This window comes from Camelina sativa, chromosome 2, assembly GCF_030686135.1.
Source record: "Camelina sativa cultivar CO46 ecotype springtype chromosome 2, ASM3068613v1".
Lineage (NCBI taxonomy): Eukaryota > Viridiplantae > Streptophyta > Magnoliopsida > Brassicales > Brassicaceae > Camelina > Camelina sativa.
This window is the reverse complement of record NC_141881.1, coordinates 15,213,757-15,282,506: the sequence shown is the minus strand read 5'-3', so window position 1 is coordinate 15,282,506 and position 68,750 is coordinate 15,213,757. Positions and strand designations below refer to the sequence as shown.

General features: G+C 34.9%; 8 protein-coding genes, 1 non-coding gene and 1 pseudogene across 34 annotated transcripts; 5 read left to right on the top strand and 5 right to left on the bottom strand.

The window, feature by feature from the left end:
* Nucleotides 1–1,491: 1,491 nt before the first annotated feature.
* Nucleotides 1,492–1,592, bottom strand: LOC147948658 (small nucleolar RNA R71; annotated as a pseudogene).
* Nucleotides 1,593–14,573: 12,981 nt separating this feature from the next.
* Nucleotides 14,574–22,163, bottom strand: LOC147948657 (putative WRKY transcription factor 19). 4 transcript variants are annotated; one of them, XR_015579512.1, is made up of 17 exons: nt 21,976–22,163; nt 21,754–21,876; nt 21,493–21,646; nt 20,811–21,385; nt 20,560–20,724; nt 19,762–20,463; nt 18,555–19,626; nt 18,160–18,456; nt 17,046–18,073; nt 16,798–16,888; nt 16,601–16,663; nt 16,370–16,527; nt 16,190–16,262; nt 16,035–16,085; nt 15,585–15,698; nt 15,053–15,405; nt 14,574–14,968 (listed from the first exon to the last, which is right to left on the bottom strand). XR_015579512.1 is itself a non-coding variant. In XM_087483394.1 (17 exons), exons 1-16 carry the CDS (start codon nt 22,161–22,163, stop codon nt 15,110–15,112), a joined length of 5,049 nt encoding a protein of 1,682 aa, XP_087339520.1. In that variant the 3' UTR covers nt 14,574–14,968; nt 15,071–15,109. The 4 variants fall into 4 exon arrangements, 1 of the variants encoding a protein (XP_087339520.1); XR_015579515.1 differs by having other exon boundaries at nt 15,071–15,405; XR_015579504.1 differs by having other exon boundaries at nt 15,053–15,304.
* An 83-nt stretch (nt 22,164–22,246) lies between these two features.
* LOC104717926 (disease resistance-like protein DSC1) lies at nt 22,247–26,539 on the top strand. Its single transcript, XM_010435572.3, has 5 exons — nt 22,247–22,859; nt 22,949–24,083; nt 24,176–24,487; nt 24,582–25,637; nt 25,717–26,539. Exons 1-5 carry the CDS (start codon nt 22,369–22,371, stop codon nt 26,386–26,388), a joined length of 3,666 nt encoding a protein of 1,221 aa, XP_010433874.2. The 5' UTR covers nt 22,247–22,368; the 3' UTR covers nt 26,389–26,539.
* A 772-nt stretch (nt 26,540–27,311) lies between these two features.
* Nucleotides 27,312–34,198, bottom strand: LOC147948656 (putative WRKY transcription factor 19). 10 transcript variants are annotated; one of them, XR_015579524.1, is made up of 16 exons: nt 33,810–33,960; nt 33,594–33,681; nt 33,172–33,306; nt 32,719–32,943; nt 32,456–32,638; nt 32,141–32,364; nt 32,004–32,049; nt 31,736–31,835; nt 30,882–31,099; nt 30,504–30,719; nt 29,919–30,415; nt 29,381–29,766; nt 29,223–29,293; nt 28,686–29,133; nt 28,298–28,594; nt 27,312–28,212 (listed from the first exon to the last, which is right to left on the bottom strand). XR_015579524.1 is itself a non-coding variant. In XM_087483399.1 (14 exons), the coding sequence occupies exons 1-14, from the start codon at nt 33,848–33,850 to the stop codon at nt 27,487–27,489; spliced, it is 4,077 nt and encodes a 1,358-aa protein (XP_087339525.1). In that variant the 5' UTR covers nt 33,851–34,198; the 3' UTR covers nt 27,312–27,486. The 10 variants fall into 10 exon arrangements, 4 of the variants coding, with proteins under 4 accessions (XP_087339525.1, XP_087339532.1, XP_087339534.1 ...); XR_015579525.1 differs by having other exon boundaries at nt 29,223–29,286; XR_015579528.1 differs by having other exon boundaries at nt 30,882–31,048; nt 33,810–33,937.
* Nucleotides 33,623–38,274, top strand: LOC104748586 (disease resistance-like protein DSC1). Its single transcript, XM_087483434.1, has 5 exons — nt 33,623–34,521; nt 34,638–35,775; nt 35,881–36,192; nt 36,291–37,346; nt 37,431–38,274. Exons 1-5 carry the CDS (start codon nt 34,085–34,087, stop codon nt 38,109–38,111), a joined length of 3,624 nt encoding a protein of 1,207 aa, XP_087339560.1. The 5' UTR covers nt 33,623–34,084; the 3' UTR covers nt 38,112–38,274.
* Nucleotides 38,275–39,492: 1,218 nt separating this feature from the next.
* On the top strand, nt 39,493–41,634 carry LOC104717963 (uncharacterized). The gene is made up of 4 exons (XM_010435604.3): nt 39,493–40,125; nt 40,472–40,708; nt 40,800–41,017; nt 41,104–41,634. Exons 1-4 carry the CDS (start codon nt 39,844–39,846, stop codon nt 41,288–41,290), a joined length of 924 nt encoding a protein of 307 aa, XP_010433906.2. The 5' UTR covers nt 39,493–39,843; the 3' UTR covers nt 41,291–41,634.
* Nucleotides 41,635–51,883: 10,249 nt separating this feature from the next.
* On the top strand, nt 51,884–55,821 carry LOC104717972 (protein TPX2). Of its 2 annotated transcripts, XM_010435615.2 has the most exons (18): nt 51,884–52,044; nt 52,120–52,342; nt 52,626–52,742; nt 52,891–52,971; nt 53,139–53,271; nt 53,366–53,474; nt 53,573–53,623; nt 53,732–53,823; nt 53,908–53,983; nt 54,068–54,130; nt 54,225–54,311; nt 54,473–54,531; nt 54,627–54,699; nt 54,778–54,843; nt 54,931–54,993; nt 55,112–55,177; nt 55,361–55,480; nt 55,571–55,821. In XM_010435615.2, exons 2-17 carry the CDS (start codon nt 52,126–52,128, stop codon nt 55,475–55,477), a joined length of 1,470 nt encoding a protein of 489 aa, XP_010433917.2. In that variant the 5' UTR covers nt 51,884–52,044; nt 52,120–52,125; the 3' UTR covers nt 55,478–55,480; nt 55,571–55,821. The 2 variants fall into 2 exon arrangements, with proteins under 2 accessions (XP_010433917.2, XP_087339510.1); XM_087483384.1 differs by lacking the exon at nt 52,626–52,742 and having other exon boundaries at nt 51,897–52,044.
* Nucleotides 55,822–56,340: 519 nt separating this feature from the next.
* Nucleotides 56,341–56,414, bottom strand: TRNAV-AAC (transfer RNA valine (anticodon AAC)). The gene has a single exon. It is a non-coding gene; the product is annotated as a tRNA-Val (tRNA).
* A 63-nt stretch (nt 56,415–56,477) lies between these two features.
* LOC104718007 (nudix hydrolase 14, chloroplastic) lies at nt 56,478–58,496 on the top strand. Its single transcript, XM_010435663.3, has 7 exons — nt 56,478–56,781; nt 56,881–56,986; nt 57,073–57,150; nt 57,248–57,340; nt 57,446–57,538; nt 57,800–57,898; nt 58,070–58,496. Exons 1-7 carry the CDS (start codon nt 56,564–56,566, stop codon nt 58,298–58,300), a joined length of 918 nt encoding a protein of 305 aa, XP_010433965.2. The 5' UTR covers nt 56,478–56,563; the 3' UTR covers nt 58,301–58,496.
* On the bottom strand, nt 58,429–61,903 carry LOC104717988 (uncharacterized). Of its 13 annotated transcripts, none has more exons than XR_015579479.1 (9): nt 61,619–61,833; nt 60,787–60,920; nt 60,435–60,670; nt 60,098–60,349; nt 59,907–59,983; nt 59,513–59,834; nt 59,093–59,295; nt 58,827–58,879; nt 58,429–58,741 (listed from the first exon to the last, which is right to left on the bottom strand). XR_015579479.1 is itself a non-coding variant. In XM_010435642.2 (9 exons), the coding sequence occupies exons 2-8, from the start codon at nt 60,875–60,877 to the stop codon at nt 58,839–58,841; spliced, it is 1,080 nt and encodes a 359-aa protein (XP_010433944.2). In that variant the 5' UTR covers nt 60,878–60,890; nt 61,619–61,903; the 3' UTR covers nt 58,429–58,741; nt 58,827–58,838. The 13 variants fall into 13 exon arrangements, 8 of the variants coding, with proteins under 8 accessions (XP_010433944.2, XP_010433936.2, XP_087339477.1 ...); XR_015579477.1 differs by having other exon boundaries at nt 59,097–59,295; XR_015579480.1 differs by having other exon boundaries at nt 60,787–60,890; nt 61,619–61,829.
* Between the last annotated feature and the right edge of the window lie 6,847 nt (nt 61,904–68,750).

Below are 68,750 nucleotides of genomic sequence, written 5' to 3'. Positions count from 1 at the left end.
CTTGACTGATCACCTAGAATTGTTATCTTAGGGAAATAAATTGATATGAGAATATAATTGTTTTCCTGATTAAACCATTGATGAGCAGAATTGTTTATTACAAAGAGATTTGAATGAATAATTCTGTGAACTTATCTAAACCTGTTTTTAAAGCTGATTTATTACTTGGAATTTTACAAAGAGATTTGGATTTTCTGGTTTTAAATTTAGATATTATCTGCAGTGAGAACTGATTTAATTTATCAAAAGTTTAGAGTTCTAGATCTGATTTTTATTGCTTGAACCTTAATTAATTTATCTGATTTAATATTTCATAATTTCCTGAGAAATTCCCTAGGCTTAGCTCTTTTGATTTTCTGAATTCACATCACTTTTATTTAAATATTTGCATTGCTTTATTTCAATTCAACTTAACTTGTTTAGCGTAATTTACAAAACTTTACAGTCTATTGTGTTTGATCTTGAGTCTCTGTGGATTCGACCCCTAAGTACTGCAATTGATCTCTTGTTTGAGAGAGTAGCTCTAGGGATTAATTTGAGCTTATCAAATTTTGGCGCCGTTGCCGGGGACTCTCTGATTCTACCATTAGATTTAAGTTTTTAATTTCGTCTAAATTTTTCTTTTATTTTCTACTTACACGTTTTTGTCTTTTTTTTTCTTCTCTTTGGTGTTTCAGGTGCATGCCTCCTAAACCTCACACAAGGAACAACAAGTCTGGTCCTACTGTGAATTTGTCAAACAAAGAGTTGGGAAAGCTTGAACGTGAGAACAGAAAGGCAGCTAAATCTCTGAAGATGGTTAATACGATCATTCTGATGCGTGATGAGGCTGGTGTTTTGAGGGATCAAGAGGGCCACTTGCGCAATGAGCATGGCCAAAAGCTTGATGCAGAAGGAAACGTGATTCCTGAACCTGTTGTCAACGAGCAGGCTGTTGTGAACCAGCAAGGTGGTGTCGTTGGAGGTCAGGCTGTTGTCAACGAGCAGGCTGATCCGGATCTTGGTGTCGATCGACACCAACCAGGTGGCATCGATCGACACCCACCTGCAGACGTGCGTGGAGCTGCCAACCACGTACAGAACCCTGTTCGAAGACAGGAGAACAACCGGGATCTGATCAGGACCATTGCTGACTACAATCGGGCTGATCTGGTGTATGAGAACCGGTCTGCTATTGTTCCTCCTCCATTCCAGAGGAATGACTTTGAGCTGAAGCCTGCTTACTTTCAGCTAGTTGGGCAGAGACCTTTCTCTGCTTTGCCCCATGAGAAGCCTCTGGACCATATTGAGCATTTTGAGGATCTTGTGACCAGTATCAAGGCTAATGGAGTGACTGAGGACTTCATATTCTGCAAGCTCTTCCCATACTCACTTGCAGGAGAGGCATCTCAGTGGTTGAAGCAGTTGCCAGCTGGATCTTTGACATCTTGGCAACAAGTCAAAGTGGCTTTCCTCAACCATTTCTATGATGATGCAATGTCAGATGAGTTGAGAGTCAAGCTATCCACTTTCAAGCAAAGACCAGATGAAGCATTCAAGGCAGCTTGGGTGAGATTCAAAGCTTATCAGAGGGACTGTCCACACCATGGTTTTTCAAGGGTTCAATTGCTGAGTATTTTCTTCAGAGGGTGTGACTGGAAGTATCAGTTAGCTTTGGATGCTGCAAGTCATGGGAATTTCAAGACAAGAATGCCAGAAGATGCTGAAGTTTTGATTGAGAATTTGGCTTCTAGCAATAGCACTAAGGGAGCAGATGCTGAAAGGAAGAGATTGCATGGAGGATTTGATTCAAACCAGTTAGCTTCTGTCAATGCTAAGCTTGATTCAGTGCACAATCTTCTTGTGGGAAAGAAGTCAGTCCAATTTGCTGCTGAAGTTGAGACATTTGAGCCAGAGCCAGAGAATTCAGAGGAGGATGTCAACTATGTGTATGGAGCTGGGTATCAGGGACAGCGGTTTGGAACTCAGCAAGGCAATAGGCCTTACAGTGGGAACTATTCAGGCTACACTTCCAAGCCAGAGTATCAGCAGCAACAACAGAATACTGGCCATACAAGGACATATGGGAACTCATCTTATCAGTCTCCACCTCCTAAGACTTCTTCTGAGAGTAGAATGGAGGCCATGCTTGAGCAGATTCTACAAGGTCAAGAGAATTTGACAGTGACATTCAATGGAAAGATTGACAATGTCTACACTGAGCTGAATGGGAAGATAGAAGCATTGAACATTCATGTCAAGAAGTTAGAGAATCAGGTTATTCAGACTGCTGGGTCTGTCAAACGACAAGAGAGTTTTCTTCCTGGAAGAACTGAGTTAAACCCCAAGCATGCTTGCAATGCCATAACAGTGAGAGATGAAGATGATGGTGACATTTTTTCTGCAGAACAAGGAGAAAAATCGGCCAATCTGTCGGATCCAGATGATGGCATCGATCGACACCACCTGGGTGTCGATCGACACTCTAGCCAGACGAACCCAGAAACTGCAAAATCTCAGGTTCCAACAGTTGAAAGGGTCTACAAGCCTAAGGTTCCTTTTCCCAAGCCAAGAAAGTCTAAGCAGGAGATGGAAGAAGCTAGATGCAAGGCAATGATGGATAAGGTGATGATTGAGATGCCTTTGATTGATGCAATAAAGCTTTCACCACCACTTAGGCGCTATGTCAAGAGAATGGTATCAAATGGTTTGAGCCCTGAGGAAGGAGCACTGCTTACAAAAGATGTTAGTGCAATTCTGTTGAACCAGCCTGTTCAGAGGAAGAAGGAGAGAAAGCAAGAAGTGGTTGTCTCTAAGGAAGTGAGTGCAATCATTCAATGTAAGACTGCAGAGAAGTTACCAGATCCTGGAAGCTTTGTACTTGATTGCTCTATCTCAGCAGGAAGGTTTTCACACTCACTTTGTGACCTTTGCTCTAGCATCAACTTGATGCCACATTCTGTTGCTGTGAGACTTGGGATGACAGAATTCAAGCCAACTCAGATTTCTCTAATCCTAGCTGATAGATCCAGAAGAACTCCTGAAGGTATTTTAGAGGATATTCCAGTTGAGGTTGGCAACTTCATGATTCCCACTGACTTTGTGGTGCTGAAGTATGATCAAGAGCCTAAAGATCCTCTTATCTTAGGAAGGTCTTTCTTGGCTACAGCTGGTGCAGTCATTGATGTGCAGAAGGGACACATAACACTGAATGTGGATGGATTGAGTATGCATTTTGAGATGGATAAGCTGAGGAGAGCTCCTACTATTGATGGACAGACTTTTTCTGTTGAAAAAGTTTCTGCAACACGAGCATCAGGCTCAGTGTCGATCGATGCCACCAAGACGGTATCGATCGACACCCCTCCACGACCGAGACAGAACAGCTCCAAAACTGATGTTCCAAGTCAGAATCCTGTTCCCCAACAGAAAGTCTCTCAATCCACACTCCAAAGCCCTCAGGTAAGGCAAAGGTACACCTCTCCTTCTCCTAAACCTCTTCAAATCACCAATAAGAATTTCAAAGAGATAAAAACTGTTTTGCAGTTAACCAAGCCACGAGATTATCGTAGAGCGCTTGTTTCTTCTGTTGATGATTTTGTAGGAAAGAAAAGATACCCTCCCATACCTAAATCCCGCCCTGGTCCTGTTCCTAACATCCTTGGCAGACCTCATGCACCTAAAGCTTATACACCACCATGGATGAAGAGGATTTCAATGTCATGTTCTGCTCCACCAGGTTCCTGAGCTCCAGCACAGTCAAGCTAATGACTGAAAACAAGCGCTTAGTGGGAGGCAACCCACTGGTAAGTTTTTCTTTTTCTTTTGATTTTGATTTCTATTTCTTTTATTTTTATTTTTGCTTTCCTCTTACTTGATAACACTGGGGACAGTGTTGTTTAAGTCTGGGGGAGGTTAGTACTAACTACTTACTTGTTTTTTTTTTGTGTCTTGTGTCAAAACTGTATTTTGTTTTTATTGAGTCAAATTTTTCAAAAATTTCTGTTGAATTATGATCTCTAACTGATGGTTCTTGTTCTTTGGCTAACACTCTAATGATTCTTGACTAAGCTTGACCTCAGAACTGAAGTGTGGAAAGACTATGAGCTGTATCAACAATCCTGAAAGCCCTTATTCAAAGGATATCTAGTTCAACTAATGCTGTCTCAACTTTTATCAGGATTTTTAACCGGACTTAATCTCTTACTTTGGGGTTGGAAATCAGTGGACTAGACTTCTTTTTCAGGCCATACAAGACAGTGCAATTTTTCAAAGTATGTCTCCCCTCTCTCTTCCCTTCAGTGTTTAAGAAAAAAAAAGAAAAAAGAGAGAAATAAAAGTTGAGATGATTTTGATCAGTTTAGAGAGGTAGGTAAATTACCAGTGACCTCATTATTCTACTCTTGAATCAAATGATCACACAAAGCTTGGAAGCGAGGGGTAGGTAAATTACCGATGACCCCGGTATTCGCTTACACCTTTGCTTAAAAAAAGAAGAGAATAAGAAAAGAAAAAAATGGAAGTGAGAAAAGGGAGAGGAAAGGAGATGTAAGAAGAATGTCTTGGCCTGAAGAGAGTCCATATGCCACTGTTTGAATACCACAAGGTAAGAACTCACCTGTACTTGCTTTAATTTATGTAATGAGATGGTAATGGTGAGACTAGAGATTCCAGAGGATTGTGGGATTTGAGTAAGGAATGTTGATGCTTTTCAATTGACAAAGTATATGAAGTAAGTTCTTGAGAGTCAAGGCGATAAAGAGTGCGAAGATCAGTTACCAGCAGTTGAGTGAATTCTATGTTTTCAAACCTCTTTCACAGGTTTAAGTTTCTGTTTTGCTTGAGGGCAAGCAAAGGCTAAGTCTGGGGGAGTTGATATATGATGGTTTTTACGGTTTTTAACCATCATATAAGTGTGCTTTTTGAGTCTTTTGATTTGTTTCTAGGTTATTTTTGAGTCTTTACAGGTTATTTAGGAGTTTGGCACGGATGGAGCAATATGGAACAATTTGGATCATTTTGGAGCATTTTACCGAAGGAAATCAAGTTGGAGTCGGACCAGAGACCGAGCATCGATCGACACCACTTAAAGGGCATCGATCGACACTAGTGTTTACCCGACAAGAGAACAAGGAATTGGAAATTTTACAAATTTGCCCAAAGTCTTCTATAATTGCAACATAAGCCCCTGACGTGTTTTAGGACATATAAATAGTGTTTTTAGATTTTCCAAACCCTTAAGTTATTTTCTAGCAGTTTTTGAGAGAGAGATATTGAGAGCTTTTTGGGAGAGATCTGATCTGCTTTGTAGAGAAGAATTTCTAAACTCCTTCTTTTACTTTTAATATCTATTCATGTTATTCAGAATTATGATTTGTTCTTCTTTGATCATGTCTGAGTAATTTGCTTGTTAGGTTTAGGGTTTTTCATAGGGTTTTTATGATTTATTAGATCTGAGATTTTTAGGGTTCTTAATCTTTTATGATCTTCATCTTTGGTTGTTCTTCACAATAGTTCTTGATTGATCACCTAGAATTGTTATCTTAGGGAAATAAATTGATATGAGAATATAATTGTTTTCCTGATTAAACCATTGATGAGCAGAATTGTTTATTACAAAAAGATTTGAATGAATAATTCTGTGAACTTATCTAAACCTGTTTTTGAAGCTGATTTATTACTTGGAATTTTACAAAGAGATTTGGATTTTCTAGTTTTAAATTTAGATATTATCTGCAGTGAGAACTGATTTAATTTATCAAAAGTTTAGAGTTCTAGATCTGATTTTTATTGCTTGAACCTTAATTAATTTATCTGATTTAATATTTCATAATTTCCTGAGAAATTCCCTAGGCTTAGCTCTTTTAATTTTCTGAATTCACATCACTTTTATTTAAATATTTGCATTGCTTTATTTCAATTCAACTTAACTTGTTTAGCGTAATTTACAAAACTTTACAGTCTATTGTGTTTGATCTTGAGTCTCTGTGGATTCGACCCCTAAGTACTGCAATTGATCTCTTGTTTGAGAGAGTAGCTCTAGGGATTAATTTGAGCTTATCATTACACCTACCCACTCAACTTATATCCAACTGGATTAACCACCAAGCAGAGAAATATCTGCTCCAACTGCATATGTCCACCTATCCGCCTCTCTAGGCCCGATACCTCTTGAGAATAATCTCATACCGGTCATCTACAACCGCTCCATCCTCTTAACATAAGGTGGAAAGTCCTCAACATCCGCAGCCCTCGACTGCACCCCGCCACATGCGGCAAAACTGGAGCCTACACTGGTACCCCTCTCGGTAACCGCTCCAACAGCACGCCAACAGATCCGCCAAGCGATCATCTCGACCCTTGGCTCCACCTGCTGCAACCCCACACCTGGGTTCCCAGCACCCCCGGCACGCTCACCGGCTAATCCCCTCTGGTCCCTCCTGATACGCTTGCGACCCTCTGACGTACCTCCTCGTGGAACTCTGGACCACACACTCGCTGGCCTCGGAACCCTCCCGACAATGACCACGACCACGTCCCCGTCCACTACCAACTACTCAAACACCTTAACCACTGATCTTCCAAGAACAGAGGCTAACAAGCAGAAAACAAATCAATACCACACAAAGAAACATAACAATAACTCACCGTGGAATCTCATTGAAGGCTCGAAGAGGATGATACTAGGACTCCATACCGCAGACAAATTTACTAACTACTCATAATCAATTCCATCACACAACATCATGCATCAAGCAAAAGGAAAATAATTCACCCAATTAAATTCCTAACCGCTCTAACCATCCATTTAACCATCCTAGAACCGTAAAGGCTCTGATACTAAAATGAAACAACCCGACCCCCTTTTTTTTTTTTAACAATTAAATACAATGTATAATTAAGCATCCCATACTACTTAATTAACCAACCCAAACCACAACTCAACATTAAACCAGCAATAACATTAAGCACAGCGGAAACATACCAATAATACAAAACCAACAACATCATCAATACAATAACATTCCTAACCATTCTATCCGGCAACCTAACATAACACTAACCAAGGTTCCAACAACATAACCAACAAATCCAATAACACACAAACGAGACCCTAGATCATCCTCCTCCTCATTGCCATGATTCCATGTCACAAACCTGCACACCACAAACAACAATTGAGATGCGTAAGTATTATCACAAATACTTAGTGAGGCAATCCTCCCATCTACTGGGCTATACACACAAGCAACTGAGATTCCAATGCTTAACAAATGACAACCAAACACAACAAACCAGGAAAAATCACGAAACAAGCAACTTGGTGTCGACCGGCACCAGAGAGGTGTCGATCGACACTGACCAAACATGGTGTCGATCGACACTCCCTTCGCAGACGCGAACTGCACGAATCCGAACGACGAATCTCCGTTTCCAATCATCTCCAATCCGTTCCAACCTCACCCAAAACCTTCAGGAACCTATAAGAACCATAACATAACCACCACAAGCAAGAACAACACCACTAACACAACCAATCAAGCAAGAACAACACCACAAAGCACCACCAATCAAGCAAGAACAACAAAGGATTCTCAGGCTTAGATAAGCCATGGTCATGCACTCACCTTATCAACTGATTATAACAACCAATACAACCAGCTGAGACCCTCCTAACGTCTGAAACAGCCCAGGAACGCCCTACAACAAGCCACACAACCAAAAACGACTTATAACAAAACTGGACAGAAACATCAGAAAAGAACAGTCTCAAAGACGAAACCCTAAAATACAAACCAACCGTTAACTATCAAATCGCTCCGGTGAAAAGCTACCCCTAGACGTCACGAAGCTTCCCACAAAATTTCAGCACGATCAGACACCACACGAGACCACGATCTCAGTTACAATCTCCGATGGTCCCAACTCGCGTCTGAGAAAACGTGTCTCACGAAACTGCCAATAACTCATCGAGTTTAAATCCAAATCTATTTATGTAAAAAGGCGAATGACGATGAAACACTTGGAAATAAACCTACCAAATTTCATTACCTTTGAGAACGATTTGATATGCCGAAACTGTTTCCTCCCAAACCCTAACGATTCTGATCTTTCTCCTTTAATCTCCTTCACACCACAATAGGATCTCTAAAAACGGCGAGAAGACATCCTAAAAACCTTAATTTGTCGCTTCTCCACTTATAACACGATTTAGGGATTTTCCTTGAACCAAACCGAACCAAACAGCAATTAAAACGAACCGGACCAAACCAGAAAACATGGTGTCGATCGATACACCAAGGGTGTCGATCGACACCCACACCAAAACCTTAAAAATTGGTTTGCGGATGTTACAATATTACTGAAGATAATGTTTATTTGTTATATTTATTTGCGAGGGATTTTAGTTTAAATTTTTTAGGAATAAAAATCATTGAATATAAATATAATTAGTCATTTAAAGTTTAAAAGATAAATCCAAATAAAAGTCATACTTATTTTACTAATATATATATATATAATATATATATATATTGTCTAGTGTCGCAGTAATGTTTTCTGGTAAGTCAATAATATATAACGTAGTAACAAAAAATGATTTAAAGAATCTCCCTCGAAGAGTACATTTCATATTTATATCCAATGAAAACATCATTTTAAAATTTCTAACACTGAAGGTCGATCATTGACCTAATTATAGAAATTATTTAAATATATCGATATCCCACATTAAATGCAAATATACAAAGTTTGATGAACACTTTTATTGTTATGTCACTACAACGGAGTTATCCAAGTGCATCGCCTGTCATAATAGAATTTCCGACCAAGTCAAGAATGCGTAAATGGTGAAATGATTAAACCCGACATCCGTTCACTAATCCAAGTTACATATATGTCTAAAACCCTTCATATGTTATTTTCATATGTTAATTTTGTGATGCAACCTCAGCTTCGTCATTAAAAAAAACATGGTGCTCTTTAGTAATATGTTATTTCTGGCAATATTTTTGGTTAAAAGCATTTGATCATAAATTGATAAAATTTCAAGCATGTTTTATATATATTTTTATTTATCATGTTATAAAATTTTAGCTCCGGTTGATAATATGCATTCTGAGATATACTATACATGTCACTTTTTAATAACGACTTACATATCATTTTCTCTATATATTGTGACCATTGATTTTGTGTTTTTTTAGATGGATTAATTTTTCAAGATTCTTTTTCATAGTTTTTCCCAAAAAAAAATTGTGACTCTTACAATATCTTTGTTTTAGATCAAAACTTTTAAGTTGAGTTAAATAATTAATCTTTTATTTTTCTATAAGTGGAATTGTTTCTTAGAAACTAATATTTCACTTCAATTTTATTTTTATGTTTAGAATTTTATAAATACAATTACATAAATTGTTTTTTACTCCACATGTATTAAAATCTTACTTATATTCTAAAACTTAGTAACTCATTCTAAATTTTGGAATATGATCATTTTTGGTTAAAATTTGAATAATAATATTATTACTAAAATAAATCAATAGTATTATTTTTATTATTTTAAAATATTCATTTATTTAAAACATTTGGGTTTAATATGGGCTTTTAAAATGTTATGAATGAATGGATTAGAAGCTATATAGTGGATTAGTGTTTAGGATTAGGACCAAATAAAAAGAATGAGTTGCTGATGTGGCAGCATGAGGAGTGAAGAAAGGTAACTTTATATATATAGATTTAGAAACAATTGTACAAGCCTAACGTACAATGAAAGTGAAATAAATATACATGTCATTTACGTATGATTACTACTTACATAATTACAGTTATGAACTAAAATAAATCAATACAATAAAAGAAAAAAGAGTTTTTTTTATGTGTTAACACATCAGCTTTTTAGTTAAAGGAGGAGTTGACATATCAGTTAAAATGTGCTAGATTCATCCGGAGATTATTCAACATTGTGTTAATCAGCTTTCTTATTTGGGCGTTTTCCCTGAACGCCTTTCCTCACAAGACAGGGAATGCGGTGGTAATCTCGAGTAACAAAAACTTTGGACAAGGCACCAAGTTCTCTGATGTTCATGCCTCTTTGTTGAAGAAATGTTTCAATTTTGTGGTCGTAGATCCTGATACTTTGCTCAATATGGATTTGGATCAAGACGAATGAGAATGCTTGCTTTTGTGATGGAACTAACAGTCTTTGTACTTTTATGATCCGAGTGTGATTTGAATGGATGCTTTTGTGATGGATCAAAAATGACTGATTAAGATGTCACCTGGTTAACAGTTCAAATATTTCACCATATTTTCTTGCACTACTAATGACTCTTAGTTCATGGTTTATATTGATTAATTAGCTAACAACTAATCTTTAGACGATTAATATACATGCAACACACATACACATTCCTCGTATACAATATGCATATTGTATGCATATTGTATGCATATTGTAAGCATATTGTATGCATATTGTATGAATATTGTATGCATATTGTATGAATATTGTATGTATAATCAAGTCAAGCGATACTAAAGATCAACACACATTCCTCAACAAATATGTTACGATTGATCACTTAATAAAACATATTTCGGTGTTCTAATGAAATTTTAGTTTTTTGATTTATCTGTCAAACTTAAATAATATGACAGATAAGTGATACTTATCTCAATAGTTGAGTTGAAACGGCTACAATGTTAGGAGATGGAGACGCATCGGTGGAACATCTCGTAAAACATGATCGAATTTTTTCCTGTCCTCACGAATCATATCAAAGTATGAAGTATTAATTATCGAATGCCAATGATTATCATATGAGCTGATCTTTTGTAGTAAAAAAAAAAAAAAGAAAAGAATGCCAATGATTTACTAAACATTAAAATAATAAATATGCATTCGGTTTCTATGCCTTTGGACTATATTTGTCTCTTTTTATTGTGTGTTCTCAAAATCAAATTAAAGAGTGGACCAAATAGATATTAAACCAAACCATGAAACAATAAATAATAAAGCAATACACATAAATCCTCGTGAAACGATGATTAAACATACACATCGTATATGATACAGATTAATTATTAAAACTATAACGGTGAATCTTATATACAACATGATAAACCAATTTGATAGATATCACTTATCTCAATAACGATCGTAAACGTTTAAACGTCGGCAATTGTTACAATATCATAACAATATATATATATATATATATATATATATATATATATTGAGCAAGCATTCTCATTCGTCTTGATCCAAATCGATGTAACCGAAATTTGGTTTAATATTTGGTTTAATATCATTCGTCTTGATATATATATATATATATATATATTGGAGATGTTGGTGGTAGTTTAATGTCAAAAATAGTTGATGTGGTTGTTAAGTTTGAAAAGTTTGTAAATCCGACGTCTGCATAGCTGAATAAACAAACTTCTGAATAGGATTTGGTATAACTATAAGAGAAATGAAACAGAAACAGAAAATCCTATCAAACGGATTTTTTTTTGGTATAACTTTATCTATACTAGGTCTCTGAACCCGCGATGTGATGTCACAGGGGAAATATTTTAGAAAAAAATAAATAAATTTAAAATTTAAAATTATACATTATGAAAACATTTGAATGTAATATAATAGTTTGAATACATAAACATTAAGTATAACATGTTACTAAAAACATAAAAAAATGAAAACTTATAACAAAAAAAAGTTATTTAGAATAGAGGCAACTTTGCAAAAAAACATTGTTTGAAGTATTATAAATATATAAGATATCTTATGAAGAATTATGGGAAAACGAGTTATTTCCCCCGAGAACTATCATATCTAGCTAGATAGAGCCCGAACTCTAACCTCGATCTATATATCCACCAAATAAACGTTTTACACATATTTCTCCCGGAAACAAAAGTTTGATATTTAAATCTCCCCGAATTAATAGTTTGAGTTCTATTACCCCATAAATCTGGGTTTCATCGGTTTATTGTTCACTTAACCAATTACTAGACAAACAAAACCAATTAAAACAAAAAAAAAAAACAGATTTATATTAGATTAGACCCGATTGACACCTAAAACCAAAACACATGATCGATGAAACAGTGAGCAAACCCATAATCGATGTTACTCTGTAACCTCACATAATAATTTGACCATATCTATTAAATTCTAGAGCAATTTTTTTGTTCTTAAAATAAAAACAATTTTTTTTGTTCTTACAATAAAAACAAATTCCTGTTAATGGAAAAAATGAAGGAGAGCATATTCCATGACCACGACACTATAATCAAATTTGAATTTGAAGTCTTCTTAATTTTGTTGACGCCACCGTCGTTGGTGTGGGATGAAGACGCTGTCGGGGATCCTTAGGTTGTCGAAGAAGAAGACGAGTGAAGAGGAGGAGGAGGGGAGAGAGATGGACACAGCTTCATCATCGTCGCTCCATGGATTTGAGATCTGGTAAGTGAAGAGCTGTTCCAACCGAGTGGACTCAGCGAGGTGGAGAGTGGAGACGGTTGAGGAGAGAAAGAGGAGTCGAGGAAAAGCGAGTCTTCACAGGAGAGAGACATGTCGAGATGGTGGTGGTGGTCGGAGAAGTTGAAGGCGATCTGGGTAGTCCACCAAACAGCGCCATCGCAATAATCCATGGCTCTGTTCCTTCCTCCACCATCTCCGTCAGCTCTTGCGACGCGACTCTTGGCCATCACTTCCGCTCAGCTGTATCATAATCTTCCTACTCTAACAATTATGGTTAATGACAATCGAATTTAATTGCAATGAATTTATCCAATCAGTTTTTGTAATTGAAAATCAAATTTATCAATATCATTGCTCGAAGAATCGGGCCAAGAAGAGATATCAGATCAATTAATGGTTGGTCGGATTTTAATTCAGTTTACAATAAACTTTTAGTGGTTTAATATTTGGTTTAATTTGGGTTTGCAGTGTAAACCGATGTAACCGAAATTTGGGGAGATTTAAATATAAAATTTTTATTTCGGAGAGAAATACATGTAGAACGTTTCTTTGATGGATATATGAATTGAGATCAAAGTTCGGGCTCCATCTGACTAGATATGATAGTTCTCGTGGGGAAATAGCTTGTTTTCCCGAAGAATTATGGTAAAGAACTACGATTAAAAAAATTATTATGACAAAGTGATCCTAACTGAGAATATTAAACTAATGGTTGTAGTAAGTAAATGTAATTTTCTATTAAATAATTATAATTAAAAATATATTTAATAATGAGTGAAACTGTATCAAAGAAAAATTAAAATTAAAATGCACAACTTAAAAAAACAAAATAAAATAAATCTTATATATGAAAATAGTTTTTAACGAAAGTTAATATAAATGGACGCAACTATAAATTCTATTTTAAGCTTTATTAAATTTCTATATTGCTATAATCATTTCTAAAATTTTAGTTAGATTATAGAATAACGTTGGATATTAGATATTAATAATAAAATTATTTAGATTCAACATAAAACGAAAAATTTGTTTCAACGAACAATGATTTGTTGTAGTATAATTAAAAGGTTGCAACAATTCTTTTAAATATATTTTAGTTATTTATAACTAATAAATAATAATTTATGAAGAGTTTATCCAAGTGGTGTGATCTTAAATATTAAATATACCAAAGTGGTAATGGTTCAGTTAAACGACTAAAATATATATTTTAATATATTAAAATTAATAATTTATGAACATGTATACTTAGAGATTGAATATATGAAATATTACAACGATTCATAAAATATATCCAACTCAATAAATTTCTCAGAGTGATGAGACTTCATTTCTAACAAATTTTCTTTTAACTAATACAAATAAAAAGAAAATTTGAATACAATAATGAGAAGTCATTTATATATAGTTTTTTAAAGATGTGAACATTTGAATAGACACAACTGTTTGTAAGAGACACAACTTTACATTTAACAGATGCAACTTTTTAGAGAGACGCAAACGTTATAATTTTCTGTCAAAAAATAAAATATAAAATATTTTATGAAAATGTACAACGAAAAATCGCAACTGTTATTGGCATTTATTCAGATTGTTATTATTATATAGATTTCTGAATTTTTACGCTTACTTTTAAGATTAAAGTTTAAGAGAAATGTTTTTTACTTTATTAATGCTAATTGATGTGTATTGTGGTAGCCAAAAAGAGATGATCAAAACTTTGTTAGCTTCCTGCAAACGAAGCAACAAAAGACAAAGGATAAAAGAACAATGATATATGAGAAATGTTTTTGGGAAATTGTTGCCCAAACAAAAAAAAATGAAATATGAGAAACAAATTCACACAAACAATGTTTTCTTTTATTTGCAAATGATGAAAGCATATGGTCATATTAGTATGAACTATGAAGTATGGAATTATACGAAGTATGTGTGTTTGTTTGATAAGATATATCATATATGCATATTAGAAAAATATTAAAAAAGAAAGCATATGTTTAACTCAGATATATGCAAAGCATTAGTCAGAGACTTCAATGAAAGTGGCTTTGAACAAGAAACTGTTTTGAGTCTTTGATACCATATATACTTTTTGAATAACTGATTGGAGCAGCAAATAGAAGTTTATACCGATCAGGACACGAGATGTTTACAGAGTTACAACACATGCAGGAACTATACAAGAACCAACTACTGTATAATTACAGTACATTACATTACATGATATGGGATACAAACATACACTATAATTTAACAAAATTACAAAACCTAAAACAAACCTATACACCCAAAACCCCAAGGTCTGACACCTTAATTCCCAGCCCAACACACAGCTTACAAAAGTAACCAACGAATGAGACAGAAACAACCTGAAGATATGTCTCCAGGCAGTTTAGCTCTTGCTACGCAACTCAACCGCCTGTGTCTAAGAATCATATCTCTGAGTCTTCCCAATAATTTTTATGGGGTATTATCTCTCACAACCAATCTGGTCTACACCTGCTCATACAATTAGGACATCAATGTTAGAAGATACAGTTTTTGACTCTAATATACTCACGAAAACAAAAACAAAAGGTTCACCTATATATAGACGGCAACCTGCAAAAATTAGCCTCATCGAGGGAGAACCGGAGATGCTTATCCCAAGCCCGATCCAGAGCCCGAGGATGGTAAGGGCCTTCTCACAAATGGATGGTTCAACAGCTCAGCTGCAGTTGGCCGCTCTTCCGGTTTCACTTTGAGACACTTGAGTATGAAATGTCGAGCGTCTAACGATAGAGTATCAGGTAGTTCTGGAAGCGTACCCGTTGCGATCTTATACATAGCATAAAACTGCGCGTTTGAACAAATACTGTCTTTAACTTCTAGTTTCAAATCCCATAAATAATAAGATAAACGTCCAAATTCCCACTATGTCAACATATATCTACTAACTGCAGGTGCAAAAAAAAAAGTCACTTGTTGAGACTGAACCAAATGCATTGTCCATGTTTTTTTAACAGAAGTACAAATTTACAAAATGTTCGTGTATATTTTCAGAAATAGCAGTTGGTGATTTTTATGGGATTTCCCTACTTATATAAAGAACGTTTGAAAATCTTGAAAGACTTACAGTTTCAAAATCGGAGTAGGGAACCTGACCAGTCAACATTTCAAGCACAGTGCACCCAAGGCTCCATATATCAGCTGGACTTCCGTAGCCATCACTATGCGTCGGGTTAAGAACCTGATGAAGTTATTATGTTACTTAGAGACAATTGTACAAGTAAGCCTAACGTACAATGAAAGTGAAATAAATATACATGTCATTTACGTATGATTACTACTTACATAATTTCAGTTATAAACTAAGATAAATAACAGTTAAAACTAGTTCCAGATTAGTCAAAGACCTGAAGAAATTATAAGCGGGGGTTACCGAGCTTATCAAGCCTACATCAGTATATATGAGGGAACATATTTGAGTAACAGTTCAACGATTCAACATTTCTTTTATGATATGTATGTCTTTCATTTTATTTACAATCAAAACAGTGGGAAGAAGTTTAAAATATATAATTACCTCTGGAGCCATCCACAATAGAGTTCCCTTGTGGGACTTAATGTCGATTACCTAAATAACAAAATGTCACAGGTACTAAGTAAGGGGAATAAGCGATGTGCCAGGTTATTACTTCAGAGCAAATACGATTAAACATTGATTATTGGAAAAAGAACCTTAGCCAATCCAAAATCTGCAAGTTTAACTGCTCCATTAGCGTCCACCAATACATTTGCACATTTGATGTCCCTTTGTATCATCAAATTAGAAATGTAAGCGACCCAGAAAATACAGGAAATCAAAGGCTTGGTAAAGACATGAACGAAAGCTATGAAAAGAGAGGTTACTAGTCTAACCTGTGTATAACACCTCTATCGTGGAGATATTTCAAACCATCAAGAATCTGTCTTGTGTACAAGGAAACTACAGAGTCCTTAAGCTGGTATCTTTGGTAGAGTTTTTGAAGGGATCCTTCGGTTACTAGTTCAAGAAAGATGTAAAAATTCCACTTGTCCTGCAAACAGCAAAATGCGTTTATGTTTTATGAGTCAGCTGCAACTGAAAAACAGGAAAGCCAGAAATCATACCTTAGCTGTGCCACGATATCGCACTATATTCTGATGCTGAAGCTGACTAAGTAGTGCAATCCCCTATTTATAAAATAGAAAATGTGGTAAAAGTAAGGAGGATTAGCAAACTGTTTCTAACAGATCAAGGACACAATGTTACATATATTAAAATTTGATGCCGGTAGTAGACCAGGACAGCAGCAGGTATATCTCACCCCCTCGAGTTGTCGAATGCATTCTTGTGTCCGAATTCCCTGATCAAGTAGCGACAGTGAAACTTCCTTGACAGCAAAGAAGTCCCCATCTCTACATTTAACATAAACATCCATCAAAAAGCATCTTGGTCAGTATTATGCAAAGGCATAGAGGAAAACTCGCTTTGTTAGTATCACTTTGCGCAGCATTTGTGAATTAAGTATCTGACTTTTAAGTTTATCAAACATTAGCAACAAGTAAGACATACCCTGAAATGCCTTCATACACTGAGCCTAATGATCCTTGTCCCAGCAGTTGACCCTTCTGCCAAGACGTGATGATAGATCCTTCGGAGGCATAAACAGACGACGTGTTGGATACTGTCATTGAGGAGTCACCCTTGTTTGTAGTGAATGAGCATCCCTCTGTATCCCTCGACTGGATAAACATAGCTCCCGTCTCTTCCGCTTTCACTTTCTCTTCCATGGCTTCCTCTTCACCACTTGGAGCGAAATGCGTTAGGAAATCCCAAGATGATCCTCGAAGAATAGGGGGATTAAGTACTGGTGGTCTAACCCCCTTAATGCCACGCCTATTCTCTATCGTACTACCAACAACTACTTCCTTATTCGACTCGGAAGGCATCAACTCTGTAAAACTGGCTTTGGGATTGGTAAAAATTGGGAATTTTATGAGGTTCCTGGAGTCTACGAATCGCAGCTCTTCAAGAGCAGTCAGATATGATATGGAGGAGGGTAGTTCTTTAATAGCTGTCCTGCTTAAATCCAAAAACCTTAAGCATTTCATCCTTCTCGACAAGTCTGGAAACCGCTCCAGGCTTGTGCAGCCTGACAGATTTAGAGTTTCAAGATGCTTTAATTTGCAGATGCTTGTTGGAAGATTCTTGAGATGTCTGCTGTTTTCCAGGTCCAGTTTTTCAAGCAATACCAGGTTCTTAATGGATGACGGAATTTCTTGTATCATAGTTCCACCCATGTACAGTTCTCTCACATTTGGTGAAATCTTCGGGAAATTTTCTAGCTTTATGCAGCCAGAAAGATTAAGAACCTCGAGAGATTCTAAACTAAGCATAGATGGAATACTCTCCAACTTCGAGCAGTCTTTTAGATTCAGAAAAACAAGCTTCGTGAGACAAGAGATGGACTGGCTAATGCTCAACAAGCTGTTGCAGCCTTCAAGATCAAGCAGCTCAAGATTTGGCGCACTTGAAAGTCTTGGGATTTTAGTTAACTGGAAGGAGTAGCTAAGTGTCATCCTTTTAAGCTTTTCCAGACTCTGCAAAAGAGAGAAAAAAAAATCAGCAACACTTAATGGGTTACTATATTTTGACTAAATTGCTAGTACAAAATCTTGAATCTTGCCTTTTTTCCTTTCCAAAGTTTCTTTGTACAACTACTTGACAAGTTAAGCTCTACAAGGTTCTCTGGATTAAAACTCTTCGGCAAGGAGCTTAAAGGATAATGTTCCCAATGGAGAAGCCTTAGCTTGCTTGGCAAATATTCAAGACCTTGAGGAAAATATACTCCATGCTTCTCTTCCACTTTGGAGCAATACAATTTCAACAGTCTAAGGTTACACATCTTCTCGAACACATTGGGAGTTGCATCAAACGCAAGATTCAACATGTCTAGGAAAATGCCCTCAATAGCTGATGTGCCCTGAAAACAAAGAGAAAAAAAAACAAATTCAGCCATAATTTAGCCGGAACATACTTACAAAACTACATAATAGAGGGACTAAGATGACTTTGACTTACAGTGTCATTTATGAATACATCCCTGATATCTTCTGCATTCCACAACCTGCTGCGGTCTCCTGGCCTGTCAACTGATTCTTGGCGAACCATTTCTCGACCAGTTGACTGGATAAAACAGAGCATGTCCACCAAGTTGTGTTGTGATATTGTTAACAGTGATTTGTCAACAAGGCCTTTAAATCCGACATGTGCGGAGAAACCACAGCCATCCAACAACATTGCGACATTGTCTTTATCCATCCTATTAAAGAAACATGCAATGTCCAAAAATATACTCCTCTCGTTGTCATCAAGCCCACAACAGCTTCTTTCATATATACCTGGAATGTGAATGGGAGATATATTCTGAACTTCTTGTGATAACCTATTCCATTCTCCATCAATACTGCTAAAGAACTGAAGAACCTGGGGATTTCCATTCGAAAATTTGACCAGCTCAAGTGACATTGTCTTGTAAACCTCAGGTGACAAAACAATCTGAGATATCCCATGATTGAGAAGTAGTAGAGATTTAGGAATATCTAATGGCTTGACCTCATAGACATGATCCATTTTACATAGTACGAAAACACGTCTATTTCTGGAGGTCATGATAAGTCTGCTTCCTGGACCAAAATAATTAAGCTTCCCAAGAAAGGTTTCAACATCTTTGTAATCATTCACATCATCGAGAATAACAAAGACCCTTTTCCGCTGAAGCCTACTCCTCAAGAAACTTGTTTTAATGTCGGATATTCGAATAATATGAGGTTCTATCTCTAAAACTTTAGACAAAAAATCCTCTCTCACAGCATCATGACCTTTTACTTCAACTTGTTTGTGAAGGTCCTTAAGGAAGACAGAAGTCTCATATTGGACAGAGTTTCTACGAAAGATCTCTTCAGCAATGGTTGTTTTTCCTATACCAACCGTACCCCATATACCTATGCTGCGAACATCTAGAGACTCAATGCACATAAGTGACAAAATCTCCTCTACCTGCATATCCCTCCCAACCATGTTCACCTTATCACCATAACATAGCACCTTTAAAGTATCTCTTACAATCTCATCTATAAGATTTGATTCAGACCTGCGAGATTTTAAGAATAAAGTAGACAAGAAAAACATCAGACGAAAGAGAAGATAGTATATTTAAGTTCTATAGCCTTATTTTGCCAAATAAAAATTCATCCAGTTCTATATTTAGAACCCAGGGACCACGTACTTATCTGTCAATGTGTAGCCAGGCATCTGAGCTATTTCCTTCAACGCAGCCTGCCACCTTTTTGGCTCGTCTTGAAAAAAAAATATGTCATAATTCTTGCTGTTACAGACAAAATCATTTGGTGATAGTCTATAAAAGATCGGATATATCACTAGATTATCTGTATGTTGGCGTTCAAGAATGTGTAAGAGGTTCGAAGGGACATATGTGCTTGTTAATAGTATGATCAAAACCCAACATTGTGGAATTGCATCCCCTTCATTAAGTTCTTCATAGACAGAAATCCCTCTCCTGCAGAGGGAAGCACGAAGATGGCTAATGAAATCATCGTTGCTTATATCTCCTCTTCCGTATCTGATTACGACATCATAGTCTTTAGAGGCGGAAAATGTAACAGAAGTGCTTGGAGGCCCAAAGAAATCACTGAAATCAGTTAATGCTTCATCTACAAACAAGCTCTGAGACCTTGGGAAGCCAATGCTTAATTCAGCGTCTTGCAGATTCTTCGAGGACGATGGTGGAAAACTTACAAAGTTCGCACTATTCTCTGCGATGACACTACCATGGCTTCTTGATTTTGCTGCTGGAAGGTCATGGTTATGTTTTCCTTCATATGTTGTCACTACAACTTTTGGATCTGTTGCTGCTCTCTCTACATGTTTCCTCATTCCACATCCCATTTTCGTGCACTTATAATAACTCCTACGGGCCAAAAAAAGAGAATATTAACAAGAATTTTTGGAGACATAAAGCTATACTGCTCGACGAGTTCCACCATTCAAAGAGTGTAATAGCAACCTCGGATAAGGACTCCCTTTGAGAACTTTCTGTCCATATTTGCGCCACCTAAATCCATCATCTATAAGATCAACTTCACTCAACGTTTGGACAGTAAATACAGGCTCTCTCACGGTTCTATGTGAAGTAGCAGCAGCTGGTTCCCAATCCTCAACTTCTTTAATTCTGCACATTGATCTATCCACTCAAAAACCCAAAAATAAAGAAAAAAAAAATGGATTATTAATCATCAACAAAGTTTATAACTTTACCTTCTCTTGGTTTCAGGCTCATCTTCAGCAGTATCTCCACTATTGACTTCTTCACTGTCACTTGCTGTTTCCTGTTGCTTATTGGAGCTGAACTGTGATGCTGCCAATCCAGAACTCCTGCGATTGTTATGTATCGAACTCCCACTTAGATTTGTGGTGCTACCTCTTTTTCCTTGCTTAGGAGGTTCGTGATTGTGAGCACCTTTGTAGACGCTTTGCGTTACTTGTCCATCAACAGATCTCTCAACCTTCTTCTTGACAAGGCATCCTGGATGTGTGCACTTGTAATAGCTTCGAGGAAACATTTCGCCTTTAGCACTCTTTTGCCCATACTTCCGCCAGTAATAGCCATCATCAACTCGATTTAGAGGCTCGATGCTAGTTATACCTGAGGTACTACTGTGAGCTAGTACTGAAGAATCTGGAGCTGGGGTAAGGATCTGAGGTTGACCCGATGGAAATGATTGAAACGCTGAGGAAGGAGGATACTCGCTTTGAGGTTGCATATTGACATGGGCTTGAATTCCTTGAACTGCTTGAGCTACAACTTGCTGATATGTCATTCCATATGTTCCCTGCAAAATGTTACATTCGGGTTAAATCAAGTGAAAACAAATCCGAGCACACATGTGTGGAACATGACGAAATAGGTATCGGGTTTACTACATTAGTAGACACATACCTCGAACTTGTCAAGAAACTCAACAGGAGTCTCATCCTTGGGCGGAAGAGTTATTTGGTACCACCTAGGCAAGAAGATATTAAACCCCAAAAGCAAGTCGTCATGGTCCTTGAACAAATCTTTTACTCTTGCTATGATGCCATTGGTGTCATCTCTAGGAAACAACAATGAAACACACAAACAAAAATAACATTTCCTACTGTGAGAATAAATAAAAAGACCAAATAAAAATGGAAGAGAGAAGAAGAAGAGAGCATTTACCGGCTCTGATCATCATAGTCCTTCATGACTTCAAGGAAAGTCTCATATCTCTCTTTATCGTCTTGAAACTTTTCCTTGACAGATTCCAGATAGGCTAAAGCACCTGTTGTTAGCCTTCCAATACTGCATCACCAAAAAAAAAAAAAAACATATATTTATCTCCAAAGCATGAAAATTCAAATCAGCCTGCAAATTCACATCCCAATCATCACCGAAACTAACCAAGGGGATGATACGGTGGACACCGACGGCGATTGGGAAACCATCAAACCGGTGGAGCTGTTTCGCTTGAATCTCGCGTCAACATCACTACTTGAGCTACTATTATTCCTTTCACCGGAACTTCCAACTCTCTGATAATAATCACTAGTTCCGTCGGCCGCTCCGGTAGACTCTTCCTTCTCCGACATCGATCCCCAAAATTATCAAACAAAAAACTGGAGAAGAGAATATTTAAAAAGTTTACTGTTAACTCACAGATCTATTTGTTGACTTCTAGATTTTTTTTTTTTCTCCAAAAAAAGAATTGTTTTTATCAGAGAAAACCACAAAGCTCTTTGTTTGCTTACCGTTGACTTGAACTGGAAAAATTGCATCAGAGCTTTTTGTTCTCCGATGGAACCATCTCCTCCTCCTGCTTCGTCTTCTTCTTCTTCAGCAGAGTTCGATGTGTTTCTCAGTTTCAGAGGCTTCGACACGCGCAACAACTTCACCGGCCATCTCCAAAAAGCTCTCCGCTTAAGAGGAATCGACTCCTTCATCGACGACAGGCTCCGTAGAGGAGACAATCTCACCGCGCTTTTCGATCGAATCGAGAGATCCAAGATCGCGATCATCGTCTTTTCCGCGAATTACGCCAACTCCGCGTGGTGCCTCCGTGAGCTAGTGAAGATCCTCGATTGCAGAAACAGAAACCAGCAGCTTGTTGTACCGATCTTCTACAAAGTTGACAAATCCGACGTCGAGAAGCAGAAGAAGAGTTTCGCTGTGCCGTTTAAGTTACCGGAATTGACTTTTCCCGGAGTTACGCCTGAAGAGATCTCGTCGTGGAAAGCTGCTCTTGCCTCAGCATCCAACATTTCCGGTTATGTTGTCAAGGAGATTAGGTAACTAACTTATCACTCTGTTTCCTCTGCCTTTTATTTTTCTTAGAGATGTTTTTGAAGTTTATGTAATTGTGGTTTATGTTGTTTAGCACGTCTGAGGCCAAACTTGTGGATGAGATAGCCGTTGACACATTCAAGAAGCTGAATGATTTGGCTCCGAGTGGGAACGAAGGTCTCGTGGGGGTAGAGTCTCGTCTAAAGAATCTTGAAAAGCTGTTGTCATGGGAGGATTTGGATTCTGTTCATATCATAGGCATTGTTGGAATGGTTGGGATTGGGAAAACGACTCTTGCTGATTGTTTGTATGGACGTATGCGTGGTCACTTCGACGGTAGCTGCTTTCTTACCAACATACGCGAAAATTCAGGTAGAAGCGGGTTAGAATCTTTGCTGCAGAAACTGTTTTCCACTGTGTTAAATGATAGAGATTTGGAGATTGGAGCTCCTGGAAATGCACATGAGAGGTTTGAGCGCCGGCTTAAGAGCAAAAGGCTGCTTATTGTGCTTGATGATGTGAATGATGAAAAGCAGATCAAGTATCTTATGGGACACTGCAAATGGTATCAAGGAGGAAGTAGAATTATCATTACTACTAGAGACTGTAAACTGGTGGAGACGATCAAAGGCCGGAAGTATGTGCTTCCGAAATTGAATGATAGAGAAGCCTTGAAGCTCTTTAGCTTGAATGCGTTTAATGACTCTTGCCCTTCGAAAGGGTTTGAGTGTTTGACAAATATGGTTCTAGATTACGCTAAAGGTCACCCTTTGGCTCTTAAGGTATTAGGATCTGATCTTTGCGAGAGGGATAATTTGTATTGGGAAGCTAAATTGGATAGACTGAAAAGTAGATCACATGGAGATATTTATGAAGTTTTGGAAACAAGCTATGAGGAGCTTAGCGTTGAGCAGAAGAATATATTTCTGGATATTGCATGTTTCTTTAGATCAGAGAATGTGGATTACGTGACAAGCCTTCTCACCAGTCATTGTGTGGATGTGTCTGGCGTTATTAAGGATCTTGTTGACAAATGTTTGATTACTCTTTCTGGTAATCGCATTGAGATGCATGACATGTTGCAGACGATGGGGAAAGAGATTAGTTTGAAAGCAGAAACAATAGGAATAAGAGACTTTAGGTGGCTATCACGACATGGTAACCAGTGTCAGTGGCATATCAGACTATGGGACAGTGAAGATATTTGTGACTTGCTAACCAAAGGCCTGGTAATGACGTATCCTCGTTGATATTATTTTCAGTTTGGTATTATATGCTAGCATCTTACATTGAATTAATACATCTACCACTTGATTGATAGGGAACTGACAAGATAAGAGGGATTTTTCTAGACACATCAAAACTAAGAGCCATGCGTCTAAGTGCCAAAGCTTTCAAAGGGATGTGCAATCTCAAATACTTGAAAATTTATGATTCTCATTGTTCTCGTGGATGTGAAGCAGAAATTAAACTGCACTTGCGAAAGGGGCTTGATTTCCTTCCTAGTGAGCTTACATATCTACATTGGCATGGTTACCCGCTACAGAGTTTTCCATTTGACTTTGACCCGAAGAACCTTGTAGATCTTAAATTGCCACATAGCCAATTAGAAGAAATTTGGGATGATGAAAAGGTATATTTTTGTGTGTAGTTTGATCAGTCATAGGCTAAAGTGAATGCTGATTTGCATCAAAAGCTGACTTGTGGCTGGATTTGTTTTTTCACAGGATGCTGGAAATCTCAAGTGGGTCGACCTTAGTCACTCCCTGAATTTACGTCAGTGTTTGGGTTTGGCTAGTGCTCAGAATCTTCAAAGGTTGAATCTGGAAGGATGTACAGGTTTGAAAAAGTTGCCATCGTCAATGAATTGTTTGGAGAAGCTTATATACTTGAATCTCAGGGATTGCACAAGCCTTAGATGTCTTCCAAAAGGAATCAAAACACAATCCTTGCAAACTCTTATTCTCAGTGGCTGCTCCAGCTTAAAGAAATTCCCATTGATATCGGAAAATGTTGAAGTTCTACTTTTAGATGGCACTGCTATAAAGAGCCTTCCCGAATCCGTTGAAAGCTTGAGAAAGCTTGCCTTGCTGAATCTGAAAAACTGCAAAAAGCTAAAGCATCTTTCTTCTGATCTTTATAAGCTGAAACGTCTTCAAGAGCTAATACTCTCAGGTTGCTCACAACTAGTGGTATTTCCGGAAATTAAGGAAGACATGGAATCTTTGGAGATTTTACTTCTTGATGATACAGCCATCACTGAGATGCCAAAGATGATGCATTTGAGCAATATCAAGACATTTTCACTATGTGGAACAAGCACTCAAGTTTCTGTTAGTATGTTCTTCATGCCACCTACATCGGGCTGCTCTCGGTTAACAGATCTTTACCTCTCAAGATGCAGTCTGTACAAACTCCCAGGTAATATAGGTGGTCTATCCTCATTGCAGTCTTTATGCTTAAGCGGAAACAACATCGAGAATCTTCCAGAAAGCTTCAACCAACTTCACAATCTGAAATGGTTTGATCTTAAGTTTTGCAAAATGCTCAAGTCTCTACCAGTACTCCCACACAACCTGCAGTATCTGGATGCACATGAATGCGAGTCACTTGAAACTTTGGTTAATCCATTGACCTCTTTGACTGTTGGAGAGAGGATCCATTCTATGTTCATCTTTAGCAACTGTTACAAACTGAACCAAGACGCACAAGAGAGTCTCATGGGTCATGCTCGAATCAAAAGTCAGTTGATGGCTAATGCTTCTGCAAAACGCTATTATCGGGTATTCTCTTTTTATCCTTCCCTCTCTCTCTCTTTCGCCATCAAAAATAGAAAGAAAGTTTATTGTCTGTCTTTTGCAGGGTTTCATTCCAGAGCCGTTGGTGGGAATCTGTTATGCAGCGACAGAAATACCTAGCTGGTTCTGCTACCAAAGACTTGGACGTTCACTAGAAATCCCATTGCCTCCACACTGGTGTGACACTAACTTTGTTGGGCTTGCGTTATCTGTAGTTGTCTCATTCAAGGACTATGAAGACAGTGCTAAACGTTTCTCGGTAAAGTGTTGTGGCAAATTCGAGAACCAAGACGGTTCCTTCACAAGTTTTGATTTCACTCTCGCAGGCTGGAACGAACCGTGTGGTTCACTTAGCCACGAACCAAGAAAGCTCACTTCTGACCACGTTTTCATGGGATACAACAGTTGCTTCCACGTAAAGAATCTCCATGGAGAGGGTAACAATTGTTGCTACACAAAGGCTTCGTTCGAATTCTATGTGACGGATGATGAAACAAGGAAGAAGATAGAAGCTTGTGAAGTTATAAAATGTGGGATGAGTTTAGTGTATGTTCATGAAGATGATGATTGTATGTTGCTGAAGAAGACAAATCTGGTTCAGCCGATTTTGAAGACCGAACCAAGTTGTTCATACGATCTTGATGATGTTAGACCCAAGAGAGGACAGTGCCAGTTTGGTGGTTGTGATGAAACCCCAAATTGTAAAAGAACAAAGGAGGAGAAGATCTTGGCGTGATATAATTTATACAGCTAATGTATTAATGTTATATTAATGAAAATTTATATCAGTTCTTTTATTGGTATTCTATCAGTAAAATATTGTTTATTTAGCTCTGCAGTTTTTTTCTTGTAAGAAAACAGATTAGTGTAAAAAGAATAAAGAAGAACTAGGTAACAACTTACACTATGTGCGGGATAAATCGATTTAAATAAAACTATTATAAGTATAATTATTATCCTAAAACCAATATTTGTTTGTGTTAAACATAATATGTAACTAAATTTTTTTATTTATTTATTCAAAGCTGTGTTTTCTCGTGTAAAAAATATGTTTCAGCCGTGAAGTCTTTGAATGTGTAAGAGGTTTTATGGTAGAGAAAGTATTGATTAAATGTTACTATTTATTGCAACATGTTTTTTTTGTGGTTTAAAAATCAAATTCATATTTTCTTATGTTTTATCTTGTAATCATAACAATTTTGCATGTTTCTTATGTAACCATAACAACATATATTAAATTACTCGGTAGTTTAGTTATTTAATTTTATTATATGTTATTAACAATCGGATTCTGAACTAAATTTTCAAAAGATAATCTAATTTCTTAATTTAATATTTTTGATTAGGATATTTAAATCTTTTGAGTTAGTCAGTTTGTTAATATTTTCTATAAATGACGGATTATTACTAAAAAAAATCATTATGAAAAAATAATGAAATTCCAAAATCTATGTATTAGTGTAAGAATACATTTCATCCGTGAAAAATGTGAAGAAAATATTTATAAAATGTTGCAATTTATGGCAATATATATTTTGTGTGTTTTAAAAATCAAATTTATATTTATGGTTTATTAAGTAACTGTAACAATTTTGCATAATCTAATAATCACTCCTTTTAAATATATTTTGATTTTAACACATATAAACAAAATAAAGCTTTAGAAGAGCATCATTCCAAAATGCAATTAATGAATATCAGACTACGCAGATTCAAATTTGGTGCTTCTCACATTTCACGCCTAAGCGCATGTCTTGCAAATTCTCTAACTTTACATTGAAGAAATTCATAACACTCTTAGGTGCATCCGTTCCAAAGAGTAGAAGTAGGAAAACTAAGATATCTGCACTTTCTTGAGCCATCCAAATCTATTCCATAGTTTTGAAAACTTCTCTGTGTCAATCTGGCGAAACTCAACCTTAAATCTTAGGCTCCACGCGGTATCAGGCAATCTTACGAGGTTCCTGCAGCCTACAAATCTCAGTTCTTCAAGAGCAGTCATATACGATATGGAGGAGTGTAGCTCTTTAATGGCCGTCCTGCTTAAATCCAGAAACCGTAAGCATTTCATCCTTCTTGACAAGTCTGGAAACCTCTCCAGGCTTATGCAGCCTGATAGATTCAATGTTTCAAGATGCTTTAACTTGCAGATGCTGCTTGGAAGATTCTTGAGATGTTCACTGTTTTCCAGGTCCAGTTTCTCAAGCAATACTAGGTTCTTAACTGATGAAGGTATTTCTTGTATCAAAGTACCACCCATGTACAGTTCTTTAACATTAGGTGAGATCTCCGGAAAATTCTCTAACATTGAGCAGCCAGAAAGATTAAGAACCTCAAGATCTTCTAAATCAACAGTAGATGGAATACTCTGCAGCTTTGAGCAGTTCTTTAGATTCAGAAAAACAAGCTTTTTGAGATAAGAAACGGACTGGCTAATGCTCAACAAGCTGCTACAACCTTCAAGATCAAGAAGCTCAAGATTTGCCGCACTTGAAAGTCTAGGGAGTTTAATTAACTGGTAGGAGTAGCTAAGTCTCATCTTTTTAAGCTTTTCCAGACTCTGCCAAAGAGATAAATAAACATCAGAACCATTTCAGGGTTTAACATATATAATTGAACTGGTAGCACAGAATCTTGAATCTTACCTTTTTTCCTTTCCAAAGTTTTTTTGCAGAGCTACTTGGCAAATTAAGCTCCACAAGATTCCTTGGATTAAAACTCCGCGGCAAAGTGCTTAAAGGATAATATTCCCAGTGGAGAAGTCTTAGCCTGCTTGGCAAATATTTAAGACCTTGGAGTAAAGATACTCTGCTGTTCTCCACCACTTCGGAGTAATAAAATTTTAGCAATCTAAGGTTGCACAATTTCTCGAATATATTGGGATTTGCATCAAATTTTTGCTTTGACATGTCCAAGAAAATGCCTTCAATAGTTGAAGTGCCCTGAAAAAGCAGAGATTAGAAGTCAGCTTCTAGAAAGAAATTAGCAAGAATGAACTTAGAGAGGCTAAAGCTGTGCTGATTTATGACTTACATTATCATATAAAAATACATCCATAATGTCTTCTGGATTCCACAACCTACAGCGTTTTCCTGGCATGTCGGGTGACTCCAGTCGAACAATCTCTCGACCCGTTGCCTGGATAAATCTGTGCATATCAACCAAGTTGTGTGATATGGTTAACAGAGACCTGTCAACAAGGCTTCTAAATCCAACATGTGCGAAGAAACCACAACCATCCAACAACATTGCAACGTCATCTTTATCCATCCTTCTAAAGAAACAGGCAATATCCAAAAATATATTGATCTCGTTTTCCACAAGTCCAAAACAGCTCCTCAATATACGTGGAATGCAAATGGGAGAGGTTTTCAGAACTTCTTGTAATAACTGATCCCATTCCCCGTGAGATCTGCTCTTCAAATATTTAAGAACTTCTGGATTTCCATTAGCAAATTTGACCAGCTCAAGTGACTGCTTCCTGTAATCAGCAGTTGACATTGATATAACACTTTCCAATGTACCACTATCAAGAAGTAACAAAGACGTAGAAGTATCTAATGGCTTGACCTCGTAGATATCATCGATTTTACTTTGCCCGAACACGCCTCTATTTCTAGAGGTTATGATTACTCTGCTTCCTGAACCAAAATAGTTTAGATTCCCGGAAAAGGTTTCAAGATCCCTAAAATCATTTACATCGTCAAGAATAACGAGAACCCTCTTACACTGAAGCCTACTCCTCAAGAAACATGTGGTAATGTTGGAATTCCACATTAGAGAAAGAGATGGTTCGACCTCAAAGAGTTTAGACAGAAATTCCTCTCTAACTGTAACCTGCCCATTTTCTTTTACTTGTTCATGAATGTCCTTCAGGAAGACGCAAGTCTTGTATTTGACAGAGATTCTGCGGAAGACTTTTTCAGCAATGGTCGTCTTTCCTATACCAGCCGTACCCCATATACCTATCTTGCGAACACCTGGGGACTCGATGCATAGTAACGACAAAATCTCATCAACCTGCGTATCCATCCCAATCATTTTCTCCTTATCAATGGAACATAATTCCTTCAAAGCATCTCTAACAATCCCACCTATAAGTTCGGACTCAGATCTGCACCATTTCATAGATAGTCAACATCAAGAAAGAAAAAATTAAAAATGATCATACTGAAGTTAGTTATAATACTAAAATGAGTGTAGACTAGAAAAGATTCTTTTAAACATAAACAAAAGAACAGAAAAAGACTACTCCAGCTTACGTACTCTTTTGTCAATATGTAGTCAGGCGCTTCCTTTAAAACATCACATATTGACCACATTCGCTTGTTTTGGAGGGAATATCTCTCAAGATTCGTCTTGTTACCGATAGAAGATTGTGATAGTCTGTACCACATCTGAGAAACGCCTCGTTCCTTTCTATTCAAAAATATTGAGTATTTGGAAGAGACGTCACCGCTTCTTATGAATTCGATCATAACTCTATATTCTGGAACTTCATCAAATTTGTCAAAAACTGAAATCCCTTTCTGGCAGAGGGAAGCACGAAGATGGCTAATGAAACTGCTGCTTACGTCCTTTTCATTGTATGAGATGAAGACATCACACTCCGACTCAGGTGATGTGTCTGGAGGCAAAACGTTACTTTTATTAGAGGACTCACTTACGGAATCTCGTGGATTATGCTCAAAGATCTGTTTATCCACCTCAGTGAATCTAGTTACGTTTTCATAAGCGTCAAGCTTCAGTTTGTCAATAAGTTCCTGAAAATACGCGCCGACAAGAATGCTTATGTCGATAAAATTCCCAGACTGCAAAACTAAAACATAGGCAATTAGGGGACTTACGGACCTTTTGTTTAAAGGTCAACTCATTGGAGTTTAGTGTAGTGACCCCATCGAATGAAACTTCTTCTAATTCGTAAAAGTCATTGAAGAGAAAGTAAGCTCCATGAGCTTGCACTTTGTATGCATAATACTTTCTCCCATCCTCATGGTCCTCATAGCAACTCATTGCGTGGGATACAATCGTGTCCAATGTATCCTTGGACACCAATGCTCCTAATATCTGAAAACGTATCCCAACAAAATAGAAGAAGTCGTCAAGGAACACTAAAAAGACTTGCACACTTCCATGCCAGGCTACATATCTATTATGGTTGTATTAGGCTATTCCATCGGACATTTAGAAAAAGCCAAAAAATAAAGTCATTGTGTTTATAGTTTTTACCCGGTGGAAGGCGTCCGGATTCATCGCAATACAACGGCGAAGCTCTTGGACAGTATGGATCCCTTCTTCCGCCAAACGCGATGCTTCAACCCCATATTTGGGGATTCCCTCCAGCCTCCAAACCTCATCGTGGCGATATGGAGGGTATGGCTCGTCAATCTCATTAGCTACATCATCGATATGGAACATCTTCTCACTTGAAGTTTCTCCTAGATGGTCTTCACACAAAGAAGTTTACATTTCAGTCAGATAACATACATGGAATATTTTGCGCAAGTATGATTGGTAAATGGTAACTACAGTTTTAACAATGTAACAAAAAGGAAGATGTCGTATAGAATGAGTAAAATAAAGCGGTAAACAGTATGACTGGAACCATTGTTTAAACAAAGCAGTGTTATTGGTTGGCGGCAGATACACCTAATAAATCGAAATCACATAAAGTATTCCATGTATGTTATCTAACTGCAATCTAAAGAGTTCTCACATTTTCTTACTGGATCCTCAGTTTCTCACATCGAACGTTTGCCACTAAATTCATATCATCGGCATGGTTAACGTCTTCATGTAAACCAATGATTAGATAGTTAGATATAGATCATTCTTCTTTTCCCCAAAAGATTCCAATCTAAAATATCACAAGATATGAATTCCAAGTGGAAAGTTTTCTATAGACACTCTCATTTGCTTATATACCTATAATCTTAAGATACATCCAATAAATATATCTATATATATCATCACAAGAAATCTTAAGATATATCCAATAAATATATCATCATAAGAAATCTCAGATGATAACAGGAACCAAAAGGTGATACTAAGTCTCCCTGTAGTTTAAACGGCGAACGTACCAGACAGAATCTCAAGTGTTGCAAGCGGTGATCCTGCAACTGTGAAGTAGGACGCCAGATTGATCCCCGAGTAGTCGTTTTTGTTCAAAAAAGGATGTTCCTGAAAATAAATTATGACCCAAAGGATAGTTTAACACTTGAATGGATAAAACAAAATCTGCAAAATTGATTATTATAATACAATAGTTCATTTTTGATCCAGGAGATGCTTCAACGTTTGAATCGATAAAAAAGATGCAAAAGAGATCTTATATTTAAAAAAACAAACCATTAGTTCCTTAGCAGAGCTTCTGCTGTTCGGATCCTTCTGCAAACTGAAAGAGAGTGTAGTGTAGAATATATTAAGTCAGTCATTACGCAATCCCGGTTAAAGAGCTGCTTCTTTTGTTTTATTTGAGAAATTACCATGCGGAGATGAATGAAGATAACTCAGGGGAGAAACTTCCTGAAGGAAGAGCAGGTGGCGGTTGATCAACAATGGCGTCCACCAACTCGTAAACACTGGTCCATCTTCTCTTTTGATTTTGAGGTGCATAAGGAAACTTTCCTGTTGCACATTCGAGCACTACTAATCCCAAGCTCCATATATCACTTCTACAACCATACATGTTTCCAACAATTCTCTCTGGCTGCAAAAAGGAAAAGTTAAGATTCTCAATTTTTAACCGCTGAGAAGGGTTTCAAACTAGTCAATGCTAAACAGACAAACAAGATACTTACAGACATATAATTGTAAGTCCTCACAAATTTGTTTGCTAAATCTGCTGTGTTTGTCATAACGGTACTCACACCAAAGTCAGTTATTTTGACTTCTCCTCTGTTGTTGATCAACAGATTTGATGGTTTCAAGTCACGGTGGATGATATGCCTATCATGATGAAGATAGATCAGTCCTTGGATCACCTGTATTATCAGATTCAAGAAATCACATCAATCGACCGATACAAGAAAGTATGGTATTTAGTGTTTTCCGTGTTGCTTACTTGTCTAAAGATGGCAGAAAGATATGACTCAGGGATGGCTTTAACTGATTTGAGAAAGTCTTCTAGAGATCCTCCGTCCATGTACTCCATAACTAGTGAGATTGCGCCATTGTGGTTAAATGATTGGTACGAGGTAACAAGAAATGGACATTGTGACGATTGAGTTATCTTCAACTCTTGTGCAATTTCCTTGAGGATTTCTTCATTGATGTTTAGTTGAAAGACCTAATTATATAGCATAAGAGTCATGCAAGAGAACAATAAGGAATAAGATTCAGTTGAAAATAGAAAGTGCATAATGAAAAGGCAAGTGAGAAAAACAGGAGCATATACCATTAGAAAAAGCCCCAGAACTATTTTAAATGGATTTAAAAGAGATTTGTTATGCTTACAACACATAAAAGAAGAGCTCATCATATACATAGAATCTGAGGATGGTGAACCAATGAGTACCTTCAAGGCAAAAAATTGGCCAGTCCTTTTGTGTTGAACCAACTGAACAACACCACGGCTTCCTTTTCCAATGACTTTAACGACATCGAAATCCAACAAGCTCAGCTGATCATCAGCTGGCTGAATTGAAGACAGCTGAAAAACACAGTTGCAAGAACAAAAGTAATCAAGAAGACATGAGCTTAAAAATGTGCAAATCCCTGAATTCTCTCTATCCAAAAATACAGTAATGAACTTAAAGAAAAAAAAAAAAAAAGATTGTACTATGATCAGATCCACAAACCAAATTACATTTCATGCATTCCACCTAACCTAAAACTCAGCAAAATCTTTACTCACAGTTACCAAACTTAACACAATTTCGAAATTCAGTAAAACCAGTACCTAGAAAAAGAGGAAAAGAGAAAGAGAGGAAGACTAACAACATCAGGCTCCCAGTCAGAGATGATTTGAACTCCATCCTTGTTAACTCGCTGATCTTCATCCTTAAATATACCGCTCCGCGTAGTCCTACAGAGAGACCACAAAACCCTAAGTTCCCACTCCACAAACACCAAAAACAAAACCAGAGACAGACATTTCCGCACATAAAAACACATCAAATCTATATCCATGGAGAAATAGATAAAAAAATATACCGGAACTTGGTGTTGGATTGCTCCCCAGCAGCTCTGTTCATCGTCTACTTTGCTTCTTCTTCCCTTCTTCAGAGTTTCAATTTCTTCTTTTCTTCTGGGAAACCATTAGTTTGACTTTTCAATCACTCTTACTATTAGGAACCGGACTAGCATTTTCCACCACACAATTTGCAGGTACTCTTATCCGAGAGTGGATACTGTAAAACTGTAGAGTATTATTATTGATCCCAACTTGACAAAAAAAAAGAATTTTGCATTCTAAAGCTTTTTCTCCCATGGAGTCTCCTCCTGCAAAGTTCGATGTGTTTCTTAGTTTCAGAGGTTTCGACACACGAAACAACTTCACAGGCCATCTACAAGATAAGCTTTCTGGAAAGGGAATCGACTCCTTTATCGACGACAGGCTCCGCCGAGGGGACGACATCGCCGCGCTTTTCGATCGAATCGAGCAATCCAAGATTGCCATCATTGTCTTCTCCAAGAACTTCACTAACTCCTCGTGGTGCCTCCGAGAGCTTGTGAAAATCCTCCAGTGTAGGGACATAAACAAACAGGTGGTGATACCTATCTTCTACAAAATTGAAAAATCGGAGTTGTTGATGATGGTGGGAGACGAGAGTTTCACCGGTGTTACCGACGACGAGATTTCATCTTGGAAAGCTGCGTTGACCACAGCTTTCAACATCTCTGGCTATGTTATCAATGAATCTAGGTAGGTAAACTCCACTTACCAGCTTTATTACTATGAGACTATGATTTGTTCTGAAATCAAATCAACTCTCACTATGATTTGTTCTGAAATCAAGCTTCATCTTCATGTTTTGATAGCACGTCCGAGGCTAAACTTGTGAACGAAATTGCTTTCGATACGTTAAAGAAGCTGAGTGATTTGGCTCCCGTAGGGAACCATGGCCTGGTAGGAATTGAATCACGTGTGGAGGCTTTAGAAAAGCTATTATCGTGCCATGAGTTGGGTTCTGTTCGCGTCATAGGAATTGTTGGCATGGCTGGTATTGGTAAAAGCGCCCTTGCTGATTGCTTGTACGGACGGTTGCGAGGTCAGTTCGATGGTAGCTGTTTTCTTTCAAAAATCAGTGAAAATCTAGGTCGAAGCGGATTAGAATATATGCTAGAGAAGCTCTTGTCTACATTGCTAAACGAAAGAAATCTGGAGATTGGAGCTCCTGAAACTGCACATGCGAAATTTGAGAGCCGTCTCAAGAGCAAGAAACTGCTTATTGTGCTTGATGATGTGAATCATGAGAAGCAAATAAGAGATCTTATGGGGCACCGTAAATGGTATCGAGGAGGAAGTAGAATTATTATTACTACTAGAGACTGTAAACTGGTGGAGACGATCCAAGGCCGAAAATATGTGCTCCCGAGATTGAATGATAGAGAAGCCTTGAAGCTCTTTAGCTCGAATGCGTTTGGTGACAGTACTGGGCCTCTAAAAGAGTTTCAGGGTTTGACAAATATGGTTCTTGATTATGCTAAAGGCCACCCTTTGGCTCTTAAGGTTTTAGGATCTGATCTTTGCAAGATGGATAAACAGTTTTGGGAAGCTAGGTTGGAAATACTCAAAAGTAAATCTCATGGAGATATCTACGAAGTTCTTGAAACTAGTTTTGATGAACTTAGCAAAGAGCAGAAAGATATCTTTCTTGATATTGCATGTTTCTTTAGATCAGAGAAGGTGGATTACGTGACAAGCCTTTTGTACAGTCGTGGAACGAATGTGTCTAGCGTGATACAAGAACTTGTTGACAAATGTCTGATTACTGTCGTTGATAATCGCATCGAGATGCATGACATGTTGCAGACGATGGGAAAGGAGATTAGTACAAAACCAGAACCAATCGGAATAAGAGACTATAGGTGGCTATCACAACATCGTCCGCAGGGCGATTGGCATCTCAGACTATGGGATAGTGAAGATATATGTGACCAGCTGACAAAAGACATGGTACGTAGTGGCATATTCTTGGTGATATTATATAGTTTTAAATTTGATATTATTTTAGCATCTCGCTTTGAACTAACTATTGTATATCTACCACTTGATTGATAGGGTTCTAAAAAAATAAGAGGGATTTTTCTTGACACATCAAATCTAGGAGCAATGCGTCTAAGATCCAAAGCCTTCAACGGAATGTACAATCTCAAATACATAAAAATTTATGATTCTCGGTGTTCTCGTAGGTGTGAAGTGGATCATAAACTGTACTCTCGAAATGGGTTTGATTTCCTTCCTGATGAACTTACTTATCTACATTGGCATGGATGCCCTCTACAAAGTCTCCCTCAGAACTTTTACCCCAAGAACCTAGTCGACCTTAAGTTGCCATATAGTAAATTAGTAGAGATTTGGGGTGATGACAAGGTATGTATATTCATGTCTAGTTTCACCAGTCATAAGCTAAACTCTTGAATGCTGATTTGTATCAATGATTTGACGTATGATTGGATCTTCTGTCACAGGATGCTAGAATGCTCAGATGGGTCGACCTCAGTCATTCCTTGGAACTACGCCGGTGTTTGGGTTTGGCAAATGCTCAAAATCTTGAAAGATTGAATCTGGAAGGATGTAAAAGTTTGGAAAAGTTACCATCATCGATGAATTGTTTGGAGAAACTTATTTACCTCAATCTCAGGGAATGCACAAGCCTTAGGAGTCTTCCAAAAGAAATAAAAAATCAATCCCTGCAAACTCTTATTCTCAGTGGCTGCTCCAGCTTAAAGAAATGTCCACAAATCTCAGAAAATGTTGAAGTTCTACTTTTAGATGGCACTGCTATAAAGACCCTTCCTGAATCCATTGAAACCTTAAGAAAACTTGTTTTGTTGAATCTGAGGAACTGCAAAAAGCTGAAGCGTCTTTCTTCTGGTCTTTATAAGTTGAAGTGTCTACGAGAGCTAATACTTTCAGGCTGCTCACAACTAGAGGTTTTTCCAGAAATCAAGGAAAACATGGAGGCTTTGGAGATTTTACTTCTGGATGATACAGCCATCACTGAGATGCCAAAGATGATGCATTTGAGCAATATCAAGACATTTTCGCTATGTGGAACAAGCAGTCAAGTTTTTGTTAGTATGTTCTTCATGCTACCAACATTGTGCTGCTCTCGGTTAACAGATCTTTACCTCTCAAGATGCAATCTCTACAAACTCCCAAATAATATTGGTGGTCTATCCTCTCTGCAGTCTTTATGCTTAAGCGGAAACAACATCGAGAATCTTCCAGAGAGCTTCGACCAACTTCAGAATTTGAAATGGTTTGATTTAAAGTATTGCAAATTCCTCAAATCTATACCAGCCCTTCCTCAAAACCTGCAATATCTGGATGCACATGAGTGCGAGTCACTTGAAACTTTGGCAAATCCATTGACACCGTTGAATGTGGGAGAGAGGATCCAGTCTATGTTCATGTTTAGCAATTGTTACAAACTCAACAAAGAAGCACAAGAGAGCCTTGTGGGTCATGCTCGAATCAAAAGTCAATTGATGGCTAATGCATCTGTCAAACGTTATTATAGGGTATTGTCTTTTTATCCTTCTATCTCCCTAGCTCTCACCATGAAAAGAAATAGAAAAAAATCTTATTGTCGGTCTTTTTTGCAGGGATTCATCCCAGAGCCTCTGGTCGGAATCAGTTTTCCGGCAACTGATATACCTAGCTGGTTCTGCCACCAAAGATTGGGACGTTCACTAGATATCCCATTGTCTCCGCATTGGTGTGACACTAACATTGTTGGATTTGCCTTATCTGTAGTTGTCTCATTCAAGGACTATGAAGACCGTGCGAAACGTTTGTCGGTAAAGTGTTGTGGCAAATTCGAGAACCAAGAGGGTTCCTTCACAAGATTTGATTTCACTGTCGCAGGCTGGAATGAGCCATGTGGATCGCTTAACCATGAACCAAGAAAGCTCACTTCTGACCACGTTTTCATGGGATACAGTAGTTGCTTCCACGTTAAGAATCTCCATGGAGAAACTGAAAACTATTGCTACACGAAGGCTTCGTTCAAATTTTATGTGACGGATGATGAAACAAGGAAGAAGATGGAAACTTGCGAAGTTATAAAATGTGGGATGAGTTTAGTGTATGTTCATGAAGATGATGATTGTATGTTGCTGAAACGGACAAAACTAGTTCAGTCAAATTTGCAGACCGAACCAACCTATTCCTACGGTCTAGATGATGTTATGGATGATGTTAGACCCAAGAGAGGACTTCGCCAGTTTGCTGATGGTGAAGAAACAGATTGTAAGAGAATGAAGGAAGAGAAGATCACAGCGTGAAAAAATCTATAATAAATGCCTATTATATGTGTATCTTCTATCGGGAAATAAGGATTAGTTCATGATGATTATGTGTAACATGATAATTAGGTGATTTCGTAAACAAAAGAATATGCAGACAAAGAAATTGATCCATGTCTTTAAATAAACCTGCTTCCCATAATCACTTTTTGTTATTTTATAAAAAGATTCAAAACCATATACCAAATTGAAGACATTGACCATGTCACTTTCTGACTTTCACATCATAGATGCTCAATTTAATATGCAGCACATCTGATTTCTCAAATGAGAATGAAATCTGAAGTAAATCCCATAGTATTCCACTACTAAAAAGAAGATTTATGTGAAGAATATCAACAAATGAGTATATATAGACAAAAAGCTAGCCAACATATAATAAAGATGTGTAATACCAAATGCAGAGTCAACACACCACCATTAACAGAGACATAAAGAGGATGTGCAAAACTGATTTAAAATACTGGCATCTTCTAAAATAATTAAGTAATCGTTATATTCAAGAACCCTGTATGTATCTATTAAAAAAATCAACAATGACGAATATAACTTGATAAAAGATTAGCCACAATCCTAATGTAAAAGTAGACTTGACGACAAATAAGAGAGAACAGAGCCCAAGTGCATTCACAAGAGGTCCAAAACAATGACAAATTGACAACGATAAAAATTACGTATCTTAGGCTTTTAACTTATTAAATTTTGGCTTTAGTTATGCAGCTAGAAAAATACTATTTTGGAGCTTTAGGCCATACATGTCTACGTCTATGAAGCTTCATGCACTAACTTAACGAATGCTCTAAAGATTTGCAAACCATGATATCAATCTAAAAAAAGAAAATGAAAAGTTATAGTCACACGAAAACGAAACTAACGACAAACTACAATAAAGGAAGCAAACAAACTAATCGTCCTTTGTTACGCCACGTGTATGGCAATAAAGCCACCACCTTTATGTTTGATTGGTTCTGTACTCAACACAACTGGCTGAAAGTGAGAGACCGGTCTAATAATCAAATATTGTTTTTTAACATAAAGTTTAAAACAATATAGTATAACTCTTTCTTAAACTTAGTATTTCAATTTAAATTTTGTTTTTTATTAACCATAAGTTAAGCCAGTTAACTATAGTATAATTAGAAAAAAAAATAAACTATTCTTTCAAATAGTTGATTTTCTTTATTATATATACCTTTTAATCAAAGATATTGGATTATTACACCCAAAATAATTTTTTTTTTGTTAACGCACCCAAAATAATTTCAAAATAACATTATCCACACGCCTATGCCGACATGATCCATGTGTTTTTTTCAAACTAAATAATATTTTATTATTTTACGTCAACCGTGAGTTCAACAAACTACAAAAAAGGAAGCAAACAACTGAATAAAATAAAGCAAAAAAACTAATATAAATGGGAAAATAAATAAATTAAAGAATGGAACTTGCGTCAAGGCTAGCAATGACACTTCAACAAACAAAGAGGAAATAAAGGAACAAAAACTTTTGTTTTGTTTCTCTTTTTCTCAAAAAAATCACACAAATCTTCTCTATTCGTTTCTCTCAATCCTTCCTTCATCCTCAGGTTTCCGAGGATTCGTTTTGAGTTTTTCTTCACCACTGTGTTGTGTCCTCTCGTTCCTTCTCCGATAACCATCGGAGAATCGAGTCGTTCGTCTCTGTTTTTCTAGGTTAGTACTACTACTCGATGACTTATCACGAGGAAGACGATGCGGTTTCTGAATTTCGGGTTAGAGTTGAAGATGATAGAGTTGAGAAATCAGGGAATTACGTTAAACTTAGTGATAATGAGTTCGAAGAACATCGACAAGAAGAAGATTCATCATCATCATCATCATCACCGTCTTCTTCTTCTAGTGGACAGAAACGATCTGTGTGGTTCTGGATCAAGCTTGGTCTTTTCTTCACCATTCTAACTGCTTTGTGTCTCGCTGGTTACAAATGGCTCGCTCCTTTAATCATGGATAAGGTTTGATGTTCTATGTGTTATGTTCTTTTGAAAGTTTTGCTCTTTATCAATTGGGTTTCAACATATGTAATTGCCCACAAGTTTGTAATGATAAATCTGCTCTTTTAGTGTATAAAGTAGGTTCCTTTATATGATTGGTTCATGTGAATTGGGGTTGTGTACTCTTCTATTAGCTCAGGTTCCGAGTCCCCCTATTGCTCTAGTTAGAAAGTTAAAGCAGAATTGAGATTTGTAGTTTGATGTTCTGTGGCTATATTGTTACCTGATTCTCTTAACAAATTCAGTTTGTAACATCTTTGGCTCTGTTGCTAACTATGAGATTTATCCAATTTGTCTTTGTTTGAAGGAGCTAATCCCACTTATAAAATGGGAGATGGAGACATTTACACACCCGGTATGTGGTATTATTGTGTTTGCGTCCGTGTCTTTATTCCCTGTGATACTTATTCCAACTACGCCGTCAATGTGGGTGGCTGGGATTACATTTGGTTATGGCTATGGTCTTCTCCTTACTCTCCCAGCTGTAGCTATCGGTGTGTCACTTCCTTACTTCATCAGCTATCTCTTCTGCAACAAAATTCAAGTATGTGTCTTTCTTAAGTTATATATCCTCATGACTCCTGAAGTAATTGGCTTCTTCTTCAATAGATTGCTGAATATGTGTCATGTTGCAGGGTTGGTTAGAGAAATATCCAGATCAAGCTGCAATGTTGAGAGCTGCTGGTGGAGGCAGTTGGTTTCACCAGTTTCGAGCTGTAACCTTAATCCGGATTTCTCCATTCCCTTTTGCTCTTTATAACTACTGCGCTGTTGCAACTCGTGTGAAGTACGGTCCTTACATAGCTGGTTCCCTCGCAGGCATGGCGCCAGAGATTTTTGTCGCACTCTACACGTAAGTGTGGAAATGTCTTGGAATAATACTGATAATGAATGATTGATTTAGCAGCATTCTGATGTTGTTGTTTTTGGTGTTTGCAGAGGGATTCTTATAAGGACATTGGCAGATGCATCCACTGTGGAACAAAAAGGCATCTCGATTCTTCAGATTGTTCTCAACATTATTGGTTTTGTAGCAACTGTGGTGACAACTATTCTCATCACTAAGTATGCGAAAAGACAGCTCGAAGTTATGAAAAAGGAGGAGGAAGCTTTGTTTTTACAGTAATTGAGAGACAAACAACCTTTGTCTCTGCTTTTATTTCCCAAAGTACAGGTTTTGTCCAATATGTGAAAGAACTCTTGATTTTTGGGTCTCTGAGTTCTTCACTACTGTTTTTGGTTTGTTTACAAAAAAAAGGTAGAAAAGAAATTTATAAACACAGCAAACTCTCTAACATCTAATCTTAGTATATGTTTTTCTGGATCTTTTGCTTTTTGATGTTGACCTTGTTGTTTATATAGTTGAAAACTTGAGACCATGTCTCATTCTACGTCCTCTCATATAAAATAGTTGTTTATAGTTCTCATGTAAGACTTTCATAATTTATTCAAACAAACTTTTAACCAAAATATATATATATACTAGAAAGTAGCCCACGCGATGCGTGGGTTATGTATGCATTATTAATTTGAAATAAAAAAAATGAAGTTTCTATTTAATTGTATATGAAATGTACATGTAATTGTTACTATGTACTGAAAATTAATTTTGATAATATTACGGTTTAACTATAATATTTTAATATATATTTGTTATATGATGCTTCACAAAAGAGTCATTTTGAGATAGAGAAAAAAAATTAAGTACACAGTTTTGTTGTAAATAATTAAACAATATGTTACTATAATAATATGACCATTGTTTTAGTTACCGCACATCAATTTAATTTGGTATTTTTGTTAAGTAATTAAGATAAATTATATTTATTTACACTTTCGTTTTTTTTACGGAAAAACTGATAAGTAGTATAAAAAGAAAAATGTAAGATCTTACTATATAATTACTGTGATAGATAATTTAATGTTGTTCTCTATATTAATTTTACTTTCATCATCTAAAAGTAATACTTAACAACAAATAATTTTTTTAAAAATTCTTTCTCTTGTAATCCATTTTCAATAATATCCTTATATATACAAAGTAACTAAATTCTAAACCATAAACTCCAAATACTAAACATACTAAACATTATCATACTAAACATTATCTCTCCATCCTCTTGAATTAACTTGTCTCAGCTTTTTATGTTTTGTGAATGATTTCATAAATAAAAAATTTAACTTTTATAAATTTTATACTATTGAGTATTGATATACCATTTTTTCCATTGCTTGTTTTTTTACGACTCACTTTATCTCTGTATAATTAACTTTCATTTTGTTCGGTCCAAACGCTTGAAGTGCCTTTGACATCCCTCAAACTTCATGGATAGTGATTCTCCACAATCCAGCCTGGCCAATATTGTAGTATGAAACAAAATCTCTTTCATCCAGCAAAATAAAAATGTTGCCACAAATCATATTCTGGCCTTCTTTCCATTTATCATTGATTTCTTTTTTTGTCAACATATAATTGACAAGGCTCGATTCATAGCCAGTCCTTACTAAGCGGGGTAACTCGATTTAGTAGAATCGAATTTCGGTAGAATCGGTCGCAGAGGTGTTGTTGTAACCACATGATTTATAACACTTCTCATCATTGAAAATTTTAATAATTATGTGAGACTGTATTAAATGGTTATATTATACAATACTCCCTCTGTTCCTGTTTAAGGATTTTCAAACATATTTTAAGAAGATTCACTTTAATTTTTTAAGTTTACAATTTGTCATTAGTTACTTATTAAAAATGTATAGAAAACCTAAAAATTGTTTTTTTGTGCAACATGGTATTTTTGTTTATATGTAACATCATAATCAAGAACCATCATAATCAAGAAACATGAAGATCTATTTTCCTCTTGCAGCGTTGATGATATATGTTATAACAAGTCTAGAATTTGAGAGTAAATTTGAGTCCAAGTATTTAAGTAAATGTCTACCTATGACTATATATACATTTGCTATTTGAATGTTAGATAGATGTTACTCTTAGGTTCAAAATATTTTATTAACAGTTACAAATTTGGGAATTATGGAATGTGGTATCATAACTTTTGTAACATAAATATTTGCAACGAAAATCTTTTCATTAGACTAAATACATTTCAATGCATGGTTATTGAAATTATAACTCTCTTTAATGCATGGTAAAAGCAATTTGTAACCCACTACATTATATTTAATATAAAATTTTAATATATTTTCCATATAAGAAATAATCAAACTTAATGATTTAATTAATACTATTTTAAATACATCACTTACAATTTTCTAATGAAATAAATAGATAGAAAATCAAGAAAGTCAACATATACAAAAATCTTCTTATATATATTTACATATTAATATATATATATATACATATATTAAAAATGACAACAATTCTGAAATGCTCTTGACAAGATCGACTTTATGTTGATATGTGTATTGATACGAAAAGAAAAGCTATTGTTGTGTAATTTATCAAAATTTAATAAGATTTTAGTGAAAGTGTGGAACTGACTAACTTTATTGCCTACTCAATTAATGAAAGAAAATATTATATGTTTTTAAAACGTGCAAAAATTAGGTTTATATAATTACATAAAAGCTTAGTCATAATCATGTATTTAAACTATTTCATTTCTCATCCAAGATATAGTTTTTATTATGATATTTTTTTCATTATAAAATAGTGTGTGTTTTTTCACTTTAAAGGATGAAAGACAAATTAAATAAAATGTAAGAAAAATGTGTAAAGTAGATGTATCAAATATCAGTTATTTATTAGTAAATGTTATAGAATATTACATTTTCTATCAAAAATATAAGATGAGATTTTGTTATAAAATAATCTGATTTTATCTGACAAAAGAACTTAAGATATAAAAGTGGATTTAGTAATATATCTCAATTGTACCAATATTAAGAAGAGAAGTATGATTATTTGGAATTGGAAATGATATAAATTTGTTTTTAAAAAATAAAATAGAAATAAATGATGACAGGTGTCACTAAAAGAGAATGCCAAATGTCACAATGTGAGTAAAAGTTAGAAAAAACCTTCTCATATTATATAAGAAGGTTTCTTCTAAACTTTGTTTAAGGCGATGACATTTGGCGCTCTATATAGTTGACATTTGTCCATTGCTAATTAAATATGGCCATAATTTTCAACTTAATCCTTTGGTAATTAAAAAATTTACCTTAACAAACAAACAAATAAGATCTGAACATGCAGCACCTGTGTTTGTCTTCTTCCCATACGGTATTTAAATTGAAGCTCGAATTTAGTTTTAGTTTTGCATTCTGTTTTTAAAAACGTAACGTCTTGCCATCAAAGTAAATTAAGTCATTTGATAATTGCTTTCTTATTTATTTCTAATTAAATATTAGTAATCTGTTTTCCATAAAATTATAATCTAATAGAATTCAATTTCTGATTACTTTTATTATTATTATCAGGGAAGCCCTCAATCTACTGAGAATCAACACCCCCACCCCACACACTAACTATGCTTTTAAAAATGTTACAACCTAAAAAAATTTCTCTCTACTCTACTTTACATCATAATCAAGAACCATCATAATCAAGAAACATGAAGATCTATTTTCCTCTTGCAGCGTTGATGATATATGTTATAACAAGTCTAGAATTTGAGAGTAAATTTGAGTCCAAGTATTTAAGTAAATGTCTACCTATGACTATATATACATTTGCTATTTGAATGTTAGATAGATGTTACTCTTAGGTTCAAAATATTTTATTAACAGTTACAAATTTGGGAATTATGGAATGTGGTATCATAACTTTTGTAACATAAATATTTGCAACGAAAATCTTTTCATTAGACTAAATACATTTCAATGCATGGTTATTGAAATTATAACTCTCTTTAATGCATGGTAAAAGCAATTTGTAACCCACTACATTATATTTAATATAAAATTTTAATATATTTTCCATATAAGAAATAATCAAACTTAATGATTTAATTAATACTATTTTAAATACATCACTTACAATTTTCTAATGAAATAAATAGATAGAAAATCAAGAAAGTCAACATATACAAAAATCTTCTTATATATATTTACATATTAATATATATATATATATACATATATTAAAAATGACAACAATTCTGAAATGCTCTTGACAAGATCGACTTTATGTTGATATGTGTATTGATACGAAAAGAAAAGCTATTGTTGTGTAATTTATCAAAATTTAATAAGATTTTAGTGAAAGTGTGGAACTGACTAACTTTATTGCCTACTCAATTAATGAAAGAAAATATTATATGTTTTTAAAACGTGCAAAAATTAGGTTTATATAATTACATAAAAGCTTAGTCATAATCATGTATTTAAACTATTTCATTTCTCATCCAAGATATAGTTTTTATTATGATATTTTTTTCATTATAAAATAGTGTGTGTTTTTTCACTTTAAAGGATGAAAGACAAATTAAATAAAATGTAAGAAAAATGTGTAAAGTAGATGTATCAAATATCAGTTATTTATTAGTAAATGTTATAGAATATTACATTTTCTATCAAAAATATAAGATGAGATTTTGTTATAAAATAATCTGATTTTATCTGACAAAAGAACTTAAGATATAAAAGTGGATTTAGTAATATATCTCAATTGTACCAATATTAAGAAGAGAAGTATGATTATTTGGAATTGGAAATGATATAAATTTGTTTTTAAAAAATAAAATAGAAATAAATGATGACAGGTGTCACTAAAAGAGAATGCCAAATGTCACAATGTGAGTAAAAGTTAGAAAAAACCTTCTCATATTATATAAGATATATATATATATATATATATGAAGATTGGAAATTGTCTAATTACTAATTAGTAACTAGAATATGACCAGAATATGTAGTCGTTGTAATAGTGTTGATGTTAAGTCAGTCTATCAGACAGATGAGATCATCCAGATCAATAGGACAATGTGCGTGTAAACGTAAGAGTAGCAGAGAATGTGAGAGAAGTGAAAACTTGCGACTTAGAATATTATGGGCTAAATTGAGAAAAGGCCCAATGTTTTTGTCATTCAGAATTCTTTTTCGAACTATATATTTTTTTATTAATTTGTTTTCAAATGCGTTCGAGATATAATTAAACGGTGCAATAAGAAACCTTACCTATGATTTTTGAAGTAGCTGCCCATACTGCTTGTGTATATATCTATATATATATATTATACATATGGTTATTGATTGATCGATGAGTTTAATTTTCAATTATGCCGTGAATGGTAGACTCAGGCCCGGCTCATGGGGCGGCGTGACGGGCAAAAGTCAAGGGACCAATCCAAAACTATCTTATTATATAAAGTATGATTTCAAAAGTTAATAATTTATAAGATCGTGACATGTGTCAAAATTTCAAAAGAAAAAAAATAATAAATAAAAAAATAATTAAAAATTGTATTAAATTATACAATTTTATAATTTTAAAGAAAAAGAAATCGTCTACTTTATATTGAATTTATTGGCCTAATCTTAAAAGAAAAAAAATTTAACCTAAAAATTCTACAATAAATAAACTTATACAAAGCAATCATACGTTATATTGAATCCTTGGCCTAATCTTAAAAGAAAAAGAATTTAAATATAAAGATATGTATTCTCTCAGATCTTTATCTTGTATATAGAGAGGAAGACGTCATTCTGATGTAGCAAATATTCGAACCCATCAAATTTAATCACAAATATCTTGCAAGAGAATCTAACAGATATCTTACACTAATTACATTATATGTGTTTTCTCAATTAGATTTTGACATAAACAAAAAATAATTCATTAAACATGTATATTATTATTAATTAAGAAATAGTAAATAACAAATATAAAAAAAATAACATAAGTTATGTCAAAAGAATTATTATTTTTGAAACTTAATAGGAACAACTAATTTAAAAAATATATTTATATCTACATAAAATTTACATGTTTTTTTTATTTTTCCCGGCAATCTAACAACTTTAGGCCCATTACAAGTTACAATACACTAAGGATAATGATTGAATATTAACAAACACGTGTAAGCAACGTGTCAACATCCAAGCATATCTGTGTTTCATCGCGAGAAGGTCTTCACCGGAATCCTTATTGGCCGGCCAGTTTTTCAAGATCTTCACACAGCTTCTATGGATCGAGCCTTCTATTGTACTACTAGCCTCTTGCTAATAGTCACCGAAAGAAATTAGTTGGATTTTTCTTTGTTTACTAGAATGAAACCTCAATTAATTGAAAAGAAGTATTTTTCGGAGAACTATCAAAACTCGACCGGAACTCCAATTCCTTCAAACTGCATCATCTTAAAACTAATCGACCAACGAGAACCATCACTCATAACTTTCCATTTGTGGAAGAGTAAGGAATTACCATCAACTGGACGAAAAATCAAGTGCGTAGTACACAAAAAACCAACAATCTTTTGGATTGTAAACACTCTTTTAGTGAAAAGTGTTAGCATGAAGAACAAGCAAAAGGCTTCAAAAATATCGACAAAATGTCAGAGTTTATACCGACAAGATATCGGAAACTAAAATCTGGAAAACACCAGAAGACTATAATACAGAACCTAAACCGACAAGTAGTCGGAGAACTCCGATTTTATTCAAAGAAAGCAAAAAACTAAGTTTCTCTCTCTGAAAGATCTGGAGAGAGTTAAGAGAGAGAAAACCCCGCACACATCTTAACTACATAAAATTTACATATTTATATCAAAACTTTTAATCTTTAATTTTTTTTCTGATATAATTTTGCCAATTTATTTTGGATCTTTAATTCGTGCGGGTTCCTCGATGGAAGCTATTAGATGTAATGAAACAGAATCAAAGTATATAAAGCCCACTAAATTAACCGAGGATGGAGACACTGATGGAGGTTCCAAAAGTAATTCTACAGTTAGTAGCGTTATAAATTTCAAAGATTAGTCGGTGGTTGATGTATTTGGTCTAAATTTAGAGTTTTCTCTTATTGATAATATCAATGATTCCGGTACTGAAACAAGAGCTGCTTGACCGAGTAATTGAGAGCGATTTTATAATTTCGGAAGTTGGAAAGGTAAACCGTTTTAAAATTGGTTTCAAACCTGATTTATGTGGTTTTCTATTGAATTTAGTTCGTAAACCGTTTAAATCCAGATATATAGAGAAATATATGAGAACTTTTGATTCTGGTAGAAATAAGTTGAGAACTTACGATTCGAGAATATTTGAGATGAGGTCATAGTTCTAAGTAGTATTGGTACAATGCGATACTTCTGATGAGTAAATAAGACATCGATCCTTAACGTGATTATGACATATATCATGTTTGAGATTGTTTATAAAGTTTCTGTTTTATATATCTGAATTATCTAAGGTTTTATATATACCATCATGATTAAAATATTCAATTTTTTATTTTTATTATGTTATATTAACTTTTTTTTCAATTTCTCAACTTTAATTGGGTTGTTCATAAAATATTTGTAATAGAGTAGATCATTTTCACCAATTGTTCATCCAAAAAATATTTGGAGTAAAAAAAATTAATGGTTAAAGAAATTTTGTCACAAAACAATTTTAATAATTATAAGAACTATAATTATGCCAAGCAACATAAAATTTGTTTAATTTGTTTAAAAGATATTTTATAGGTGGTGATAAAGAGCATATTTTGACAATAAAATAATTTAGGGTTTAAGACCATATTTTTCATTGTGAAACATACAGTAAAATTATACGTGATTACTACATTATATGTTGCTTTGATGAATTCTTTGCATGTAAAATATTTTGTAATAAATTGTGAAACGTTTTTGAAATTTGACAATAATATTATTTTTAATGATAAGTATTTGGTAAAAGTTTTGGTGGGATATAATTTAGCTTTAGATTATTGTAATAATTGTTATAATATATTAAAAATATAAAAATATAAATAAGTGTATAAAGATAAATACACATATGATTTTGGTAGGGTATAATTTAGCTTTAGATTATTCTAATATATAAAAAATATAGATAAGTGTATGAAGGTAAATACAAATATGATTTTTTCTAACTAAAATTATTTCTATATTTACTTCAAAAAATAAAATTTCTTTTTATATTCTTTAAAAATTGTTTAGGGTTTAGGATTTATTCTCTTCAACGATTTCAATACTAGCACATCGTGCGGGTCCTTATGTAATGAATTATATAAAACCATTGGTAGTGGGGTTTTAAATGATTTTTAAATTATGGTTTTTGGTTTTTGATTCATGAATTTTTAGTTTTTGCAATAAAAGAAAAATGAGAAGTGTCATAAGCGTTTTTTTTAATCTTAAATTATGTGGATTTTGGTTTTTATGAAGAATTGTAAAGAAAACCTAAAAAGTAATTTTCTTATTTCTTACGGAATTCCTTTAGGCTAAAATTGACTAGAGCAAAAAAGGGTTTTTCAAAAACATAATCCAAAAACTATTGTAGAATCTTCTACATTCAAGGCTTTATGCAAAATATAAATCAGTTTCAACAGAAATCAGTTTCAAGGCTTTATATCCAATTTTCCCATAATGTATTTAGGTTTTATATCGGTTACTATTTAAAATTGTTCATATTGGTGCATTTGATGCTCTCCCACAAAACTAAACAGAGAAACAAATATGTTCAACCACTCTCATCCCCAAATAAATGTTGTCTTAATTCCCTTCAAAAAGTGCTTTTGAACAAAACCCGAAATCCTTTTGACACAGTTTTGTCTAAAAAGTACTATATGTATGCTTTAACAAAAAAAAAAAAAAAGTACTATATGTATGTAAAGTTAAGCGTTTACATTTTGTCCTACCTATGAACCACAAAATTAAGTATTTGTCCTATTCTCTACGAAAAATTCCTGGGTCTTTGGTGTATTATAGATACTTTTAAAAAAAAACTGTTAAGACTAAAATAGTTGCCCAATTAGCAGTAAAAAGTTAAATGTCAAAACTTATAGTTATATATATGCAAAGTTATAGTTTTCATTTTTGAATCAAAATAAATATGCTTTCTGACGTGGTAGTTTGGTACCACTGTCAAGTGTCAACAACATTGTATCTTTCATGCGAATAAAATCCATTGCTCATCAATAATGGTAATTAATGGCAATTTGTCATCTGGTGAAACACATGCTCATTATATAGGAAAAACTGAAAAAGACTTTCAAATTCAGTTACAGATTCGAAATATTGTAAATATCAATGTTTTAAGCAAATTTTAGGCTTTTTTTTTTCTTTTTTAATTATAGTCAACAAGAAAATTTTAAGCTTTAACAGGATATATGGTTGGACCCAATTTGGAGATTAGTGGGATTATCCTCTGCATTTTGTTTTATAATATATATATATATATATATATATATATATTTCTTTAAGAATTCACAATATTTCATTTAATTACTTTTTTTACATAAAAACAACATCAACTTGTCTACAACTAGTTCAACCAATAAAAACTATATTGCACACTATAAATAGTAAAAAAAAAATCAGTTACATCACAAATTTGCATAGAAACATTACTTAAATTTATACAAAAATAAATTCCTAAAGCTCATTTGAGCTGATCTTGTAAGCTGTTGGAAAAAAAAAAAAATCCTAAAGCTCATTTGAGCTGATCTTGTAAGCTGTTGGAAAAAAAAAAAATTCCTAAAGTAATACATAAAGAATAATATAGGTGTTTTCTATTTTCATATACAGCTAAAATTGAAGAAAACACCAACAAAATGATAATTTTCGGTTAACTAATTTGACAAATGTTTCAGAACGTTGGTGATTTTTTGTTTGATTGTTTAAACACGACTCATTTTGGTTAAAACACTAAGAGCATCTCCAATGGTCCTCTATTTTTACCTCTATAATAGAGCAATTCTATAATAGAGGTGAGTTTTACTCCAATGGTCCTTTATTCTCACTTCTAAAATAGAGATTGCTATTTTTTCCTCTATTTATAGAGAAACCCTATTTTTTTTACAAAGGTTCCTTTATAAATAGATGAATCTCTATTTTATAGGTTCCCATTGGAGTAAAACTCACCTCTATTATAGAGTTCCTCTATAAATAGGAAAAACCATTGGATGGTCTAATAGACAAATACAATTTTATCAACAAAACACATATGACCATGTCTGCATAAGTGCATATGACTGTAACATATAAATATGAAAGAATTGTGAACCAAAAAAATAATACTAATATAAGTATGTCAAATAACAAGGTTTTCGTTTAAAATGATCCAACAAGATTCTAAAGTTACAAAGATCAAGATAACATGAAAAAAAATTTGAAAAGAAAGAAAAAGGTCTAAATCAAACAGTCAAAACGTGATAGATAAAGCCAGGTCAAAACGTGACAAACGAACGAATGCAAACTGTTGGTGTGGTGGCAGAATCGAAATTAAAATCCACAGTTCTCGATTCCCCGCCGAAAATTTCAGACTCATCGAACGCCCAAAAAAAAAAACTAAAACCCCCTTACGTCACTTCCTAACCAAATTACATAAACACCCCTACATTCTCTGACTCAATAGGGGTACTCTAGTCTTTCCACACTATCCCTCTCATCAGTCTAATCAAATTCAAACACATTTTGTTTTCTAGATAATAAATCCACGTCATGAAAAACTGCACGCTCATACAACGGTGTCGTTTTGTTGTTCTGTAGAAGGAAAACATAAAATAAAAAATTTGCCGTTTTGTCGCTTTTTTTTTTGTTAACTAAAAAAAAAATAGTGACATTTATTTCCTTCTCTGCAATTTCTTACTTATTTCTTCTTTCTTCTTCTCCTTCCTTCTGTGTTCTACTCATCAAAAAAACCAATGATGATAATAAAACCACACATAAATTAGGGTTCTCTCTGGATTTTGCGGTGAGTAAACCAGTGGTTCGTTTTTTTTTTTATTACTGTTATTGCGTTTATTGTCTCACAGTGGAGGTTTTAAAGAGAGATATGGAGATGGAGACAGAGACGGAGACGGATACGGAGACAGAGGCGGAGTACGATGTTGATATGGATACAGATATGATGGTGTTCGAAGTGACTGAAATCGATTTGGATTACGAGTTTGATGCTGCTCATTGGTTTGATTTTACTCGGGAAGAGTTGGCTTTGGAGTCTCGTGCTGCTGAACTTTGGTTTGAGACCGCTCAGTCTTATCCACCGTCTCGTAAGTATCGCCTCCTTACTCGCCTTTGTGATTGTGTTTTCGTAGAACTGTGTACACTAAATTTTGGATTTTTAATTACGTCATCTTACGCAATGCAGTAATGAAAAAAATTTGAATTATAATCTTCTTCGATGATATCGTGATTTTGTGGTTAGGAATCTGTTTTTTTTTATTCGTTGATTGGATTTTGATTTTGATTTTATTTTTATTATTACAAATGCAGAGGACCAATGTCGTCATGTTAGGATTGAAGTGTGTTTATGTTTTTTTTTTTGTTTTTCAGCTTTTGCAGTAGAATTGATTATGAGAGAGAAGGTTTTGTCTGAAGACAAGACTGAGTCTTTGTCAAAATCAGAAGTTGGGGAAGTTACGGTAGATGTTCAAGATGTGAATGAAATAGGTGAATGCTGTTGGATGTTTTGGATTGTGTTCGTGCATCTCTAAACTAGTTTACTGGTTTCAGGACTGTTTAGGTTTAGATAACCAACTGTAAAATGGGAAAAAAGTGAAAACTTTACAATTTATGGTTCTTGTTTTTTTTTTGTCAGGAAATGGAACGAGGTCTGGGGTGTTTACTTTCATCCAAGGTGGTACTTTGAACAAAGATCCAAATGAGTCCTTACATAAAGGTAATCACTTTTCCTTACATGACTAAAGATTACAATACACATGTGTTTCAACTATTTTTTTTTAACCTCTGACCTCTGACCTGTTTTTGGTATTGTACTTAGATATATATATTTGGTTGTTTACTTTTGCCTCATGTCTAAGTTCTCACTTCCTCTACTGATACCAGGACCTACATTTAGCAATCGGACTCCTTCTGATAAACTGAAATACCGACCAAAGTCAAGCATCAGGCCTATACCAAGAGGCTCAACATTGATGAAGCCTACTGCTAGCCTATTGGCAAAGCTAGATAATGCGAGGTGACTATGACAACATATAGTTTCTTGGTATCTTTCTTCTGTCAACTTTCAAATCAATAAACTTAATAGTTGCTTTGTTTTGGTTATCTCCTAGACTGCAAAGGCAAGTGGATGAAAGTAAGGAGAAAGGCTTGTTTCCTTCAACTGGATCTGAAATGCAATCTGCTAAAAGACAGAAGCTCGAGGGAGGTCTACTTCGTAAGGTCGATTTTCTTGTAGCCATGAGTCTCCTTGTATCTAGTTCCTTCAAGAAAATATGATTTAAGCGGTTGACCTTCAAATAAGCTCTCTTCTGTTTCAGGTTGCTGAAGTGACGCAGGAAACGAATTTGGTCCATAAGTTACTCAAGAAGGTTGTTATCTGTTTCTTGAGTACTCCTGAACATATGGAAAATTTAACCTTCTTGTTAGAAAAGAGCAGTCAGTGTAAATCATTCAATTGGTTGTTATATGGTTTTCAGGATCTCGATAAAAACTCACTACATGCGAGGATGAAGATTACTGTCCCTCAGGAGCCTGACTTTGCAACATCACATAGAGCAAATAGGATAAGGTTAGAACCTAGACATTGACTGACAGTCAATAGTTATGGTAAAAATCAGATCTTACATGCATTTGCACCAATGGATTATTGCAGGCACAGGATTGATGCTAAGTTGGAGCAGGACTCAACATCAGTGTATGGGTTCAAAGCACGCCCCTTGAACCGAAAAGTTAGTATCTGCTACGTACCTAACATGAAACTCATTTCGTTACTGTATTCCCAGCTCAAACATGTGTGTGTGTGTTGCCTGTAGATCTTTGAGGCTCCATCATTACCCATTCGAAAAAAGAGCACTCCTAAACTACCAGAATTTCAAGTAAGCATTAAAAACTAAGTTGGGCTGGTCTTACTCTTTGTTTTACAGGGTTAAGAATTAATACTTAAGATTATGTTTCTTGTGGTTTTATCAGGAGTTTCGCTTGAAGACCTCGGAAAGAGCTATGCAACATTCATCAGCAGTGTCAACGTCGCCATATCCGGGAAATAATAATCGTAAGGTTATACACCAACTGAACTTACTTGAAATCATATTACAAGATTACTTTATATCAATGTGTGTATCCTGACATGGGATCTAACTGATACTCATCTTTCATGTGGACCACTCAATGAGTCTCAAAGTGCTGATTCTAAAGGAGAGAATTTTTCATTTTGACAGGAGTCAGATAAGCCTAATACAACAGCATATCTTGACGGTGTTAACAGAGAACCAAGAAGGTATGATATGTAAAAAATTATGCGGGTCTCTTGCTTACTTGCACCAACTTTTATATAATAGAAATGTGATTATTCTGCGAGTTGAATTTTAATAGACCAAGAGCTATGGATACACCTAAGGATGATGATAGAAAACACCTCTTGAAAGCTCGGCCTCTTAATAATAAGGTATAACGTTTTCTATCTCGTGTTGCATTTTATTGCATAATAGGTACAGTCATAGAGAGCTCATTTTCCATTGAACAGATACTTTCAAGTGGACAAGACATTGGCATTTTCACAAAAAGCAAGCGAGAAACTACAACTCCCGTGGTATGTCTGTCTATGGATTATTATTCTCTACACTTGGTGTCTATATCTCCTACAATAGACTCAAACTGTTCTTACACTCAAACTCAGGGGTTTAGGTTTCACTCAGAAAGGAGAGCTCAACCAAATTTGCCGACAGACCTTTTCAGTAAGGTTCGATTCACGGTTCCCGAACGTTCTATTTTTCTCAATAGGTTAACTTGAGATTGTTCTTATCGTACTCTAGTTATCTGATGAACCCTTTGTTTTCTTACTTCGTTTTAATATGCAGCTCTCCTTATCATCCGAACTCCAGCAAAACAATGGATCTCACTCAAGATTTGATCAGCCTGAACAAGTAAATATACAACTCATGGTTTCATTTAACTTTATGTCCCATCTTTAGAATCATATCAAGTTTTACAATTGTATTCTTTGGGCATAAGGGCTCAAAGGAAAAACAAACTGAACTCTTTTCAAGCAGGGAATGAAGTAATAAGCTATTATTGATTGAAGCTTGTTTCTACTAACTCCATTGCAGAAAACAAGCAAGTTTGCGAGGAAACCGATGGTACAACACTGTGTAATTCCTGAAACTAGCCGGCAATGGACTTCTTCTCGGAGTGGTAAGCTCGAAGCAGCGGTGCAACTAAATTAACAAGTAATATACAAAAGGACACTCCTTTTTATATATCAGTGCTTCTTATGTAGCTTTGTGGATAATTTTTGTTACTTGATTTTGATTTCGCAGGAGCGTAGCTGATCGTAGAAAAGAATCCTTCTTAGTTATATGAATCATCTCCATTCTTTTTTGTACATTAAGACTTGGTTCTCTTAGGTGACAACTATTCAAAAAGAAGGCTAACATTATGAAGAACTAAAATCTGTCTCTCAAGGGGGTGTGGGTATGACATTGTGGTCGGCTAATTTTGGCAAAGGATATGTATATTGTGGATACTCATTTCTTGATATGAATTATATACAAAGAGAGGTTCAACATCAGTTTTGGGGTTTTGAAACAATATATGTTAAACCGTTATATGTATTGATCTGTGATTTATGTGATGAATGAATGAAGCCATATACTCCTTGCAGCGGCTAAGTCTCATGATGCAACCATCCATAGACTTGCTCTCCTTCTCATCTTCCGGTGATGACTCACTCAACCTTGCGAAGACTAAACTTGCGAGTCCTCAATACAAGACTACTAGACCATTATTGTTTCTGCTCCACAGGTATATGATCTTAGAGTTCAAAGGATGCATCACTACATAGGGATATAATTAGCACCAAACCCGACCAAAGACGAGTTGGTGCAATAGAATCATTGTTACAGTACTTGATCAACCGCCAAGACCCTGATCGTAAAGCCTCGATAATCATCGGACACATGAAAATGTGATTTGTGGTTAATTACTCTTTTGTTTATATGAATGAAATACAAAAAGAGGTTTACAATATGGCTATGTTTGTTGATTTATCATTTATGTAATGATAGAAGGCAAAAAAGGAAAATAGTAATGGCTTCGCCCGGGTTCGAACCGGAGACCTTCAGTGTGTTAGACTGACGTGATAACCAACTACACCACGAAACCTTTCTGCTTATCTTTCTTCTTATGTCTTATTTATACAAAAGTATTCGAAGCCCACTATACTTTGACACGTGCGGTTCAACACGTGTTGAACTTTCCATCTTCCCCAAGGAGTGTGACTGTGTGAGTCAGAGAATTTGCTTGCCTCATCAATGGCTGCCTTTACTCTTCTTCCTTCGCGTTTACTCGCGTGTCCTTCACGCTCTCTGCCTCGTCTACTTCATCACCACCATGCAAACCTGATTCTTCGCTGCAAAATGTCATCTTCTTCTTCCTCTTCCTCTCTCGCTCAATCCATCACGCTCACGAGCCAACCCAACGAGCCTGTCCTTGTCTCTGCAGCTCCGGGGATCTCATCATCTGATTTCAGGTGAGTTCTCGAAATCTCTAGATTCTCTCTCTCTCTTGAGTTGAGGTATTCAGAAAATTCGGTTTAAGTCGATTTCAATTTTTTTTGTGTTGTGTGTAGGGATGCAATAGATTCATCTCTTTTTAGGAATTGGCTAAGAAACTTGGAATCAGAGTCTGGTATCTTAGCTGATGGGACAATGACCTTAAAGCAACTACTTATCCAGGTAAAGAGATCTTAAACACACACATTGAGATTTTGCTAGTGTAGTGATCAAATGGTTCTTCAATGATATGATGATGATGAATTCAGGGAGTTGATATGTTTGGTAAAAGAATTGGCTTTCTCAAATTCAAAGCGGATATTTTCGATAATGAAACTGGTCAGAAGGTATCTTTATCATCAGCATCTTCTTGTATCTGTTTCAACCATTAATTCATTATAGTCATTATATATATGCTAGTTTGTTAAGCTAAAACGCCATTAGGTTCCAGGTATTGTATTTGCACGAGGACCAGCTGTAGCCGTGCTTATTCTCTTGGAGTCAGATGGTGAATCTTACGCGGTGCTTACTGAACAGGTAGCGATTTTGTGTTCATATGGTTATGGAGACAGAGAAGAATTGTTTTTTTTTGAATGTTGAAGATGACATATATGACATTCTACGGGTTTTTCTTTTTTGAAGGTTCGGGTTCCTACTGGGAAGATTGTTCTGGAATTACCTGCTGGAATGTTGGATGATGATAAAGGTGACTTTGTTGGAACTGCTGTTCGTGAGGTACCTCTCTATCTTTGTTGAACATTTGACAACTTTGCGAAAGGAATTGAGTGTTAAGATGAAATATTATAGAAGTTTTTGAGTTGAAATACTGTCACTGCAAATGACATGGCATATTATATGTTTTGGATCTTTAGTTGTTTTACCAAAGGAGCCTGAAATTGTAGACAATTCGAAGTTTAACTCAAACATGAGTCTGAAAATTTTTCTCGACTCTTGTTTTGCGCAAGTTACACGACTTTTGTTTGGTGGATATATCAGGTCGAAGAGGAGATTGGTATAAAATTGAAAAAAGAAGATATGGTTGATCTTACGGCTTTCCTTGACCCATCTACAGGTCACAAAATTTTCCCTTCTCCCGTAAGTAATCCTTCCTCTATCCATCTTCTGGTTTTCTAGTATACCTGTCTCATTTTAGTAGTCTTGGTAACAAGCTGCAGACATTTAAAAACGTTTCATCATCTCGTAGTCTTAAAATATGGTTGGAAACTGATTGATTGCTTCTATTCGTTTGGTGTCTCTCTGGCACAGGGAGGCTGTGATGAAGAGATGAGCGTGTTTCTATACAGAGGACAAGTGGAACAAGAGACAATCAGACACTTGCAAGGCAATGAGACAGGCCTCCGTGAACACGGTGAGTTCATCAAAGTCCGACTCATCCCATACAGAGAGCTCTGGCGCAAAACAGCTGACGCTAAGGTTCTTGTGAGCATTGGTCTCTACGAAATGGCTCAGAGAGAAGGTCTCCTGCCCAGACACTGAAATCCATCTCTGGATCTTCTACAGATCTCTGATTGACTCAAGCCAGATGACATAGATCGAGACTAGATGTTGTAATGTTGCAAAAGGAGATTTTAGTTCTATTGCGGTTATTACTTTATAACACGGTATGATTCGAAACTCATCTTTATAACTAAAAGATCTTACAAACCCCAATTTCGGGTTTAGGTTTCCAAAAGTTTACGTTTTGCCAAGTTTGAAACTGTACAAGTTTTGGCAATCAAATAAAAAACTTTTAGTTACAATCTTCTGGTTTCTATAAACCACCAGACCAAATGAACATGGATTACAACATAACAACAACTTCTTCAGATCACCATACTATCCTGCTAATGGTGGTCTTTAGTAGTAGAGTTTGGACTCTAGGATGAATCTCGTCCTCTCTTTCTTGATGATGACCTGTCTTTTGATGAACCATTGCTTCTGATAAAATGACAAAGAAACAATGAGGAAACTGCAGGGAAAATTGAAGCTTTCTTTGGTTCATCAGAAGGTTTTGTAAGCTTACACATCATCTGTTTTACTTGATGGCTCTTGAGTGGCCCGTGATTGTGGCATCACCTGCAGAGAAAAAGATGGTTCACCATGTAAGAATCAGCCAATGATAATTATGAAGTTATGAGCATCTCCAGAATAATATGACAAAAAATGAATCAAGACAACCTATACACGTCGTAGAAAGGTAAGGAAACTCAAAAGTATTATCAGATCGAGCCAGAAGTTTAATCCAAAAATAGCAATAATGAATATTAAACAGTGATGGATAAAACATACTGACAGGATGATCAAGTTGTTTCATGCATCTGCTGTGGGTTTCAAGGTATTCTTCATAAGACTGCAAAAACAACAGAAAAACACAATCACAAGACTTTGTCAAAAATTAGAAAACAACAGAACCTGAGCTCATGATGCTTCTCAAGCAAACAGAAGGAAGTCCCCTGTAACATCATTGCAAAAGGCTAAACTTGATCCAGACCCTGATAAAATATAGATCAGGAATAGTAGCTCACTGAAATAGCTCAGAGTTTGAAATATACTACAAATGTTTTCACCAAGTTTCCATTTCCAGTAGTGTGTCATGACTATCTTTGATTCAACTAAACAACACGACTTACAAAAAATATCTAGTTCGAGAACAAGAAGCTCTAATTGAATGAAATTCTCAGCATAAATTACAAGTAGATATGCCACTACCATGTTAAGAAAATCATCATCGGTTAGGGAACTCGCAAGAGGGCTTTCCAAAGGCAAACCCCACCAGTTGAATCTTAACGACTTTTCTTGCTCCATGTGAGAGTTAGATGCACCTGATGATGTATGGAGATATTCGGAGTGTACTCCATATCCTCTCTGTTGTGCAAGATGAAATCTGCTGACGTCATCCTGGTTTGGGTAGACCGCAGGAGGGTAAGGCATTGCTGTATGGCCCCACAGATTGTTATTATACTCTTCATCTCCTGAGGAAGACGGAGGTTCTGCACGGGACCTTTTTGTTGAATAATCATCCCTCGAGGAGCTGTGAAGAGAACAGAATCAAGGACAAGCAGATCTAAGAACCAAAAAGCCCACTTAGATTTCGAGGAGGTACCTATTGAGCAACCCGTCATCGCAGCTATTTGCATCAAGGAGTTCACAAAGTGCTTCACCGATATCTTCAGGTAATTCCTAGAGGATGCACACATTTAAAGAACATAAGTCAAGTCATTTCCATAAACCTAGCCTGAGTCACTACATGGTTTTGAGACAAGTTGTCTCAGACAACCAATGCATAAGTTATACCTGGCAATCTCGACTAATCTTCACAGGCTTGTAATCATTCATAGGATTCTTGAGATGAAGTGTTTTCTGAAAAGGCAATTCACTCAACCGCAACCATTTCACTTTAAAACTACGTCCCCACGGATTGTTTTTACCACCTCCCTGACTCCATATATGGTCTCGCCTCCATCCCACAGGAGACAACATCTCTGCATACCCTTGGAAGAATCCGCTCATGTTGACGCTGAAGATTAAAATCACTCGACCAGATTTCTACATAAAGACTATAAAAGTCAGTATACCTGACACTAAATATAAGATTACAAAATGGTGCAAACAAAAAAGGAGAGTTTCTTACATGAAAAGCACCTTCCAATATTGGCTCATTCATTACTTGAGTGGCCCAAATCCCTTTCTCGACTGAAACTTGAATATTCTCATAATTCAGACTTTTGATGATGAAATATCTCGTCTGATACCCTGGTCTACTGTCTTTATTCAGGTTTGAGCTTTTCAGTTGATCAGGAAAGTTACGTCGTTCAACATCCACCTTGGAGAGGTTATGGTCTTCCTTGCTTCTGTGACTTGAATTCTCTGTCCAAATTATATTCAAACATGATTACAACAAGACAGAAAAAACAAAACACAGATTTCCATTAGAAAAAAAAAAAAAGAAAAAGCGAATAACAAGACACAGCTTCACAATTTACCTGGATCATCAGAGTTTCCTAAATCTTGTTTCCAATCAGTCAAAGATGAATCGACAACAGATGCATTTTCCTTAGCCGTATCAGAAGACATGCCTATTTATACCCTATATAAACAACACCCAAGAACAAAAACACTAAATGAAAAAAAACAATAAACCTTGGCAGCAAAACGTGAAGAAATAAACATCAACCAAAGCAATAAAATCCACTCTAATCAAAGAGAGCATAACGACCAATCACCACCACCAACAGAAGTAACATTAAAGCCATTTTAAAGAACAAAAAATAAGAACACGAGTTGAATCAAATCACAGTGCAACAATAAACACAACAAGAAAAATTCACACTTTAGATTTGTCTACACTCCAATAAGAAGCTAGTGTAGTTAGTAAGCATATTACCAAATCAATTAGTCTACTAATGAGATTAGTATAATTAGTAATCATTACTCATTTAGTCATTAGTCTACTACAATAAGAAATTAGTATCCATGAAACTTAGGAACTTCAACAATAACAAATGAGATACTAGTTATGATCAAAATGCTATATAGTACACTTGTTCACCGAATCAAAACATTTCAAAAGAAGTAATATCTAATCTAAAGTCAGAAACCTAATTCTTCCTCTATTGTTGATATCCCCACATAACCAAACAGAACCCAGAACCCCAAATCTGAAGCAAGAAGGAAAATACAATTAACCATTTTGATACATTCCCACAATAATTCCAATGAAAAGCAACGAAACCCATTAAACAGCAGACATATTACAGTGACAATATGAAGAACATAGAACAGTACACTTAACAGTAGGAAAAGAAAAAAACGAACCTTTGAATTATCAAAAAGCAGAAGAGAGAAACACAAGTACAGAAGGAGAAGAAGAAGACTAAGATACTAATTTTATTTTGGTATTTGAAAATCTAACGAAAGCCCTAATCTTCTCTGTTCGGCTTCGACATCTCTCTTTTCTCGCTTCTTCTTCTTCTTCTCTGTTTTGTATTTTTTTTTTTTTGTTTCTTGATTTCTTCGATTTGGCTCTGATTATGGTAAGGGTTACGTATAGGTGAGGAAAGATGTAAATCGAACGGACAGGATGAGATGAGTGATTAATCTTACGGTATAAGATTTGACTGTTTAAGAGTTAAGTAACCGCTGGTGTAAAGTATTAGTAAAGATAAATGGGCTCAAAATTAGTTAAAAAGGGCCACTTTCAAAAAAAACATTAACGACGAGGCCTTCTTCAATATTATGCTTCTCACGTCCAACCAATTTTTTTTACTATAGGTGTTTAAATACGAATAAACACAATCGATTTACCAAATTTTCAATTTTCTAATATGATTATAGTTTTAAAGTATTAAAAAATAATTTTTGTGGTGCCTAAAATTTTAAAATCTATGAAAGCTTAATATGCAACATATCGAAACATGGATTATATTAAATGTAGTCCACTGCCAATTTGGTTCTCTATTGATTATTATATTTTACAACCAAAAATCCAAAACCCCTAAGAAAAAAGGAAATTTAACCAATTTAAAAACAAAAACAAAAGAGATAGAATCTAACATATTAAAGGAGAAGTCGAGAGGGTTCACAGCCATTCTCACAAAAATTACGTCGTTTATCTTTAATGAAAAATACCCTTGAAAAATTTTCGGACAAGCTTTTGTTCTCTATTTAGGTTGCTGAAACGCACCACATTCATCCTCAGACTTAAGATTACTAATTTGCCATTAATGAGATTCAAATCTGGACCATTTTACCCTTCAAATTAATTTAGAAAATTAAAAAAGTTTAAATTTCTTAAATATCTAATCTATATAATCGTCAAAACGTGATTTTATAAATTTTAAAACGCTAAAACCTAAACTAATGGGCTTTATATAAAACCCAACCAAAATATACCGACCTATTCGAAACCCTAAAATTATAGGTTGTTAGCTAATATATAAATAGGTACAACCCTAATCATTCTCCATAATCCGAAATCTTTAAAACAGAGAAAACCCTAATTTTCTCTTATGTTCTTCAAATTATATATGTATTATAGTCTTGATGATCCTTTATGTGGTTCTTCGTATTCGTGTTCGTGTTCTAATGATTCATATCCTCTTTCTGTAGTATTTGTTTGGAACGCAAGTTCGAGCATTACCAAAACTTTGTGTATGGTTTCATTACTTCTTATATTATATTGTATAGGTTTCTTGATTTATTTAACGTTTTGTAAAACAATTATACTAATACTTATGTTTCAGGTGAGTTAGTAGATGGTCGTGATCTTAGTTCTATGTTCCCGCACAAGAAATCTTGGTATTTTATTTTTGTATACTTTAAACTTTATTCTTTATACTTTGATGATGCTTAATAAAAAGGCTTATGTTTATAGTTGTAGGAATGCTTCTGAAGATGATCATATTAATGAGAGATGTTTGGTAATTTAAATAGTAAACTATTCTATCATCGTTATTAAATTTATTCATGTGTTTGTGGCTCTAATTAATAAATAAACATAAATGAATAGGTGGATGTGGCGAGGACTATCGAACATTTTTATTTGAATTCTGCATCTTCATCCATGCTAAAAGGTATGTTGTTAAATTAAAATTTTTTTAATTAATATATTTCTAATGATTTAATTAAATTAAAACATTGTTTAGATGAATCTACCAATGATCGTATGGTGAAAAACAGGTATTTTTTTACACTTTAAAGGAAAATTATATATATATATATATATATATATTTGATTCAGAAAATCATATTAACATTTGTAGCTACTGATTATTATTGCAGAGAGACTGTGAATGGTGCTAATAATATCCCAAAAGTTATGGTATATTTTTAAATAAAATATGTTGTTATTTTTTTAAATTAATTACTCTTATTTTCTCGGATATAACATCATTTAGTGTGATTAATCAACAAATTAGAGATGCAGAGTCAGCGATACAACGTCTTTCGGCTATTGTTCGGTAGTAATTTTATGTTACAAGGTGGATGTGACACTAATTCTTTGTTTGGATCATCTTCTAACGTTTGTTAATAATTTATTTATTTGGTATTAACACGGAAACAATTTGTGTTTAAAAGTCATCCTGATACTAAAATTTTAGTTTTAATGAAACATTTTACTAGCGTTTTTCCGTAAATTTTGATCGTAACCCTATTTTTGTTAATATCTGCAGAGAAGCTATTGATCGCAAAAAATCAGAGTCGTTTCCTTTCCATTTAAACTACACGGTAGTTATCTTCAAATATTCTCAATAAAATTCCATTAGATATAATTTATGACATTGTTATTATTTTTAAAATAGAATGCGTATGGAAGAAGAAATGATTGGTGTCGTTGCAAAAATTCAGGCGTGAAGAAAGGAGGAAGACGAAATTTAGAGAATAGTAGGATGAATGTTATGAGATCTTATAATCGTATTTTTATGGATATTGTTTTAGATGGATGAATATTTTTTGAAATAGAAATAATCCAATGATTATTTATTTTAATAATAAAAAATTGTACTTTATTAATGACGATCAAATATAATAATCGTGAAATACAATTATAAACAATACAAACTACCGGATACCAAGGTTCTTGATGATTATATAAGAACTAAATAAAACAATGTAATGCTATATTCATAACTATTATTAAGAAAAAAAAGTGTTTAATATTATTATGTTTAAAATTTTGAATAATATTGTTAATTAATGTAAATAATCTGCATATGGAAGAATAAATCCTTGGTGTCGTAGCTCATATTCAGGGGTGAGGAGAAGATAAGCATGATATTTAGAGAATAGTATGATGAATATTATGATATCTAATCGACCAGTTACAAAAGTTCTTGATTATTATTTAAATTTGGAAAAAGATAATGAATTGATATATTGATAGCTAATATTACGATTGAATGGGACGTCTCTTACGGCCTTCGAGAGAATGCCTAGACCAGATGATAGTATAATTAACACAGGAGTAAATAGGCTTATCGCAGATGAGAGAATATATAAGCCTCAAAAACAACATGAATTGTACGATGAGTTGGTACCTATGCTAACTGATGAGCAGAGACGTGTTTATGAAGAAATTATTCACTCTGTGAATCACAACAAAGGTGGTATGTTTTTTGTCCATGGTTTTGGTGGTAATGGAAAAACTTTTATGTGGACTATTCTTGGTGCTGATATAAGGTCTAAAGGTAATATTGTTCTTAATGTTGCTTCAAGTGGTATAGCTGCTTTGCTTTTGGAAGGTGGTAGAATGGCTCATTCAAGATTTGGTATTCCAATTAATCTTAATGAATATTCTGTGTGTTCGATAGATTCCGAATCTGATCTTGCTGATTTAATTAGAGAAGCAAAGCTCATAATATGGGACGAGGCTCCAATGATGAACAAGCTTTGTTATGAAACTTTAGATAGGAGTTTGCGAGATATCATGAGGTGTGACCAGATTTTTGGAGGTAAAGTTGTTGTGTTAGGAGGTGATTTTAGACAGATTTTACCAGTTATTACGGAAGGAGGAAGGGTAGCGACAATTTTAGCATCTATCAACTCATTTGTTCTTTGGAATAGTTGTAAAATTCTTAAACTTACTGAAAATTTGAGACTTCGCAAAACATGTAATAGTATGGATGCGAGTGCTCTTGCTACTTTTTCTAAGTGGTTTCTTAATATCGGGGATGACAAAATTAACGAGTCAGATAGTGGGGATGTGGAGATAGAAATTCCGGATGATTTATTAATTAATACATGTGGAAAACCTATTGAGGCAATAGTTAAGAAATCTATGGAAAACAATTTACAAGGAGGACTGATCCAAAATTCTTTAGTGAAAGAGCTATTCTACGTCCAAGAAATGACGATGTTGATAAGATAAATCAGTTTATGCTTACTAAGCTTCCAGGTATGCAAATTAACTAAGATATAGAATTTTACTTTGTAAAAAAATTCTAATATTCAAAACATATAAAAATTTTTAATTTTTTTTTTACAGGTGAGGAGAGACAATATCTTAGCTCTGATAGTATTGAAACGTCTGATACAAGCGGACATGATGATATGATCTACACTCAGGAATTCCTAAATAGTATTCAAGTTTCTGGACTGCCAAGCCATGTTTTGACGTTGAGAATTGGAGCACCTGTCATGTTGCTAAGGAATATAGATCCTAAGGGAGGTTTGTGTAACGGTACGAGGCTAATTATTACTCAGTTGGCCAATCATGTAATCGAAGCAAGGATCGTGACAGGAAAAAAGGTTGGTGATCGAGTACTTATCCCTAGGATGTATGTTAGTCCCCCTGATGCAAAGTTTCCCTTTCGTATGAGGCGACGATAATTTCCTATTACCGTGGCGTTTGCAATTACTATAAACAAGAGTCAGGGTCAGACGCTAGAACATGTTGGATTGTTTCTTCCGAAACCGGTTTTCACACATGGACAGCTTTATGTTGCCTTCTCTCGAGTCACAACCAGAAAAGGATTGAAGGTGTTAATTACAGATAAAGATGGGAAATGCGAGAATAAAACATTTAATGTTATTTTCAAAGAGGTTTTTGAGACTGTTTAATTATTATGTTTGTAATTGAAAATTGTTTTGAATTTTTAAATCTAAATTTATTTTCTATGATTAGATAAACAAATTTTATGATCTTTAAAATACAATGTGTCTCATAGTACTCAATACAATTAGTTGTAATATATCTTTTTTTTTTTGACAGTTGTAATATATCTAAAATGGTAATATTGCTATGTAATTAGATAGAATAAATATTTATATAATGGTAAATATAATTGTTGACCGTATCATAAAGTCTAAATATTAACAATTAAATCTCAAACACATTTAACTTAGAATCTTGCATCGTATCTATTAAAAATAAAATCTGTCTTTCATCTGTTATCATAATTTAAATAATAATATCTAATAGTGAAAAAAGGTGAAACGCTAAAACGTTAATACGCAACGTTTAATCGTGACTGTTTGTTTTCTTACAATTCTAAAATCCCCTTTTCATCTCCGACAACTGAGAGAAAACAGAAAAACCCTTATTTGATAGAATCATGAGTATCGATTATATTTCAGATCTTCATCGGGGAAGAACCAACTGGTGTATCCAAGCCAAGGTCTTGAATTCTTGGTATGTCTACGAATTCTTCAGCAAACGTGTTCTTCTACTTGTGGACGAAAAGGTTAGAGAAATTGCCAAATGACAATTCTACTTAAATTTGTTATTTTAAAAGTCTTGTATATTAGATTACTAACACAATTTTATCAAATTTTGAAGGGTGACACAATTGAGGTGGCCTTTGTTTTAACAACACTAAAAAAGCTCCGGAAGTATATTTATGAGGGTGAATGGTATGAGATTAGGACTTTCAAAATCATCAATCCAACACTAAGGGAGAGGAATACTCATCATCCTTTCCAAATCAAGTTTACGGATAATTCAACCATGACTCAGTTGGAATCACCAAATTTGAAAAATTACTTCTGATTCGAAGATTTGGGTGATATATATCGTTCAAGAATCCATCATTCCATCTCTTTTGGTACGTTTTTAAAATACTGTTTATAATAATTTCAATTATATCCCGTGGATATAGATTTTTGTTATCTTTGTCTTTGAAAATCTTTAGACTTTTAAGAATTTTGGAACTTTGTGAATTGGTCCCTCCCATAGAAAGTACAAATAGAACTTTTACATAAGTAGTTTTATGTGGATGATAGATATGGAAACATTTATTCATAGTTATTACTATCTTTGTGTTGGTAAATCTTTAGACTTTTCAGAATTTTGGAACTTTGTGAATTGGTTCCTCTCATATAAAAGTTCTATTTTTAAACTAAAAAGTTATATGTATATGATAGATTTGGAAACAATTATTCATCTTTTTGGAATTATAAATTGACTTTTTGGCAAAAAAAATAGATGTTTGCGGATGTGTAGTAGCTGTAACGGACAATAGAGAACATGATAATGAAGTTGTTTTCACGCTATTAAATGGCAGGTAGGACACATTTATTCCACATATCATGTTGCTAACAGTTTTAAGTCTCACTCTTTATAAAATGTTTCTACTATCTTCATCTGTAGGAATGAATCTATAAAGTGCCGTGCAGTAAACAACTATGCTACCCTTTTCATGTATTCATGGGAGTCGTCAGGATGCCATCTCACATATCGAAACGAACCGGTGTTTTGTGTACTGCGTTTCTGGAGGGTTAGAGAGTATGAAGGTATGACTGTTAATAACACTTATAAAATTTAATAAATACTAAAGACTAGCTATTTTGTAAACACATTTACTAAACTTTTATACCACTTTAAACATCTCTAGGTAAACCGTGTATTGAAAACACATTGGCCTCCTCCAAGATATTTATAAAACCGGAATTTGAAGGACTTGAGCATTACAAGGCTATGTAAGTTAATATGTTTATTAATACCAAGTAGTATATCGTGCTAGAATTTAACTTATGAATGTGCTTTCTATATATTAGCTCTGAATCTGCTGGACGCTATTACATAAATCATATAATGGAGCATGAAGGATGATCTTAAGGGGCTTAAGGTGAAGGCAAATTATTCAAAAAAGAACTTTTTTGGATATGTAAACTTTATAACTATTTGAAATGTTTGTATGACCTCGAATTTATGTTGCTTTTCTAATATAATTTCTATTGTTTAAACAAAGTAAATTATTTTGACGCAAATTCTTATCCAACATAATTTTAACTAACCATAACAAATGTATTGGGCTCATCAAAGAAGACTTAGCAAAAAAAAAAGACAAACAAAAAATGACTCAGCATATTAACTACTATAAAAAATTTAAAAGATCAAAGATGTTTTCAAAATATAACAAAAGAATAGATTTAACATTACTAATTTGCCAAAATCCTCAATATTCTGTTTTGCTGTAACATATCAAAAATGATAAGAATGCTATGAAAT

Excerpts from the sequence above, each read along its gene's own strand:
- LOC104748586 (XM_087483434.1), top strand. The coding sequence starts at position 34,085 with ATGGAGTCTCCTCCTGCAAAGTTCGATGTGTTTCTTAGTTTCAGAGGT. Across the intron at positions 36,193-36,290 it reads AGATTTGGGGTGATGACAAG|GATGCTAGAATGCTCAGATG; the intron begins GTATGTATATTC and ends CTTCTGTCACAG. Across the intron at positions 37,347-37,430 it reads CTGTCAAACGTTATTATAGG|GGATTCATCCCAGAGCCTCT; the intron begins GTATTGTCTTTT and ends TCTTTTTTGCAG.
- LOC104717972 (XM_010435615.2), top strand. The coding sequence starts at position 52,126 with ATGGAGATGGAGACAGAGACGGAGACGGATACGGAGACAGAGGCGGAG. Across the intron at positions 53,272-53,365 it reads GCAAAGCTAGATAATGCGAG|ACTGCAAAGGCAAGTGGATG; the intron begins GTGACTATGACA and ends GTTATCTCCTAG. Across the intron at positions 53,824-53,907 it reads CATAGAGCAAATAGGATAAG|GCACAGGATTGATGCTAAGT; the intron begins GTTAGAACCTAG and ends GGATTATTGCAG.
- LOC147948657 (XM_087483394.1), bottom strand. The coding sequence starts at position 22,163 with ATGTCGGAGAAGGAAGAGTCTACCGGAGCGGCCGACGGAACTAGTGAT. Across the intron at positions 21,386-21,492 it reads AGTTTCTTGACAAGTTCGAG|GGAACATATGGAATGACATA; the intron begins GTATGTGTCTAC and ends AACATTTTGCAG. Across the intron at positions 20,464-20,559 it reads AAAGGGAGTCCTTATCCGAG|GAGTTATTATAAGTGCACGA; the intron begins GTTGCTATTACA and ends TTTGGCCCGTAG.
- LOC104717963 (XM_010435604.3), top strand. The coding sequence starts at position 39,844 with ATGACTTATCACGAGGAAGACGATGCGGTTTCTGAATTTCGGGTTAGA. Across the intron at positions 40,126-40,471 it reads CTCCTTTAATCATGGATAAG|GAGCTAATCCCACTTATAAA; the intron begins GTTTGATGTTCT and ends CTTTGTTTGAAG. Across the intron at positions 41,018-41,103 it reads ATTTTTGTCGCACTCTACAC|AGGGATTCTTATAAGGACAT; the intron begins GTAAGTGTGGAA and ends TGGTGTTTGCAG.
- LOC104717988 (XM_010435634.2), bottom strand. The coding sequence starts at position 60,877 with ATGTCTTCTGATACGGCTAAGGAAAATGCATCTGTTGTCGATTCATCT. Across the intron at positions 59,154-59,512 it reads ATGATGATTTTCTTAACATG|TCTTATGAAGAATACCTTGA; the intron begins GTAGTGGCATAT and ends TTGTTTTTGCAG. Across the intron at positions 58,880-59,096 it reads TGAAACAACTTGATCATCCT|GTGATGCCACAATCACGGGC; the intron begins GTCAGTATGTTT and ends TTTTCTCTGCAG.
- LOC147948656 (XM_087483399.1), bottom strand. The coding sequence starts at position 33,850 with ATGAACAGAGCTGCTGGGGAGCAATCCAACACCAAGTTCCG. Across the intron at positions 32,050-32,140 it reads TCTTCATTCATCTCCGCATG|TTTGCAGAAGGATCCGAACA; the intron begins GTAATTTCTCAA and ends ACTCTCTTTCAG. Across the intron at positions 31,836-32,003 it reads GCTCTGCTAAGGAACTAATG|GAACATCCTTTTTTGAACAA; the intron begins GTTTGTTTTTTT and ends ATTTATTTTCAG.
- LOC104718007 (XM_010435663.3), top strand. The coding sequence starts at position 56,564 with ATGGCTGCCTTTACTCTTCTTCCTTCGCGTTTACTCGCGTGTCCTTCA. Across the intron at positions 57,151-57,247 it reads ATAATGAAACTGGTCAGAAG|GTTCCAGGTATTGTATTTGC; the intron begins GTATCTTTATCA and ends AAACGCCATTAG. Across the intron at positions 57,899-58,069 it reads ACAAAATTTTCCCTTCTCCC|GGAGGCTGTGATGAAGAGAT; the intron begins GTAAGTAATCCT and ends TCTCTGGCACAG.
- LOC104717926 (XM_010435572.3), top strand. The coding sequence starts at position 22,369 with ATGGAACCATCTCCTCCTCCTGCTTCGTCTTCTTCTTCTTCAGCAGAG. Across the intron at positions 22,860-22,948 it reads TATGTTGTCAAGGAGATTAG|CACGTCTGAGGCCAAACTTG; the intron begins GTAACTAACTTA and ends TATGTTGTTTAG. Across the intron at positions 24,488-24,581 it reads AAATTTGGGATGATGAAAAG|GATGCTGGAAATCTCAAGTG; the intron begins GTATATTTTTGT and ends GTTTTTTCACAG.